Source organism: Lygodium microphyllum, chromosome 13, assembly GCF_053477565.2.
Source record: "Lygodium microphyllum isolate KBCC chromosome 13, Lygodium_microphyllum_v1.1.10, whole genome shotgun sequence".
NCBI classification, from domain to species: Eukaryota; Viridiplantae; Streptophyta; class Polypodiopsida; order Schizaeales; family Lygodiaceae; genus Lygodium; species Lygodium microphyllum.
In genome coordinates, this window is record NC_141147.1 from 92,823,893 (window position 1) to 92,895,981 (window position 72,089).

The following is a 72,089-nucleotide window of genomic DNA, read 5'->3' on the forward strand; positions in this document are numbered from 1 at the left end:
TATTGTAACCGTGCCATAGCTCCTACCTTCATCAAAGCTCCTTAAGAAGTCAGCGCACATACTGTAATCTACAGCCTGTCTGGCCTTTTCCATGTACTTTCGGAGGTTGCATTTGTCCACCAACTCCTTCACTTCTGGCTCTTCCAGGATGGCTTCATCTAAATTCATGGTATATTTGAACGTGAACTAGCCGAATCCACGTGTCTCAACACTAATTCCATACTTTGTCAAATCCTCTTCAGTGAATGGAAGTTTGCCATGTCCTGCCATGGTAGGTGCCTGTCATCACACCATGCCAACATTAGCATTACGAATTGACTCATCACTAACAAAAACCCAAGGAAGAATACATGTGATAATTTTCCGTGCTGATTCAGAGGCATGAAACTTGGAAATAATTCAAAAGCAACATCTATTTCCTCCTTGCATTCTTTCCTATTTGAATTCAATTGATCATTTTCATCCATTATACATCTTGCTACATCACTTGGCTCTCACTTTTCTCACCCCTCCTTTTCTTAAGTTTAAGGGAATCCTTCCTAGGATTAGCAAGGGGAGAAGGAGGGCTCGCATGGACTTTGTGGGGCGAGTTACTTGGCCAACAGTCGAGTGTAGAGGTTAGGGTTATATTCAAGCTGGGCGTGACGATCAAGTTCGTATGGTCGTATGGAAGCTTGGGTGATATAGGTTAAGACATCATGAAATATGTCCCCGAAGTTGAGGCGACTAGCAACATGCAACTCCTCTTCCATGAGGAATTGGTCAATGCAAGGGTGGGCCAACACATGGTCATCTAAGTGTATGTTGCGTGTAATGGCCAAAACCCTAAATGAAAGAGGTGCCACATAAGTAGGGTCGTGTTCAATTGTTTTGATTGCCCTTCTTTGCTCGGCATTGGTCATGATACGGTAGCCTTTTTTCTCCCATTGGAGTCGCAAGGCATACCACAATTGTAAGAACAAAGAAGCAGAGCTGGCAAGCTGCATGAGCTCCTCTAGCTCTTGTTCAGATGTAGAGCAAGTGGGCTTGCGATACAAGGTAATTAGTCTTTTGAGAATGGCTTGCTCCTTTGAGATTTCTCCATTAGCAATTAATTTGGTGGAAATTTTGGAAAATTTGAAGGTCATAAACTCGTAGTCTTCCCAAGTGCATGGCAGTGCACGAACATCAGAAGCAAGGGGTTCATCAAGAAGTCCTAGGTCAAGCCTCTCATAGCTCCTAGTGAATGTGGTGAAGGTGTTATCTAACTCCTTGATGCATGTCACTACGTCATCTCCTGAGGTATTAGCAAGATCCTTGGCCACTGAAAGGAAAGATCGTCTTTCATACAAAGGCCTAAGACCTGCTGGTGGTGATGGTGTAATTGGGTTGAACACTGGTGACTCCATTGATGGCGTCACAGATGGGACTTTGCACTTAGGAGCACTTTGAGATGCTACAGGGGGCTCCAGTGGCATAGGAGGTGTGATGTATTCTATCTGAGCCGGCATGGGGGTGCCCAACTCCTCTGACTTGGATAATGCTGGGGCATCTAGCTTTGGACGATAATTGTGTTAGGATTCATTAATCACAACCAGTGCTGGTCTAGCTTGCTTTGCAGCCTGGGCTCCGCATGTGCAAGCCTCTCTAGCTTGAGTGAGGTTTCTTTGAATGTCCACCCTTAGGCACCCATATCCAGGGGTTGCCCTCATAGTATCCTTGTGATCGCAAGAGATCTTTGGGGATCCATCGCGGCATGGTAGTGCACCTATATCGATAGCGTCTGAGCTGCCTCTTAGGCTATGAGATAGTTTTTGCATTTAGCATGTTTCTGCGGTTTACAAGGAGGTGGCCCTTGTTGTTTTGGCACCCATATGAGCGTGTACTCTTTGGCCTTGTGAATGGCCTTGGTGGGCTTGGTTCTAGCGCTTTGAGCATGGGGTGAGATATCATAGCCCTTCTCCCTAGGCTTGGTCATGGGCGTGGTCATAGGGGTCTCTATCGATGGCTTTGCAATTGTAGAAGGATCAAGATAACCCTTGCTAAAAGTAGTCACTATGTGTACATTGCGTATAGCAAGATGGATGCGATCTAGGTTATAGTCCACATTGTAGTTCGTCTGCTTTTCAAAAGTGCAACCTAGTAGTGACTTATTACCAACCCCTTTAGTGTTTGACAATACATAAAAGAAGACTGGCATACTTTTAGACTCGATAGAGACGGCCACTTTGCATTTTCCTAAGAGTGGGTAAGTGTTGCCCCCAAATGGGCTAAGTTTAGCATTTGTGGGCTGTAATTTAGGTTGACTAATGCATGTCTAATGGTCATGCGTCAAGATATTATAGTCATCACCTTCGTGGATCAAGGCATCAAAAGAATACGTCCGTTCTGCAATGACCATGATTCGTAGGTAGGCGGGTGCCACTGCTTCTTCATCTTGATCTGTCAGTTCAGTAATAGTGGCCACACAGACATTGACAACGACTTCAAGCATAGGTGGCTCGTGCAATGGATGGGAAGGAGGATAGTACTTTTTCATGCGATTGCCCCATTGAAGAAGCCTATTACTTCACCTTCGAGAGTCTCTAACTCAACATTGCCTGTTCTACTAATTGTACGTACTCAGAAAGGTCCTAGTCCTCGAAATTTCATTTTCTTTTTATGACCCTTCACAAAGTATAGTAGAACGAGGTCCCCCCGACCAAAGTTGCGTTGTTTGACATGCTTCTCAAACCACATCTTTCTTCATGCCTTCTCACAAATCAAAGCGTGGGTGGCTAAGAGTCAAGTCTCCGTGAGACGCTCTAACTCCACTAAGCGTGGGTGGCTAAGAGTCGAGTCTCCATGAGACGCTCTAACTCCACTAAGCAGCTGGTCCAAGCCTCTCTTCCCTCCCAATGCTCCTTGGCTGCTATCCTTAAGCTAGGGACAAAGAACTCTAAGGGTAGAATGGCCTCCATTCCATAAGTTAGCCTGAAGGGTGTCTGTCCTACAGCCGTCTTATAAGCTGTACGATAGGCCCACAATGCCGCCATTAATTTGTTATCCCAATCACTTCGTGATGTGGATACTATTTTAGTGAGCATATTGACTAGGATTTTATTCATGGATTCTACTTGGCCATTTGCTTAAGGGTAGTAGGGCGAGGATCTTCTATGAATGATTAGGAAGGTTGAGAGTAGGTGGGACATCACTTCGTTAATGAAGTGCGTGCCCTGATCACTTACTAGTTCAATTGGACAACCAAAACATGAAAGGACTTGCTCCCACAAGAACTTTGCAGTGGTTCTAGTGTCATTCTTTCTAGTGGCTCTTGCCTTTGCCCACTTTGTCAAGTAATCAGTTGTCCACAATGATGTAGCGAGCCTAGGAGTACTGTGCCACGGGACTGATAGATCCAATGAAGTCAATGCCCCGTTTTTCAAAGGACTTTCGTGCTATTATGGGGGTCAACTCCATCTTATCCTTGCGCATGGGCACCTTAGTCCTCTAGCACTCATCACAATGTTTTACAAATTTAGCAACATCATGGAATAGGGTGGACCACCATAGTTGGGATTGTAGCACCTTACGAGCTGTTATATCCCCACTAAAGTGTCCTCCAGCTATTCCATCATGCGTTTCTCTCAATACATCGTGCATCTCGTGCTCACACACATATTTATGCAGCAAACTATCTTGTCCTAGCCTATATAGTTGGTCAACGATCAATTGTTATGGCTGGATCTTTAAGATAAGTCTCCTTAGCCCGGCTTTCTCAATAGGTCTCTCAAGCAAACCGTTCTCTAGCACTTGAACTACATCATCGGCCCAATATGGCATTAGATCGGCCCTAAACAAATCTCTTTCGCTAGACAGCCAAAGAGATGAGCGTCCGGCAGGTTATCACGTGTAATGTGTCCACTTGTGTAACATGTCCCCCTGTCCACTCATAGGACACATCTTAGCAGCCCATCGCGAAGAGAGTCTAGAAAGCACCGCCCGGCACTCACAAGGAATGTCACGGGGTTTGCGATTTAGGTCTTCCCCAGTCTGCCACGAAACAGAAGCATTCAGACCGTTCCCACTTAAGACCGACCTGAATCACGATTTTCCTAATAGTCAAGTTCCTAGGAGGTAGCTAGCATCGAGCCCCGAACCACTCTGAGCAGAAATATCACATTCGAAGCGGATTTATACTGCACTTGGTTCAAGGAGAATGGGAAACGAGAGGGATGCGAAGATCAACCTCTTTGCCCATAAGGCATAGTCCCATTCCGTTCCCCTAAAACTGCATAAATCGAAACTCTAGCTCTATTGATTCTAGGTCATTGTTACCTCGCTGTCAATTCCTTTGAGAAAATTTTTCGGCCAACCGAGACCACCCTTCCGTAGAATGGACCCAGAGTCACGTCCACCGCACTTTCCTCGGGTTGCTTTAGTTATCTAATTACCTACCACATTTAGTTTGACAAGCAAAAACAGCTTCCTTAATTAGCCAATTAATCATTGGTTCCTTCACATAACTTAGGCACTGACACAAAAAAACAATGTCAAGAAAGTTTATTTTTCAACATTTGATCTTTATTTATCAGTCTTTGGAATACATCAAATAACCTGCCTGAAGGCTATTCCAGTAATCCTCGGGGATCGCTATTCCAAGTTCCGCCCATTGACTAGTTTACGGGCCTTGAGATCCCATCTCGAGTCATGTCGGCCTCTTGTGCAGGATCCGAAGGCAAGGGATTTACGACCAGAGCCTCCCCTGGCACCCAAGCGTCCTCCTGCTCCAAGTAGCACCCACAAAGAGAACTCTCGCGGCGGGTTCGATCCACGTACCCGGGACAGCTAACAACCCCCTTGGATAGGGTCTGGCAGACAGTCGAAGGTAACTGATATTGCATCTTCCTCCAGGCTTTCAACCTGAAGCATTAGTTGTTTTTCCGATATTAATTCCTTGAGAAAAGAAGTACAAACAGTGCTCCTAAGTGTACAATCACAAGCACTCCAGTGGTCGTTTATACGGCCAATTGCTATGGTGTAATTCCTTCTTCTCAAATACTTCTAGCATTCGATCCTGGATCAATCGTGACATGGAAAGATCCCAAGGGTTTCATAAGCTGAGTTGCTTGTTTACCCTTTTTCCTTGGGTTAGGGTTTATACCCTACTGACCCAAATTGTCTCAACCTTAGGTTTCCCTAAATAAATCCTGTGCAACCTCGTCACCCTAACTTGGTTGATCAATTGCTTTCTTGGCAATTCGTAACTCCCCTAACTTGGAAAATTAGGCCCAAGGAAGGGTGATGTAGCAGGATGACTACTCATCCTCTAGAAAATTAGACTTGTACTTAGAACTCGCCAAACTTGTTCTAAGGACTGGCAATACTATTTTGTGATTTAGACACAAAACCATACGACGTTGCAACTTGTTGCACGAGATAGGTGTCAGCACCTAACTTGTGGGGTTATTTTTCTCATCATACGGTATTCCTTGGTCAAGAATACCTTTGTTCAAGATGTAGGGTTTGGGAGTCCTATTGACCCAATCCAAAACCTTGACCCTACGAGGTTGATAGTTGTTTTGGCCCTAGGGTTCCTAAATTCCTTGCGGAGGTCTAGTATTTGGTCAACTGATCCTGAGGGTAAAAACCCTAGATCATTCTTGCACGACGATTAGATAATCCTAACATTTCGTGGATGTGGGTAGGACCCTTAAGATTGGAAGTATTAAGTCGACAACCCAAGTGTGATACTAGGCACAATTTTATCATAGCTTAATGCTACCTAGCACATTGAGGTGATCGTCATATGCTAACTAATCATTCCTTTATGACTCTCATGTAAGCTATTTAATTATACGTGAATTACTTAGTTGATCTAACCAACCCACGATTTAAGATTATCTTCCCTTTTAAAGATGCAAATACTTTTTTCTAAATTTGCAAGTACTTTCCCCTAAAGGATGTAAGTAACTGCAAGATAGGTGAGATGCATCATTCCATGCAAATTCGAGACCATAGACCTTTTTGCCTTTATGCAACTTAAGGATCTATAGAGATCTTTCTTTTCCTTGCCCTATACTATAATGATTGACATTCAGAGCTAACTCTTATAAACCCTACGTTGATACAACAAACTCAAAGATTTAATATTTTTAATGAAGATGCATTCAAACTTTAATAAAAGAACTCCATGCATGAGCAAATGCCATGAGTCCATCATTGATTTAATCCTTCTTTTAGCACTTAACCCAACCTAAAATGTAATTATCATCGCATGCAATTTGCAAAGTTCATAAATCCTTTCCATGCATTGCAACTATTCGGACATCATTTAATGGTCGTCTATGATTATCTTATACATGAGTCACAACCAGGAATTTACTATGTAAGTGCATTATGTATTTATGCCGTATCCTTTGTGTGATGCAACAAGGACGCCTTTGGACAAATCCACCTTTTAACTTATGCAACATGCGTTCAAGAATGCAACTACCCTTGACCATGCAAGTACTCGTCATGCAACTTAACTTGGTAAATCAAGCAAGTATATAAATTTTCCAATGTATTTAAACTTTCCTACGAGAATTAAACATGCTTAATGCATCCTTTCCATGCGAAATTAATTTTCGAAACCTGGGTATTCAAAGTCGGGGCATTGTCCACTCTTGTAATCGAGGTGGAAGCTCCCGCGTGTGCTCCTCTTGACTTTTGCTTCGGAGCCATTGACGCAGTAGCTTTCCACTCAGTGCTTTCTTACGCATTTCGAAGTCACTCTGCCAAGATTCTCCTCTTCCGCACAGGAATTGGGCCTTGCAGTCATGGTTTTGAAAAAAAAACCGAGGATACGGGGTGAACAAGGCCTAGGGAAGCTTCAATAGAAGCTTCCAAGCTTCTGTACATAGGCAGATGATGTGTCATGGAGGAGATGATGAGGATGACAATGGAAAATATGACAATGAGGGAGATGATGATGATGATGATGATGATGATGAAGGCAGTAGCAGCAACCTGGCGGTGGCAGCTCTCTAGCGGGGGTAGCAGCTTCACGGCGATGGGAAGCTCCACGATGGCCCCTCCCAAGCTTGGGGAGGGGGGGGTTTATATGCTGAAGGTGGGGGGGTGGCCACACAAGTGGCAATGCATGCTTCCCTCCCCCATAACACCTACTCCTCACATACTCATACTCCCTCTCCCCGCCATGCAACGGTTGAAGGGGAGGGGGTTTAATTTAAAGAAATTGCAAATAATCCATTATCTTTTTGTCCCATGAAGGCGTGTTTCCGCGGAGGCCTACGATGGCTTATGGTTTTCGAGCCACGGTTGCATATGCACTTGTGGAAATGGTATAGTAAATGCACGATGCTGGAGCACTTAGGCCAGTGTATCTTTATTGCGGGAGATTACTTTGGGTTGCTTTTTGTACGGGGTGTGCAGGGTCTAGGGTCATTAATATTTCATTTGCGAAAATATTACATTCTCTCCCCCTTAGAGGAATTGAGATGTCCTCATCTCGAGAAGATCTAGGGGTATTGTGGGTTGAGGGTACTTTCATCCATCCAAGTGGCATCCTCTTTGGGGTAATCTTTCCACTGGATGAGGTATTCTCTCAAGGTCCTGGATCTCAAATGCCTCTCCCTAACATCTAAGATCCTGTTAGGCCGTAGCTCAAGGACTCCTTGGCTAGGCATTACAACTTGTTGACCATCAAGCACATGGCTAGGATTAGGCACATACTTTTTCAGTAAACTGATATGGAATACATTATGAACTTTTAGGTTTTTAGGGAGTTGCAGTTTGTAAGCATTAGGCCCTAGGCACTTGAGAATCTTATAGGGTCCACAATACTTTGGACTTAGCTTTTTGCATTCACCCAAGGATAGGGAACTCTTCTTTGGACGTACGCAAATGAAAACCATATCACCTTCAACGAAGGATCTATCTTGACACTAAAAAGCTGTGGGTATATTTTATGAAGGAAAAGAGTAAAGCGTTTGAGCACTTTAGAACTTTCAAGGCTGCAGTTGAAAGAGAAACAGGCTTGAAAGTAAAGTGCTTGAGGTCAAATGGAGGGGGAGAGTACCTCTCGAATGAGTTCAGCGATTTTCTGAGGTCTCATGGGTTAAAGAGACAGTTCACATGCAGGTATACCCCACAGCAAAATGGGGTTGCAGAAAGGAAAAATAGGCATATTGCAGAAGTTGCACGTGCCTTGATGGCTGAAAAGAATATGCCTAAGAATTTTTGGTTTGAGGCAATTCATACTGCTATTTATATTATGAACAGAACTCCCACAGCTGCAATTCATGGGATGACTCCTGAAGAATGCTTTACTAGCACGAAACCTAATGTATCACACTTGAAGGTATTTGGATGTGTTGCATATGTTCATATGCCAGATGAGCTATGGAAAAAGCTTGATCCAAAGGTAGAAAAATGTGTCTTTATTGGATACTCTTTAGAGCAGAAAGAGTATCGTTGTTATAACCCTATCACATGTAAGTTCAGAGTGAGCAGGGATGTCATCTTTGATTAAATGAGCAATTGGTATGCATCTAGTGGTGATGCATTAGATGATGATCATGATCAGGACACTCATGTGCAGGCTGAAAAGCAAGAATCATGGACTCTTAGTGGACCAAAGACATCATCTGGTAGTCCTTGGTCTGGGAGACTAAGGAGTAGCTCTACATCATCAGGTGCATCTAGTAGTACTGCAAGTAAACACAAAGGAAAGAATAAAGTGTCAGATGGCATTGATGTAGTTCTTGATGGAGACTCCAGTGGCTCAGAGAGCTTGGATGATGAGCTTGGCATTCCTTCTGTTAGGACACCAAGTGTACAAAGATCTCATAGAAATGTAAAGGCTCCATTGAGTGATCCGGTGGTATGCAGATCTAGCAGGGTCAGATACCCTATTAAAAGATTTGGTTTTGAAGGTTATGCAGCTCACCATTATGCTTATATGGTGAAACTAGTTGAGGATGTTGAGCCCACTTGTTTTGACGATGTTGTTGGTCATACTCATTGGGATGCAGCAGATGGCTACATTAGAGGCCAATAAGACTTGGGATCTAGTATCATTTCTGAAGGGCAAGAAAGCTATTGGATGTAAGTGGGTTTATAAGGTTAAGCGCAATGCATATGGTTCTATTAGTAGGTACAAAGCTAGGCTGAATGCAAAAGGCTATGCCCAAACATATGGCATAGATTATGATGAAACCTTCAGTCCAGTTGCTAGGATGGCAACTGTCAGATGTGTGATTGCTTTGGCAGTAGCCAAAGATTGGAGATTGCAGCAAATAGATGTGAAGAATTCCTTCTTGCATGGTGATTTGCAAGAAGAAGTGTATATGGATCAGCTAGCAAGTTATGAAGATTTAGAGCATCCCACGTATGTGTGCAGGTTGAAGAAGGCGCTTTATGGGCTCAAGAAAGCACCTAGAGCATGGTCTGACAAGATCAAAGAGTATCTTGTCAATATTGGCTTTTATGTTTCTGATGCTGATCACTCACTTTATGTGAGAAAGGGAGATGTAGGTTTGGTCATCATAGTCATCTATGTGGATGACTTGATTATTACAGGTGATAGTGATAGTGGGATTGTTGAAGTCAAGGACTTTTGGAAGAAGAAGTTTGAGATGAATGATTTAGGTGAGCTAAGGTACTTCCTTGGCATTGAGGTGATTAGATGTGATGATGGTATATGGCTGTCCCAAAGACAGTATGGCTTGGATATGTTGTCCAAGTATGGTATAACAACATGCAAACCACTTTCAATCCCGTTGGAGCAGAATGTAAAGTTGAGTGCTCATGTTGGGAATGAGATAGAAGACCCTACTATGTTCAGGAGGATAGTGGGGAGTTTGATCTACATGACCATTACAAGGCCAGACTTGAGCTACGTTATTGGTCTTGTGAGTCGGTTTATGCAAGTACCTAGAAAGCCACATTTGGATGCAGTTAGACGCATATTGAGATATGTGAAGTCCACATTACATTATGGACTTTTCTATGAGGCAAGTGTAGTTGTACAAGTGTTTAGATACACAGATGCAAATTGGTCTAGTAGTATGTTTGATAGAAGATCTACCAACGGATACATGTTCTCTCTTGGTAGTGCAGCAGTTACTTGGAGCAGCAAAAAGCAATCTATAGTTGCTTTGTCGAGTACAGAGGCTGAGTATAGAGGTGCTGCTATTGCAGCATGTGAGGTAATATGGCTGCAAAAGTTATTGGTTGATTTAGATGTGTAGGTGGAAGGTCCTGTTGTCATTTATTGTGACAACATGAGTAGTATACAGTTGGCTAGGAACCCTATGTTCCATGCCAGGACAAAACATATTGAGGTACACTACCACTTTGTGAGAGAAAATATACTAGTAGGTGAGATTGACTTGGTGTATGTCAGCACACAAGATCAAATAGCTGACATCTTCACGAAGGCATTGGGTACAGAGAAGCTTCAAAAGTTTCGAAGCTTACTTGGAGTTGCAGAGATGCAGTTGAGCTTGAGGGGGAGTGTTGAGATGACAAGCTCAACACATGCGGACATTAATGATGGACCGCCTGGTTAGATGGGTCCACATGTCTACACTTAGCACGTCGGTGGTCATTATGACTCTCACATGGCCACTAACTCATTACTTATTATATTCAGGTTGTTACACCTATTTACAACTAGCATAGTTATAGCGCCAGTCAACCAGTGTAGTCGGTTATGCATTGTTTGACTTAGTAGGCCACTTTCCTTTATGTTGTATCCTATCTATACTTTGTGTACATTGTAGAGTGTGTGGAAGAAGAAGAAGAAACCAGCAAGAAAACGTTTTGGCCTCCATCTCTCTTCTTGTCTCTTGAGTGAGCTTCTCCTTGTGCATTCTGTGTGTGTTCGGTGTAGCATCTTGAGCAAGTCCCCCCACCACGCGATTCTTGACAATATCTTTCAAAATTCACCTATAATGATAGTATGAACTTTCCCTAACACGGTGTCAGTGTGTTTGGTGTCGAAAGTTTGCCACGGGGGTAAGAGACAGCAAGGTGAAGGGAGATTCAGGGAGAAGAGTAGATGGAAGAGAAGGGGTTCGAAGAAATAGAAGACATAGAAGAATACTCATAGAGATGAAGCCTGTCAATTTATTTCTACATTATGAGAAGATAAAACTCTTGTAGACAAAAATGTGTACAAAATAATACATTCCTCTATGCTTCTCACATCACCAATCTGATGCTTCCATTGGCTCTGAATGGGGTGTAAAATACCAATATACCTTGCGAGAATTCTGCTAGATCACTCCCTCTTCATCTCCCACTTTAGAGTATTGTTCACTGCCTAAAACAACAATCGTGCATCGCACAATTTCGCTAATCTTTCTTTTTATATAAAATCCTCTCAAAATAGCTAAATGCTACATGCTTTCTTTTACATGTTATCCTAATCTAGAAGTTATCTCCATCTTTATGGATTTTTTCAAGAGATAATCTCTAAAATATCAAAATTTGGCTAAAACTTGTCCAAAAATCTAATGTTTTTGAACAATGGACACTAACACTAATGCCTAAAGTGGCATTGTCTCTCTAGATCTATAAGGAATCCGCACTCTAGAGTTTTTCACACAATCTGCACGTAGCAGCATGACATCAATGGCAATGCCATTCTATGACACCACGTAACCTAGGATACATCCATGCTTTACCCAAAACTAGCACTTCAAGGGGTTCAATGAGAGACGATACAATCTACATCTTTCAAAGACTGCTCGATAGGCATTCCTTCCAATTAGAGTAAACACATAGATCATCAACGAATACCTCTAACTCTCACCTAAGCATGTCTTTGAAAATGGCACACCTAAGCCTCTGTAATGTGGCTAGTGCATTCACCAACCCAAAGGCATGACTATGTAGGCAAAGATGCCCCATTTGGTGGCAAATGCAGTCTTGTGCCTATCATCAGGATGCACTTACACCTAATTATATCCAAAGAAGTCATCTAGAAAACTATAGGCCTCTTTACCAACTACCCTCTTGAACATATACTCAGTGTACAGCAGTGGATAATTGTCTCTCTTCATGGCATCATTAACTTTCTTGTAATTGATGCACACTTTGATCTTTCTATTCTTCTTCATTATGATCACTATGGGTGACACCCATTCCATGTGCTTGATTTCATAAATGAATCCTTCTCTCAATAGCTTATCAATTTTCTCTTTGACAATGTGAGCATGTTTGGGACTCATTGGATACGCTCGTTGCTTAACCGGTGTTGCATCGAGTGTCATCGAGATGCTATAAGTCACTACACTCGGATCTACCTCTTTCAGCTCATTAACAGACCAAGAGAATATATCTATGTACCCTTGCAAGAGAGCAATGAGACTCACCTTTTCTTGCTTGCTCAAGTCATCGGCCATGAACATAGGTTGGATCGTCTCCCCTTCCTTAGCTAGATTGACCTTCTTGACTTTGGTGGGTCCTTCTATAGGCTCACTTGCTTGCCCTTGTCTTTTGACTCCTAGCAAGACCACTACCCTTTCGTCTTTCTTAAATCTCGTAAATCATTTTGATAGGTCTTGTAGCTTCCTCTACTCCTTAGCTTGCGGATCCCTAGGTTTTTTTCTTCTTTCCCCTTCAACCTTCAACACCTTAGGTGTTTGGTAGGTCTCCTTTGGTGCATTTGGTCTTAGGTAGTCGTGGTATCTCAAGATCACTATCTGAGCTTACTTCCAACTCGCAATCAAACTCTCTGTCTTCTTTATAAGAGGGAGTCTCTCTTGGAGGTCATAGCTCTAATGGTGATTCCATTTGGAGTACTAGTGTGGCACTTGGTTAGGCAAAACCCACTCGTTCATAATCAATCACTCCTATGTGCTCCAACTAGGTGCGATCGCGACCCATTTGCATGACTCCTTTCTCAATTCTAAATATGCTCTTATTCTACGGTTTGGAGGCTACCCGTATTTGTTCAATCACATGCTCCTCAATGTCATAACCTATCATTCGATCTCTTCTTCACTCTTGTCACTGGAGGAACAACAGTCTTTGTACTCATCATCTAAACCATCCTCATCTGATTGCTAATCATCTCCTAAGTCTTGATACTATGTTTCCTTGTCATCGATGACCAAGGCCCAATTGTACATCAAGTTTAGATCGTGTACCTTGGTCCATCACCACTTGGGTTCATCCAAGAGATCCTTGAGGGGTTTAAGATTTTTGGTGGGGTTACCAATCAATTCGTCCACCATCAGGTGCTCTAAGATCTTGTGGAGGTCTCGTTTGTTGTTCGAGACATGGAATGTGATAGAGGTGGGTCGCCCATGGGAGCTTCTAGCCGTCATGCAAATTGGTACCGAGGACGTGTCTTTAGGCTCACCGACTGCTTTAGTAGCTTGCTCGTATTTCTCATCATCCGATAATGGAAAATCAATTGTGGCTTGCGCATGTATCTAATCTCGCTCATCCTCAGGGCAAGGGATATACTTGGTCAGCTACTCCCTCTCGGGGCAACGCAAAGAGATGTGTCCTAGGTGACCACAAGTCCAATAAGAAATCAGGTCTTGGGTCTGCCCTCCTAAGCCTCTACCTCTCTCTCTTCCTAATGCCATCACCAACACCTAGTCATATGACACATAAGGGTTCATATAAGGCTCATCATTGTTCAGTGGGTCCTCCACATAGTAGACTGGAACGTCACTCAGTGGATGGGTTACGTAAGGTCTAGGTGGCCTAGGTATGCCTATGGGATTGATCTCCATCCTAGGGATGATTGAATTTGCATCGTTAGGTGTCGAAAAGGCCAATGGGGCTCCTCTCAAAGAAATTCATAGGCCTTTTCCCTAGGTAAGGCTAGTTGTAAGGCTGTGAGTATGGGAGTCTCCTCAACAATCTACAGTGCATGGTATCGTGGCCGAGAATCTTCCACAATTGACACAAGGTTAGGACCTAGGGTCCTGGCACTCAGCTAGAAGGTGGTTTCTACCACAATACATGCATTGGACATGTGGGCACATAGGTCTTCTCATCATCTCTTGTAGTCTGGCTAGCTCCATTTTCATCTCCGCTAGCTCCTAGCTCGGGTTAGCGCCCTTCCCTTTATCTTGGTTGCTTGGGCCTAATCACTTGCTAGGTGTTGTTTCCCTTTCTGAGGTTCCAGAGTTGCCTTTGCCTCAATTTGAGCTCCTGGAGCTTCTCTCCTTGAGTTGGTCATCCACTCATATGGCCTCTTCAAAGACCCTAGCTAGCGTGTCTCTTTGCAAGCTTGAATTGTGTGTCAAGGCCTTGTAGAGTTCCTCACTACGTATTCTGCTGATAAATACAGTGGACACCGCTCTCTCAGTGGGTCATTCGTTAATTGGGATTATCTTATAGAGACTCCGCATGTGAGTAACGTAGTCACTAATATCCTCTTTGTCCCTTTGCTTAACATTCATCAGCCGCATCATAAGATTATCAAAGTACCTAGACTCCAAGAATCTCTTAATGAAGAGACTCCAAGATTGGTGAGGCCATTAGCCTCACAGACCTGCTCCAATTGCTCTACGAAACTATATGGGTCATTGCTTGACTGGTACTTGTCTAGTTGTTTTGCAATTGCGAGGATTCTCGATTGGCTCTTGGGGCCCTGGGTAACTCCTAATCCTGCAAGCAATGATGTTGCTAGTGTTGTTGCTCTTTGTTCTTGTTGAGAATCAGCAATCACACTCAAACAGCCTCTTTGTATGGAGTCTCAGGGTCAAGGACATGCAGGCTAACTTATCCCATATGCACAATGGTGCCTACTGCAGTTTCCTACTTTCCTATAAAGCATTGTACTTGCTTCCTTTCTTAATGCAATGATAGTACTCTTTTCATTTCAGTAAAGTGTCAATGTCATTGTCCACATACACAAGATTGTGTTTATGAGTCCAAGTCTCAATCTTGGAACCTAATTCACTTGTGTAACAAACAGTGTCCATTCCATCATGAGTCTACACTTCTCCTTCCATCCTCCATAGCTTCCGGTTATGTCATGCTCTAGATCCCGCATTTCTAACATGGTATCAGAGCCCAGTTGGGCATGGCATTGCTTCTCCAGCCTCTCTTGATTCTTCTGAACCTCCATCTAGCTTAGTGTCAGTGTATGACTTCTTTTCTCAACTCTACTCTCACTGAAGCTTCCATGGCAGCCATAGCCAGCAGCACCCTGTCAGATTGAACTGCTTATATCTCACTCCACAGGTCAAATCTCTTGGAGCTTCCTTCTGGAAAAGTATTCCGGGACTCATAAAGCTTCCCTGTATCACATCAATTCAGGACATTGGACCATCTGGAGCTCAGCATTGTGAAAATCCCCAATCTCTGTTTTGTGTCTGCCATAGCCAGACAGGACCTACCTTGCTTGGAGCTTCCATAACTCTTCAACCAGGCCATTTCAGCCCACAATTTCTTCTGGATAGTTGTTCCTCTGCTCAAGGCGCTTCATGTTGGCACAATAATCAATGACATTGATGCTCCCTGGCTCCAGCATTGCAGAAATTCGACCTCGCTGTCCAGATCTGCGCCGATTCTGTTCGCGGCACCTGCGCGCTGCATACTGACCACGATCTGCACAATCTCCATGGGGCTTTGGTAGCCCATGACATAAGCTTCCTAGATATGTAAAAAGTTTTGAAAATGATGCACTGTAGCTCCTGCAATAAGCAAAAAACCAGGCCCCTGTCTCAGAAACCCTAATTCCACCATAGCCAAAAGCTTCAAAATCTTGACATTTTTCACTATTTCTCTCACTGAAGTTATCAACAGTGATTTTAATCACTGAGCAATACTCTCTGAAGTTCGTTAAAGTACTGTCACTCAGATTTGAAGACATCAGCATCAAATCAAGAAGGGGAAGATCACTTGGAGTAAAAGACTTTTGCAGATTTGGTATTCATTAACACTCAGTTAGTGCTTTTTAGCACTTGTGTCTCTCAATCAATTCTTCTGTTGCTCAAATCTAATAAAGTCTGAAGTTGATTTGCTACTGTTCCCGTAAATCTAACATGGGCAAAGACTCGCCAAATGCTCGATTCAAAGGAGTCGGATTCCACACTTGGCAAACCCACATCAAGCTCATCCTGATGAAGAAGGGTCTCTGGGCCATCACAAATGGCAAAGAGAAGAAACCGCGGGACGCGGACCTTGCAACTACTTGGCAAAAGAATGATGACAGAGCCCAGGCCATTATCAAATTGGAGCTAGATGATAGTTATATCCATCACGTGGATAACTGTGAGACCTCACAGGATACATGGAAAAGACTTGACACCCTGTTCGGTGCACAATCTAAATCATCAAAGTATGGTCTCCTAATTGAATTCTTCAGGCTTGAAATGAAGTCCAACACATCACTTGCCACACATCTTAATTACATGGAAGGACTCCTAACCCAACTTGCAGGAATCAACATTAAAATGGATGAAGATGTTTGCATCGGTGTTCTACTTAAGAGCTTGCCTCCTGAATATAATAACGTATCAACAACTTTAATCAACATGCCAAATCCTGAACTTGTTGATATCCAGGCATCACTGTTAGAAGAAGAACAGAAGCTAAAAACTAAAGAAGAACCAAGTACCTCTAGAGATGAGCATGCATTATATGTTGGCAACAGGTACAAAGGCAAGAAAGATCAGCTCTTTTGTGACTTCTGCAAAAGGACCGGACACACCGAGAAGTTCTGCCACGCAAGAAAGAGATCCCAAAAGGCCTATCTAGTCGCAGTCAAAGAAGAAGAAGAAAATGAAGCAAAGGAAGAAGAAGATGAAGATCACCAGGATCGGAAGGACAAGACTCATCAGTCCTTGTACTCTCATAATTCTGATAGACTGTTTTAATAGCCTTGTATTTTTCCTTGCCCTAATGCTTCCTGCCATAAGCTATGTAAACTCCTTATGTAACTTGGCATTACAGTCCCTGTACACTTTGTGAGGCCCCTGTTACAGCCTCTGGATGTCCACCATGTTTATGGTACCCACACTTAGCTTTTTCTGCGACAGCCTCTGGTGTTTTGCCATGTCTGTGGTATACCCACACTTTGCAGGTGGTTCTCATTACAGCCTCTACACACTTTGTGCCTTTCCTAGTTGTGATTGAGGAGGGGTGTTGAGAATCAGCAATCACACTCAAACAGCCTCTTTGTATGGAGTCTCAGGGTCAAGGACATGCAGGCTAACTTATCCCATATGCACAATGGTGCCTACTGCAGTTTCCTACTTTCCTATAAAGCATTGTACTTGCTTCCTTTCTTAATGCAATGATAGTACTCTTTTCATTTCAGTAAAGTGTCAATGTCATTGTCCACATACACAAGATTGTGTTTATGAGTCCAAGTCTCAATCTTGGAACCTAATTCACTTGTGTAACAAACAGTGTCCATTCCATCATGAGTCTACACTTCTCCTTCCATCCTCCATAGCTTCCGGTTATGTCATGCTCTAGATCCCGCATTTCTAACAGTTCTACCAACATGTTTTCTATTAGTCACTTTGTGGGAAGCTCGCTCAACGTTAAATCCACCTCTAGCACTCTTTCCCCCTCTACATTCGGTCATGTTCAATTTCTACTTGCTAGGGCACTAGACTTCTCGTATTTCTATGTTCTACCACAATCTCCTAGTTTGTTGCTGGTGGTTGTATGCCACTATGCTTTGCGAAGCTTTCCGTGTCAGTTGTCTTTCCTCCCCAAGGTTTGCTATGATGTCTTCTAATGGTCTGCCATGGTGGTCCAGCTTGGTTTGTGCATCATATTCATTCACCATCCGTTGAATTTCGGCTAAAAAATCCCCTAGATTGAGCTCTTTGTTTCCATGGTTTGTACTGGGTTCTGCCATATCTACAGTCTCTTGCTCCACCAAGTTGTCGATGAGATTGATCAAGTCAGGCAGTGTTGCATCCCCAATGGTATCACACCTTCTATGTGTCTAGCTTTCCGTGTTGTATCTCTTACTTAGTCCTACCAATTGGGGTCTTAATCACCCATCTAGGTTTGAGGGTCATCTCCTATTGGTGGGTTTGTTCTATTCATTAAGTCTGAGTGTGTTCCTTTTTATTTACATAAAAACCTCAACTTACATTCACTTTGTGTGTGTGTGGTGCTCTTTTCCATGCTCAGTATGTGAAATTAGTCTTTCAGTTTTTTTTCAAGTGCACTTCAAATGTTTTGAAAACAATATGGGTGCGAACACAAGATAATAAATACTGCTTCCATACTCTAGTCTATGTTCTTGACTAGCCGCTCTTACTAGCCTCAAGGGTATGTGCTACGTTATTCAGCTCGGTCAAGGTCATTTGGAGCCTACATGTCAGTTTATGGCTCTCAGAGGGGCTAAAAGCTGATGTGACTATCAGCAATTGTGTCCAGCAATTTGGCTGTGATTTCTAAGGTCAATTGTGCATGTAAGGCTTTCGGAGCCTTCCCCCATTGTTGCAAGAGGTGTCCTGCTTCGTCCAAGAGATGCGCTAAATTTTTCAATTTCTTCTGTTGGATTTTGTGTCTAATTCTGTTGTGTTTGATCCTGAGAATCGGACGTTCTATCTGATTTCAGTGCATCTGATTCTAGCGTCGAATTGTGATATGTCCGAATGGTCAATGGTCGAGCGTCCGAATCCGATTTCAAAGGTGTCCCTGATTGTAGGCCGTCAGATTGTCTAATCCTATTTGGTCTGATTTCTGAAATTGGATGAGTAGTACCCAATCAGACAAGGTTGAGGTAGTCCAAGCATCGCCCGAAATTGGAGGTCCGAGTGTCCAATTTTAGGAATCGGACTGTCCGATTCTGGTGGCGTGAAAACATTGATGTCAAAAAATCAAATTGCCACAATGATTTTGATCATAGAAATATGCAACAAGCTCCAAAATACAAGAATGGATACACAGGGGAAGACCTCTATACACCTAGTATGTGCAAAAAACTCCTGTGGGAACTGATCGATTCACCCAAAGCTGAAGGTCTCTCTCTCTCTCTCTCTCAAGCAGCTCTCTCTCTTTCTCTCACTGCTAAAGGTGAAAATGAGCTTCCCCCTTGCTCTCTAGGGTCTTAAACCCTTGTTTTGCTCCTCAGCCTTGACCTCTCCAATCACTCCCCTTGTGGCATTAATACATTTAAGCGCTCTTCTTCCCCATTTTTCCCTTGTTTGTGCCCTATCTGGGCCTATTTTACAACAAGAACCCTAAGGAGTTTTGCTTCGATCTCTCAATCCTATCCTACTCTAAATGCAACAAAAATGACGACCCAAATACTGAAATGATTATGCTACTTGCCTACTCATCAAAAACCCAAAATACTTACTTGTTTTGAAGATTAAAAACCCCAAATCTCCTACCTACCTCAAGCACCAATTTGGGAATGAAGCCTACTTTGACACTCAATTTGAGGTGCGCAATTGCTCAAGCTTGAATCCATTGGTCCCGACAGCGAAATCAAAATGTAGTGAGAGCTTGCACTTATCCTCCAAGACCCATGGACCGCTTATTTCTTCGAGCATTTCAAGCGATCACAAAAGCCTATCTCTCACCTAGCCAATGCACCTTCTATCCTATGGGGATGTGGTGAGATTACCTTGATGCCCAAATGAGTAGCTTCCTCCCTCAAGTAAACCGGTAGATCCATGATTCAAGATGCGAGCTCAAGCAACCTCGAGCCTCCACCTCCAAGCTCCATCCTCCATGGCTGTGCACGAGACAAGAGAAGAGAAGAGAAGAGAAGAGAAGAAGAAGAGAGGAGATGATTGAGAGCTTCTTCTCCAAGATCCCTTTCCCTCACAGACTCGCTCCCTCACACTCCCTCTCTCAAGCACACACAAGCAAGCAAGAAGGAGAGAAGAAGAGAAGAAGAAGAGACCACTTTTGCCACACACCAAAGCACAAGCTTCTCATTCACTTTTTGAGTTTATATATAAGCCCTAAATCCCTTGCGCACACATATTACATGACGGACATCTTGCCAAGGTCCTCTTTCCCTATTCCCTTCTAGTTGCCTTTTCCCTTCACCTATGTCTATTTAGACTTTACAGTTTGCACAAGAGGAATCCTGAGGCTCTTTTATAAAATGAATTACATTGTGCCCTACCCTTTCCTTGCTAAAACATTCTATGCACCTTGCTAGAATATTCGGTGCACCTTGCCAGAAAATTCGGTGCTCTCCTACGTCTTTTATGAGCTTTCCTTCTCTTCCACTTTTCTCGCTTGGGTAGAATGAGCTTCTCTGTTCACTTTTTGACTTGGGCTTCTTTGGTCTTCCTCTACTTCTTTTTGGGTTGTATGGTCCGTAACATGTCTGTAACATGGGTGGACATGGAAAATCAATTTGATGAGCATGTATAGACAAATGTTACGACTAGAAATGTGTCTACCTTTCTAGGAGTTGTTAGACAAAGAAAGTGTGCAGGACATTTACAATGTGTAAATCCTATATGTTTGGGATTCTTGAGAACAAGACAAAGAAATGAGATGCACTAGCAAGGTCATACGATCAAAGTTTGTGAATCAAACTCTACTATTCAATATTGTGGGAGCTTGAATGGTCTCTTTTACATTGCACATCCAATATGTATTTCTACTTGTCCATGCAAACTATTTTTATATTTTGCATCTAGAGAAGGCAACAAGTGGATCACAAGGGGAGTTGTTCATTTGCGATATCATATGCAACCTGTGAGAGAAGGTGTTTCCTGCCTAGGAATGAAGGATATTAAGGAAAAGGCTCAACATTATATAGAGTAAGATTGACAAGGGGGACCAAAGTCCTTACACAAGACAATGGCAAAACACATATTCATGGGAGTCTAAGCAACTTGAGTTCTCATCTTTTGAGAGATACCATGTCTTCAAGATGTCAGCCAAGGCCCTACAAGTGGTGTTGACTTGCAAATAAAATATGACCTATTAGAGAGCTATGCATTAAGTGTGTTTTATTTTCATGGAAAGAATGAAGGATTGGACCACAATGGTTTGCCTTCTTTACAATCCTTATATACAAGAGTTGAAAACAATAGCAATCGAGGATTTTAAGATTGAGGGCATTGAGGCCAAAACTTTGTTTTAGAAAATGCTTAATACGTTCATGGAAAAGGAAGGCTATGAGAAAGCACACATCAAATGGTTTATGGATGATGAGGCTCAAGCAAAGAGCAAGGAATGAGAGCTATGTTCAATGGTCATCCCAATAAGATTATTTCAATGAAAGAAAAATCATCTTCTTTCCATTGGAGCAAAGTCTCCAACACCATGCAAAAAAGTGCATTCCCCCTCAAATCAAGAAGAGTTCAAGTTAAAATGTAGGATTTGGAAAAATGCTCCTTCACAAAGCAAGCTAGTGAATTTGAGTTGCAATCCCTAAGGATTTGGTTGAAGGATGGTCATGCAGATAGTTCAAATTTGCTAATGCTAGAAACATAGTTTGTATGGTGGCATGCAAGAGTTGGGTACTAGGAAGGGCTTTCCTTATAACCCATGGGAGTTTGCTTGCACTTTTGCAAATTTGCTTATGCAATGTTCGTCTCCTTCTCCACTTGCTCCAAAAGCATTTTTAATGAAGCATTCTCCTCCTCCAAGGTTGAATTTCTTTGTGTGTCCATTGCCATGTCTTGTCCCTTGTCTTTATGTTGCTTCAATTCTTCTTCAAGCTTCTACACTTTGATTTGTTGATCTTGCAGGGATTTTCACAATACATTTTAAAAACCTTAGGATTGTAAGAAAGATTGATGAGTGCTATATTATATTGATTGATAATATTGATACATATGAATATTTCCATCTAAGTGTTTACAATAACCTAGTAGACCATTTTCACCATTCCTGAAAAATGCAAGCAATGAAGAATTAGAATCGAAAGGTGGATTTAGCCTAGTGCTAGGATCATTAGGATACAAGGAGCCATTCACCAAAAGATCAATTTTTTATTTCCCTCTAAACAATATTGGAAAGCATTTGTTGCATCTAGCCCACCCTTGCTATAAGGGGACTTTGCAATAGCATACTCTTCATCTACACGAACATGGAAATGCTGCTTTGGAAGGGCTAGAGAGCAAAAGAGAGCATAAATGCTTTGATGTAAATATAATATGGTTAGGCACCACTAAATATGGAAAAGACAATCTTTTGAGAAGGGAGAGAACAAGTCACTTTTTAAAATCAAAATAAATCTACCATGTTGATGTGGAAATTAGGAGGAGTAGTGGAGCATAAAGAAGGTAGGTATGTAAGTACCTTTGCAAGATCCTAGGTATCACATGTGTGGGTATTAACAAATATGAGTTGATTTTGAGGACCCACAAAAAAGTGGGTGGATCCTAGGAATGTAGGTGCAATGATAACCATTGAAAGAAAGACTAATCTAAGATTAAGAATCCCTAATCAATTTCTTATGAGGCCCTTTTTAAGTCTATATTCCACCGAATGAACAGGGTTTGTGAGCACGTATGTCTTAGGTGTGTAGTGTGTGTTTGTATGTGTGATTGTGTGTGTGTGTGTGTGTGTGTGTGGGCATGGTTGTGCATATATTGTGTAAGTGGGTTTATAAGGTGAGTGTGTGTAAGGGGCGTTTCTGGTATGCATGGTAGGGGGTTTTTGTATAAGGTGGGTGTTAGTGTGTGCCTATGTTAATGTTTGTGGTATTGTGGGGAAGTGTAAGTTTGCGAAAATTTGTATGTGTGGATGGGTTTTGGGGAGGAAAGTGTGTAGTGTGGGAATGGGTGAGTTGTGTGTGTGCATATCCGTGTGTAAATGTACCCAATGAAGAGGAGGGGAAAGAAGAAAGATAAAAATAAGAAAATTTTAAAAGAAAGAAAAAATATTAATAATAATAACTTACCCAAAGATCAAGAGTCGTAGTTGCCCACGAACCAACTACCCACGTCAGATGTGATTAATGTGGTTTGCCGCCACACAGGCTACCCGTCCGGAATGCCATGCAAGTCGCCAACCACCTTCCATTGTCGATTGCTGTCATACACCTCATGCCAAATGTGTTACCTAGCTCGTCAGTTGCTCTGCCTACTACTCGTCAAACACTGCCTGTTGCCAACAGGTGTCGCCAACACGCTGTGACCTACTGCCACCTCCACCCCACTGCAACTGCCACTTGCAATGCCGCCACCCGGCAGCCTCCAGAGGGCCATGCCCAACAGCCTCCTCATCTCAGCAGTTGCCTGATACCATTGCCAGCTCCACCTATCAGCCCAGCCGCACCAATGTCAGTCCACCCTTGCATCGTCAGCCAAAAATGCAACCCCACAATCAACCTCGCAATCCAAGTCAATGTTTACGCAACAAAGAAGAGAGATGCAGCCCAGCCAGCATCGCAACAATACAATCCATATATCTATATCTATATACAAATATATATAGGTTCAACCTCTCTTCTTTTCTTCTGCTTCTCTCTTCTATCCGCTTCTTCTTCTCTTCTTCTTCTTCTTAACCTTTTTCTACTCTTAACCTCCTTCTTACTTACCTCCCCTTATTATCTTCCTTCATCTTCTCTTTCTTCTCTCTCTTATTCTCCTACTTCTCAATTCTTCTTCTATTCCACTTCTTATTCTTCTTTCACCTTCTTCTTCTTTTTCTTCTCTTTCCCTTCACCTCTCTCTTTCTCTTCTTCTTCTCTCCTATGTCGAAAGCAGCAAAACAAGATAGGCAAAGCAAGGATTCATGAATCTCAAGTGTACCAACATGAAAAACATCCTTCAAGCTTCACAATAAGACCATAAGAATAAGCAAGATGATGAATAGATTTTAATTATAAACACATGCAACCATTGACAAGGCAAGAAAGACGAGCCATCAGCTTCTAACATTGCCACACAATACCCAATAAGAAAAGTTTGAGTTTTAGGTTTTTCATTTTGAGTTTGAGGGTTTTGTGTTTTTATTTTGTGTTTTTTCCTACTCTAATAACTTCGAGCTTCCCAATTACAATCTAATAAATCGGTTTCTCCCAATTCGACCTTCCTAACCTAGCTACATGGGTTTCAAAGTATACTAGCTACAAATGCAGATGATCAATACCCCACCAATCTCCCATCCATGCTCATGCACAAACCTTCTATTCTACCACATGGTAGGAGTGTGAGAACCTCAACGGTTGCACCATCCTACATCCTAGCAACGAAACTAAAATGTTGGGCTAAACACAAAACAATCAAGACATTGGATGGGTTTTTATTTTTTCTTAAGTTGCAACTCGCTTTAGCGACAATCTCTCACCCTGTCTCTCGATACTCCACTCTAACTAACCATGCATCCTCCCTCTAACCCATGAAAGCAAGAACACAAGACTAGCATTGAGTAGTGAATTTACAAACTTGCCTTCCTGCATTGTACTATGGAAGCTTGAAGACTTGAACATGGTTCCATGACCCAAGAAAAATGATCTGACGATTTCACTCACTCCTTCATATCCACCATCAAGCACACCAACAAGTTGAGAAGCTAGGTGTGAAGAAGAGAAAAGCAAGAAGATGACGAAGAGCTTTACCTTTTCTCAACCCCCAGCTCATCACACCCCTCACTCACTCTCTCTTATTCACTCTTAACAATGGAGGCAAGATGATAGAATAGAAAGATTTAGTGGTTACACTAACAAAGCTTTCACATCATGGATGCACAAAAAAAATAAATACAATTGAGACTTTCTTCCCTTATATAAACAAAAACTAGAGTTAGGGTTTGCGCCTTTTTTGCATTTTAGGGTTTCCACAACTATGAATCAGGGTTTACAGCCTCTTTTAGGCGTCTTACACACTTTGTGGGTTCTAGATCGGTTATTTCTTAAAGCATACTTGTGCCAACCCACACAACAATTGTGAGTGATAAATAGAATGTGCATGGGAGTGAGTGGCTCTCATAAAATAATATATCCATGATAATATAATATCCATGAGGTATAGGAAATTAAATAACACGTGTCCAAAATTATCATTGAAGGGCTTCAAAATAATAATCTACCATCAAAGAAATTTGATACTTAGGTTATGACCTTCTTTGACTTTAGCCTTCAAAGAATATTGTTAACAATGACCTCATGCAACACATCTCAGATGAAGAAGCCAAAGAATAGTGTTTAACTTCTATTTCCAATGAAGTATGCTCTACCAACACAACTTGTCCGATATAGAGGAGTTGAAACAACAAGCTGAGAAATGAAGCCCATTTAAGAAACATTGGTTTAACAATCGAGTTGCGATGGGCAGAACAACATGGAGGCCAACTAATGACTAACTTGGAGGAGAGATGAGCCATATGCCAGTCTCAAAAAGACTCGATGTATGTAGCTCCCACTTCTTTTCACATACTTGCTACTATTAGATATATGAATTTAGCTGGGCCCATCCTAGAATATCCCTTCTTAACAAAATTCTCATGGAAGAGAAGCTGCATGTCACTAGTAGAATGAGACAAGAAATGGTACTACTCAATGTTGCACAATATTTGCCCTTGCTAGTAAAGTTTCCATGACTCCTAGATGCATGTGCTACACTTGAGTATACTTCTAAGCTCTACAATTGGCTTGTATCCTCTGAGAGTGACACGAAACTATAACATCTAACTATGTTTATATACAAAAGGTGCTTTCAAAGATTGTATATAAATAGAACTAAAGCAGGCAAAACCCACATACCCTACAAGCAATGGATATCAAGCAAAGGTCATATGGATCAAAATCATCTCAACTAGATTTAGAGTGAATGTAGGGCTGAACAGGTCATTGAATGTAAGGACCTCAGCATTGCAAGCCATCAAGTCTTGCTATTCATGTTGAAGAAACTACCAACTCCAAAGAGGGTTGTGCCCTCTATTTGTTGCATACAACACTGTTTTGGAGGTCGATACCTCTCTCTACCTAATCTCATTGGAAAAATAGTGTGGGGGTCCTTTGAAGACAAAAAATGATGATGGTCTTTCTCCCTATCCACTTGGTTTTGCCAGTGAAACAGTGAGCACAATTGATGATTCTCTCTCTCTCTCTCTCTCTCTCTCTCTCTCTCTCTCTCTCTCTCTCTCTCTCTCTCTCTCTCTCTCTCTCTCTCTCTCTCTCTCTCTCTCTCTCTCTCTCTCTCTCTCTCTCTCTCAATCAATAAGAAAGCAAATCAAGACATGTTCATGCATCTTAAGTGAAGAGAAAATATAAAATATCTTTTCCTACAACATGGAGAGATATTTTGTAATATCCTTGAGTGTGATTGAGAATATTAAATCTACAACCATGGCATCTAACTCCCTAACATTTTGCTAAGATGTAGATTAGCAACAATACAATGGTATGGTAAAGCATGCATATATCACCCATGAAAGTATACATGCTTCCTAAATTTGATCATCTTCTACTTCTCTCTCTACATAAGGAGAAACAATGGCAAGGCTACATTATCATCAACCTCTTCTTCTCGCTTTGAGTAGGCAATCATCGTCACCATCATCTTCTTCTCTCGTAGCCATGGTTTCTTCTTCTTCTTTTGCTTCTTTTGCTTAGGCATCATCATTGAAGCATGTAACCTTCTAGAATACATTCCTCACTACAAGAATGCATGTATCATGCCAAAGGAGAAATCTCATTAAAACAATATTATCATTGTCACACTATAAGAACAACAAGCTACAGAGGTCCTATACAAGATGAACAAATGTAGATCCAGATTCAAGGATATTCTCATATGTATTCCACATGTTTTCTCGTATGTATCTGTAGGATATTCTCATACACAAGATGGCTAATGCTACCAATTTATAAGCTACATATGTATTTTTATAGGTTTTGTACATTTACATGGTTTGATGGACATGCTTTTGTCCACAATATCCTACTCCTCAATACATGTTGGAGAACACATTTTATCTTTTGTCTCATTGCTTTTGCAAAGGTAAATGAATTATGCATACTCATTCCACTTTTTGAAGCCAAGCTTAATGCATGAGAACATTCATGACCTATAGACTAATGCCCCCAAATTATGCCAATCCACACAACCCCCATATGCTTCAACAATGAACTTGTTAATATTTAACATAGATATTGTGTTACATATGTAGTGAAAATACCCCTCTTTATTAGAAAATATGATATTTCCTCCTCTCTCTCTCTCTCTCTCTCTCTCTCTCTCTCTCTCTCTCTCTCTCTCTCTCTCTCTCTCTCTCTCTCTCTCTCTCTCTCTCTCTAAATTAATAATATTATTAAATCTAAGGTAAATAATTATTAATCTTAATCGTGTTATATTAGATAGTGCTATTTTCAATAACACACTATATTGTTTGTGCAGTCTTATATTATGATTATATTAATATAATATCGTAATATTATTAATAATATAAATAATAATATTAACATAATAGTTATTGTATTATTTATATATATATATATATATATATATATATATATAGAGTTAAATATCTATTTATACATTAATTTTTATATCTAATATTATATATATATTATTATTATTATTATTATTTATATGTAATATTTAGATATTATTATTTTTATCTCTTTTTTTTTAATATTAAGCAAAGGTTAGGGGTGGATGTCATGTGTCAAGCTCCCCTCCCCCCTCCTCTCCACAGAATAGGTCACATGTCGAGTGCATGGGATCCATGTGCTCAAAAGGATCCCCATCCCTTTGAAATAGAGCCCCCTGCACTTCTTGAAAAAGGCCTCCCTATGCGTTTGCACAACACGTGTTATATAGCTATATATTACGTAGTTTCTATTATATACTTATAGTATGGTAATAATTATATATACTATATGATATGTAATATATAATGAATATGATATCTATTATATAATAAAATACCCACACAATCACCTCCACACATTAACAAATACTAGCATAATACAAGGTGCAAAACTTTGTGCATTTTAGCCATATAAGTCTTACATGTAACATGTTAAACATAAGGGTTAGAGAGAGAAAATTATCAAGGGAGTCAAATCGATTGGAATGTCAAAATAGATTGGCTTGTTGAGTTAAACTAAAGTATTTTGGGCCAATCAATGTGAGTTGAACAACACTTAATTCATTAAAAAATTTACATGTAACCATGCTTTATTGATACATCCAATAAACACCAAAAATCATGTTGTACTTTTCTTTAAACAGAATTGACAAACCTTTCAGGGTATAGAAATACGTGATGGGATAGGGCTAGAACAAACTAACTAGGCTATAAGAGGTAACCACTACCTAGATCAAACCATAGGAAAATGCCATTAGGCCTAGATAAAGCCATATGAGGGTATAGAAATACCTAAGGGGATAAGAACAAATAAAGAACATATAAAATGCAATGATAATATTCAATCATTCTCATGGGAGAAATATCTAAGCCAACAAATTACATATTGCAAACAAATATCATAGACAATTGTTAGTAAATTTAATACATACCTAGTATAGCTTTGTTTTCGATGGTTGATTGCTAAATGTGAGAGAGAGAGAGAGAGAGAGAGAGAGGAGAAGTAGTAGTAGTAGTAGTAGTAGACTTAGTAGTAGTAGTAGTAGTAGTTATGTTCCTTACATGAAACCTCTTGCTACATGAAAGGTATCTTCGAACCCGGAGGCACAAGACATCGGGAGAATCTAGGCATAAAGCAACGAGAGAATCTAGGCTTAAAGCGTGTAATCTCTAGAGATTAAGGTGAATCGTCCATTTGATGTCTCGCGCAACAAAACTTACGTGGACAAGCAATGTGTTTTTAAAACCAGTGCAGGGTGACGTTTCGTGCAGGGCGGGGGCCCGGTGGGGCAGGAAGGAGAAGCGTGCCTTGCAAGGCACCCTCCCTCTCGCGAGCCTATAAAGCTCATGCCGGCAAAAAGCAGTGAACTTGTCGTCCAAGTTCTCTCCATCTCTGTAGCGCACGAGAGACTATCGTTGCAAGAGAGCGACAGGGTACTGCTGCGTGCTTGGTGGCCTGGCTTCCGTCCTTATCCTGGTGGTCGTCTGGAGGAAGGTTTCTCATGCGCGGCGGATGGACTACGACGAGAATCGCGAACAGGTGGCGGGCGGCGATTGGAGGGAGGTGGGGGGAGGCGATGGGAGGCCAAGGGCGGCGGCGGCAGGTGGGAGAGTGCGATTGGAGGCGCGTGGAAGGAAGCGATTGGCGGAGGAGGAGGAGGGTGGGGACGCTGCAGGGCACGAGGCTGCTGGTAGCGCTAAGCATATTGATACTAAGCGGGATGATGGACTTGTACGATTACAGGGATGGTAAAGGTAATATGAAGGCTAATGAGAAGGGCTATTATTATGTGCCGGCGGTGAAGGCGCTGGGGTGGCCCTGGGGTGAGGGTTCCACGTCGGAGCGGGGCCCGACGCCGCCGACGCCGCCGCCGCCTCCAACCCAGCGCGGCCAGCTGGCGGGATCCGCGGTAGCCTTCTACGAGACGGAGCGGGAGGGGGCCTTTGCAAGCCACCGGCCCCTCATCCAGGAGGCCCAGTCCCTCAGCGCCGCCAAGAAGAACAGCCTCGACGCCTCCTGCTGGCAACAGGCCTACCGCCAGCTGTACTCCAGCTGCCGCGACATCCTCCGCGACGAGGAGAAGAAGTGCCGCCTCGCCTACCAGATGACCGTCTGCTTCCTCAAGATGACCGGCTGGCCCGCGCCCCCTAAATGCCCCCCCAACCAGCTCGTCCGGTTCTGCACCGAGAAGTTCGATGAGCACACCCATAGCCTCTACCTCGCTTTCTTCGTCGACACGGCCTCCATGTGCCACCATATCCAGTAACCACTAATTCTTATTCTTATTATAATTAACCTTCTGCACCAGCGTCCTGTATGTAGTTCACACACTGTGCGCCCGGTTGCCACACGCTTACGTATGTGACTTATTCCTGGTTCACACTACAAGGACAATTCTATCTCATCACCATCAGAATTTATGTATCCAGATAAGTAGGAAGCAATTTTCTACAAGTACTTTAAGACTTACCATAGGATTTCTTAGTAGTAATATTCTGGGATTGCGTTAATGCTATCATAGAAGGCAATTTTCTAACTTACTTTAAAACTCATCATAGGTAGTACTATCCTATGGGATTACTTGATTGTATTGGAAAAATATACCATAGAAATGCTTACTAGTACTATCCCATGGAATTGCTACATTTTGATGTTGTACAACATCCCTTTTAATATCTATACGAACTAGTATATGAACAACAACATGTGTCTAGCTCAAAGCAACATTTAGTGAGTCTTATTGACTTACAACTCATGTAAAAGGGTTCCAAAAGCTTACACAAACAAAACATCCAAACAAAGGCTTGCATAGGACAGCAGATTACAATGTTCCACAAATTGAAATGACAAGGACATAGTAAATTATCTCATTTGTTTCTCTCACTTGTACCACTAGTTTCCAAGTTCCCATGTGTGTGGGCAAACAATGCTAAACTGTGTTTTGATCTTTCTCAGGAGTGAAGCTTTCAAGAAAGAGACCGAATCAATCATCAATGAGCTCAAAGATTCAGGTGTTTGGGTCTTAGACAAGTTGGAAGATGTCAAAGTTCGCTCTGATGAGATTCTAAAAAGCACATCAAAACAATCACAAAAGCTTGAAGAGAAGCTCATACAAGTAGAGAGTGCATCGCACACCCTTTTGGAACAAAGCCTAGGGATAACTGAACGCTTGAAAAGCACACAAAGCATTGTTGATAGCATCCACGAACAACAGTATGAGATACAAACATTACAAGTAGACTTGAAAGAAAAGCATGCCGTAATGAGTGATGATTTACATCATGGAATGAAGGGGCTAGAAGAAGCTACACAAAAGACCCATGAACAACTAGGTGGAATATCAGAAGGTCAAAAACAAATACTAAAAGAACAACATGAACTAGCAAACGCTTTGGCAGGAGAGATTCAAAGGCTAAAGGATAATGCTCTTGAAAGCTTGGAAGAGCTAAAGGACTCACAAGCTTCAGCTATGGAGGAAACAAGGTAAACTGTAATAGACTTATTAAAGTAACAATTTAAGTTTATTTTGCTCTCCTCATTTCGAGCATAGCTAGGATGTTATAATAGAGAGAGAGAGAGAGAGAGAGAGAGAGATGAAGAGAGATTATTATATTTGTTTCTTTTTGTAGGTTCTCTTTGAGGGGATTGGCTGAGGGTGCAAAGAAAGCTCAAGTGAATTTTGATGCATGGAGATTGGACATGGATGAAAAAAGTGAACGTTTGGTGAAGGGATCTCAAGCTATGTTGCATGCCCAGGTAAAGACACATGTAGATCCACAAACACACCCATTCACCACTACCACCCACCCACTCACATAAGCACAAGTATCACACACATGCACCCATACAACCCAATGATTCAATTGGAAGACAAAAGCTACTTAATCAAGTAGCAAAGCATTGCAATATTGTCTTTCTATTAGAATATCCCTTATTTCTTTAAGAGATGCTTTCTTGTTTCTCATTGATCATTCTTTCTTTCTCTCGGTTAATATAGGAAGCATTTGTGTCACGACAAGGGTCCATCTTATCTACATTGGATCGTTTGTTTTCTCTCTATGATTCAATCCTTTTTGAATCTCGAGCTCTTAAGATTTTCCTCTTCTATGGTACATCCTTGGTATTTGTTCAAGTTTTGACAAGTGCAAAGCAAACCCACAATGCGAGGATCATCTTGTATGTTGGTAAGAGCCATTAACTTCTACATTATTTTGGTTTAGTACATTTATACTTATGGAGTTAGCATGAGCATAGCTTGTCTATTTAAGAAGCATATTAGCCATTACTAGAAGTCTAGTATGTTACATTGATTTTTAAGAGAGGCTATGAATCCCTACCTTGAATATCTATATATGCAACCATAAGAAAGGTAAAAGTTATGCTAATATTCATTTGGTTTCTAACCTAAATGGAGAGTACCGAAAGTGGCAATTTTAACTTACAAGGTCAATATGACATTGATGTAGGGTTATGTGCGTCTATGATTATTGAAGTGTTCCTTATGAAAGCTTATGGAAACTTAATGATCCATCAACAATGGGTCCATAGTAGATCATATTGGGTAAGGGGGTGTTTTGGGACATTTGCAGCTCTAGTCATCTTATATTCCATCATTACTTTCAGGTAAGGCATGTGCTTATCTTCTTACTCATATTTTTTCTAGGCATGATTATTCAACATGAAATCTTTTGATATGATCTAGAGATATTTCTTGGAGGAACCACCAACTTCTTTTAGAACTTCATGACAAACTAAATGGTATGATGTCAAGAACTACACCTGAAACTCTGAACTATGCCACATCAACGAGTGAGGAGGATCATTTTGCACCAATATGTGTGCCAACAATGTTTAGTTTGCCTCCTTCGAAATCCTCCACACATACATCCCTTGCTCAATCAATAGCCTCCAAGATCATTCGTCGTGTTCACAAGTTCATGAGTAAGTGAAATTGGGTATTTAATATTAATAGTTCTTGATGTGATGATGAACTAGCAAGGAAACAACTTATAGATATTATATCAAACTTGAATAAAGACTATACTCATGTTGACTTCTCTTTTGACCTTTTAGGGGCAAGAAGACATCATAACACTAACCAAAAGAAAGTGGGTAGAACTGACATTTTCAAGATTTGGATGGAATCTCATGGAATGGACACCAGTATGTTGGACAACTCAGATAGCTCAGAAGATGATGAAACTTCATCTATGTATGAGAAATATCCACATGAGGATATGCAATATCGACCTTACACATTACGTTCAGATTGTCAACGAAGGTGTTTAACTCGACACATCTTCCCTGTACATTAAAGAAACCTCTATTGAGTCTAATCTAGTTTAATTTACAGAAAAGTATTAAGCTTTACTTTGGAATTTTGTGGTAATACAATAAACATTCAATCAATTTATACAAAATTATTAAGTTTGAAATTTTGGATTTACTAGTGGTTTAAAGGATATTGTCAAACCTCACTCACTTTTAAAAATCTTTCAAAAACCCTAAGTTTACTTTCTTGATTTTAAAGAAGGTGCTTTGAAATCATGAAACAACGGCATAAGTTAGAGTTATAAAGAGATCATCTACAAAGGCTTTACTATTCTCTATGATTATTAGTAGCAAAAAAATTCATGTTGTTCCCCCACTAAATCACCCCACATTTGGAACTTAGAATTAACACTTACTGATTCAAAGTACTCATTAAAATATAGGGAACCTACCATTCAATATGTCTTCTTTCTCCAAGGTTTGGAATGGGCTTTGAGTTAGAACGTCAAATATATTATTCATTGTGTAGTAGTGTAATATTGGAAAGCATATTCAATTGATAGAATTTGCCATTGATAGAAATCAATGCTAAAAAGTAGGTGATTGATAGCCCATCCAAGTGATTATCTAAATTTTTGCAACATTGCTTAGTACTTTGATGTTTACTTTGGTGGCACCAATTTACTTAGTTCCTTTTATCCTCTTACGGCAAGTTCTAGGATAAAGTTTTTTAGACAAACATTTGTATTTCTACAAATATTCTAATGAAAAAGTGCTAACAAATACGTACGCATTTGCTTTCTTAAGAAATTGTCGTCGTCATACCACTACACACAATGGTATGAACTCAAGGGGAGTTAATGTTAACCTTTTTGTTGTTCTAAATGCTCCCTTTCTCATCATCAAACGTTTGGATGGGATAAATGTTTGAATCTAACAATTACTCATCATCATGAATTGAACTTCTCAAAACTTGAGGACTTGCCTGTTATGTGACATTTGGATCAAGAAGTTTGAAAATCATATATAAAAAATGTAAATATGTATCATCACGTTATGCCTATGTCTAATGCAATACACAAGTATTACTTTGTATGCATTATGAACACACTACTACTAGAATGCAATTGTGTCCACATTTTGATGGGAGATCTATTGCAAAAAACCACTTCTATTTTAGTCATAACCCCTTTCTTTATAATATGAAGCATAAAAAGGTTTTCTTGAAGGACATGGAGCACTACGTGCATGTGCGTGTGTGTGTGTGCGCACACACACACACACAAAGAAGAGAACCATGGGTTGAGTCTTTGAAATAACACAAATGAGATCTCAAAAGCTATGGCATGGGATGTATGTTTAAGTATTGGTGCCAAAATATATGCTCTCTTACATACAAGTTGGGTTGTATCCCATAGCTTAGACATACGTGTGTGCACACACACACACAAATCATCCATAGCGTGCATGAGAGAGAGAGAGAGAGAGAGAGAGTTTTACAAACACAGATTATTCATACCATACAAACTCTTTCCATGTACACATGGGCTCTTTTTGTATTTGTTTCACCTCCCTACTTGTTAGAGGTTGTTGTATTTGCCTGCTCACATGTAAGCCACCAATGGTTTGCACCTTGAAGCATGCTCACACATGGTGGAATCAATTGTGTCTCCTTGCAGAGGAGGGTCTTCAATAGTCATGGAGAGAGGATCCTACAGTAATAAAATAGTCTTACAATGATAAAGGCAAGTGTGTTCTTAAATAAGAGGGCCTTTGGGCATGTGGGCTTTGGATTTAAGTGGAGAACCTATCTCCTATTTGTATTCCTTGGTATCTTAGCTCACCCAAATCCTTCATCTCAAACTTTTGTTTCAAAAGGCCCTTGACATTAGCAATCCCACTATCACTATCACCTCTAATAATCAAGTCATCCACATAGATGACCATGACAACCAAACATGCATCATTCTTCCTCACATAAAGTGAGTAATCTACATCTGAAACATAAAAACCAATGTTGAGAAGATACTCTTTGATCTTGTCATACCATGCCCTAGGAGCTCATTTCAGCCCATACAACGCCTTCTTTAACTTGCATACACATGTAGGATGCTCCAAATCCTCATAACCTAGTGGTTTCTCTGTATACACCTCTTCTTACAAAATGTCATACAAGAAGGCATTCCTCACATCCATTTGTTGTAAACTCCAACCTTTTGCTAAAGAAGCAATCACACATCTAATAGTTGTTATCATAGAAATTGAATTGAATATCTCTTTATACTCTATGCCATATGTCTGTGCATAGCCTTTTACAACCAACTTGTCCGTATATCTACCTAGAACTATCTACATTATGCTTTATTTTATAGACCCACTTATTACCAATAGATTTCTTTCCCTTGGACAATTGTACTAGATCCCAAGTCATGTTGGCCTCTAATGCAACCATCTCCTTATCCATTGTTGCCTTTCAATGAGCATGATCAATAGCCTCCTCAAAACAAATGGGCTCAATATCCTCAACTACCTTTATCATATAGGTATAACAGTGGGCTACACAATTACTTTGTTTTATAGACCCACTTATTACTAGTAGCTTTCTTGCCCTTTGACAATGGTACTAGATCCTAAGTCATGTTGGAGTCTATTACAACTATTTCCTCATCCATTGTTGCATCCCAATGAGCATGACCAATAGCCTCCTCAAAACAAGTAGGCTTAATATCCTCAACTATCTTTACTATATAAGCATAATGGTGAGTTGTTGCATAACCCTCAAAACTATCTCAATGTGCTAGACCTACATACTAGTAGATCACTTAATGGGACCTTTATATTACGATGTGCTCTTTGTACACCTGGTATCCTAACTAAAGCCTCTTTGAACCACTAAAGTCTCCATTAAGAACTACATGACTAGTAAATGCATTATTTCTATATGTGTAAAAAAGATCTATTCTACCATGAAAATTAACAGAAAACTAATGAACTAAACTAAGAAAATAACAAGAAATAATGTGAAATGCTTCAATCATGGCCATGCCATAGACATCTTCCATTATACCATAGCACAATGTAGCCATGGAAACTGAAATCAAAAGATAAGAAACAAAGCTTGGTACTCACCCCAAGATGGTGATGAACAAGAAATCTCTAAGAAAATAGTATAAGTGTCAAAAAGCTCCCTACTACAGCACCTCTTTCCTTTTTATAATCACCCTAGTACTATCATATCTAAGGTATTTACATGGTTTATTTTTAGTAAAGAATAATAAACTAATGTGGCTAATTTGCTTCATTACAAACCATCCCTTCCCAAAGATAGTTTTGTCCTCAAAACTGAAGATAATGGGGCGATAGACAAGTCATTAATGAAACAAATCATGTCGTATGAAGATCCAGAAGAATGTGGTAGCACTTTCCATGAACAAATCGCATAATGAACTTGAAACAATGAAATGACTGCTTGTTGTCCAAACCGGGCTGAATTCGTAAAACTACCATAAATTATAACTAGAGTGTCCAAATTGAGTATTTGAGGTATAGAAATGAAGTACACAACCTAAAGCATTAGTCCATACCATCAAAACCACTTCTTGATGTCACTAAGGCAATTTAATTCATGATAGTATTCTTATACAACAAACTGTTCCTGTACAGATTGTCATAATTCTTCCTGTGATAGCCATGGAGAAGCATCCAAGTATAAAGAGGGTTTCCAAGTGGAATCTTCCATAGGTAGGCCCTTCCATTTAATCAAAAATTCGGATCATGTTCGGTTCCTAAGAACCTTCTCACTCTTCCCAATGATTTTCTCAAGATCATAAACAATAAGTTATTCTTCATCAAGTGGTGGAAGCTCTTCAATAACTTATGTATCTGGCCCAACATATTTCTTCAATTGTGATACATGAAAAATATTATGTATGCGGGTAGTAGAAGGTAATTGGAGCTTATATGCAAGCTCTCCAATCTTTTCCAACACCAAATATGGGCCATAAAATCTGTGAGCCAACTTGTTGTGCCCTCCTTTAAGGGTAGAATAATGAGATTTGGGAACTTTCAAAAAGACCCAATCTCCAACATCAAATTCTATGTGCCTCCTCCTATCATCACCATGGGATTTCATGGCATCTTGTGCCTTCCTTATATTCTCTTTACATTGCTTCATAAGCATTTCTATTCTCTCTAGCTCATCCTTTGCTTGTGGATTAACCTCTTCATGAAACATGGCTAAAGGAATTTGAACCTTGTATCCATAGAGTGCCTTAAATGGAGCCATCCCAATACTCATATGATATGTATTGTTGTAACAAAATTCAGCAAGATGCAACCAATTATCCCAAGAGGATTGAGTGTCATGACAAAAATGTCTCAAGTATGCTTCCACCCAATGGTTAACCCTCTCAGTTTGGCCATTGGTTTCAGAGTGTCAAGCAGTACTTGGAGTGAGAGTAGTACCCATGGAAGTAAAAAAACTCTTCCAAAAATTTCCCATGAATCTAGTATCTCTATCTAACAGAATCCTCAAAGGCATTCTATGTAATGTGAATATGCATTCCATGAATTGATCAGCTACTTGCTTGGCTGAAAACTACATCTTTGTAGGAAGAAAATGGGCTGATTTGGTAAGTCTATCCACAACAACAAAGATATTATTCCAACCATGCCTTGTGGTAGGGAGACCCGTAATGAAATCCATAGAGATATCAGTCCACTTTCCTTGTGGAATTGGCAAGGGCTAAAGGATACCAGCTGGTAATAGAGAAGAATCTTTATTTTGTTGGCATTCTAAACAATGGGAAACGTACTCCTTCACATCCCACCATAATCCCTTCCAATAGAAACTTTTATGTACTTTGTCAAAGGTCTTGAAGAGGCCAAAATGACTAGCCAAGGGCGAAGAATGCATTTCTTGAAGGACTTTCAGCCCAAAATTACTTTGAGGGATCAAGTAGACCTTCCCTTTATACTCTAAGAGACCATTATGCCATTTGAAATTTAGGTGGTCTTCATTTTCCCTTACTATAATTTTTGCATAATTGTGGCAGTATGCTCCTCCATCAAATATTCTTCTTATATGTCATTTATCTAATCCTTGTATATAGTAGAGATGGTAGATACATTACAAGCCCACATTCTAGAGAGCGCATCCGCCACTATATTATCTTTTCCAGCCATATATGCAATCTCAAAATCATAAGATAGAAGGGTTTCCAACCATCTTCTTTGTTTAGGAGACAAGTTGGGCTAAGAAAGAAAGTGCTTGCCCTATGATCACTTTTCACCTTAAAGTGGCTCCCATAGAGATAATGATGCCACTTTTTCACCACATGTAATATAGCCAACATCTTTTGCTCATATACATGCGTTTTCCTTTCTTTTTCATCAAATTTTTTGCTCTCATAGGCTATGACACCATGTTCTTGGGCTAAAACAGCTCCCAATTCTCTTCCACTAGCATCCGCATAGATGGTAAAGACCTTAGAGAAGCTGAGGCGGTAGACCAATATAGGTGCTAAAATGAGGAGTTGCTTAAGCTCATTGAAACTTGTGTCAGCTATTTCATCCCAAAATAATTTTTCCTTATTTAACCTATCGGTCAACATGTGCATAATTCTTATGAACCTTCGGTAGAAAAAAAACACGCCAAGAAAACCAGAGAGAGAGAGAGAGAGAGAGAGAGAGAGAGAGAGAGAGAGAGAAAGAGAGAGAGAGAAAGAAAGAGAAAGAAAGAATAATAATAAAGAGAGAGAGAGAAACAAACAAGCAAGCAAGCAGAGAGCAAGCAGAAAGATGCTTTGACAAACATTTTGTGCTTCCTCAAGACGTCAAACACCTCTTTAACATGATGTAAATGCTCTTCTTTGCTCTTACTATGTATCAATATATCATCAAAGAATACCAAAATTGTCTTAAACAAGAAAAGCTGAAGTATTTTATTCATCAATGCTTGAAATGTGGTTGGAGCATTTGAAAGACCAAAGGTCATAACCATAAAATGATATAGTCCCCTTTCAGTCCTAAAAACTATTTTATATTCATCTCCCTCCTTCATACGTATTTGATGGTATCCCAATCACAAATCGATTTTTGAAACGACCTTGGCATCTTTCAGCTCATCCAAGAGATCATCGATTCTTGGTATCGGATACCTATTCTTGATCGTGGCCTTATTCAATTCACGATAATCCATGCACATACGGAATGATTCATCCTTCTCTTTACCAAAAGAACGGGAAAAGTAAATGGAGATTGACTTGGTTGTATGAGACCCATCTCAAGTAATTCCTTTACTTGGTGCTCAACTTCTTCTCTCTCCACCTTTGAGAGACGATAAGGAGGCTTATTGATAAGCTTGGTATTTGGAAGCAAGTCAATGGGATGATCCACTTCACATTTGGGAGGAAGAGAAGAGGGAGGTTGAAATAGATCATCATAATCTTCCAATAATTTGCAAAGGCAAGGATCCATGTCCTTGGGAAGTGTAGAGGGTTGATTTGAAGAGGACTGATCCTCATCAATATTAGACAAGAGAAGAGTGCACATACATCCCTTAGCATTGATTTCCCTCTTAATCTTCTTGGGACTGATCACCTCTAACTTCTTCTTCTCGATCCCTTGAAGAATAACTTGTTGTCCATGCCATTGGAATTCCATTTGCAGCCTTTCTAAATCCATGGTAAATCTACCAATACTCTTCACCCAATTGCAACCAAGTATCACATCAATGGGGCCCATTTCCAAAGCAATAAGACTCATCAAAGTGGTATATGAGGAAGATAAAAGGAACATTAGAGAAAATCTGGTTATTGCTCTCATAAGCTCCATTGGCCCACTTGAATCCGTAGAGAGGAAGGCATTTCTTGAATGCTCAATTTTAGCCCATCAAGAGACTTTGTGTTTTTGAATATATGAGTACTCCTGATGTCAATAAGAATATGAGTTGTTCTTCCATTGATGTAGTCTCTAAGGCATAGGGTATTATCCCATTTAGAACCATTCCATGCATCATGGGAAATAGAGCATAACCTCAAAGAATCCAGATCAGTCCAAGGATCCAAGGATCAACCCTATAATATCCACCCGAGTCAAATGGAAAACCATCCATGGGATCATAAAACTCCTCATGGTTGTCCTCTTCATGATCATGCATCAAGAGTGGATTGGCTCTCAAGCTGAAATACATTGTCGTCATTTGCTTCAACATCCGAATCTTCTTCAAAGATCATGCTTACTTTGACATTCTTGGCTTTGCATTTTGCTTTATGATCGGGAGACTATTTTTCTCCACATTTGTAGCATAATCCTTTTGCGTACATGTCCTTCAGCTTGTCATTGAAACATATTTGCTTTGCACCAAAGGAGCTGAAAATTTTCCACTAATTTTAGTCATTTTTCCATCTGATCTATTTTTAGCATTAAATCTAAAATTAGTGCCCTGTTTTGACCCATAAAGTGTAGGAAATGAAGGAATCTTGTTGTAAGTATTTGATTGCTTTCCTCCATAATGTAAATTAGTTTTTGTTTGCCCAAAATTACCGGCTATCCTAATTATCTAGTTTGGCTAAAAATGATGCCCTGTTCTTGGTGAAAAATTCTTGTACTTTTGACCATATCTTTCAGCCAAATGTATAGCTGTTTGTAAGGAAGAATGTTTCATGGCTTCTACTTCCAAAGATAGAGAAGATTCATGCCCAAATATGTATTTATTCAGCTTGGCATTGTCGGATACTCCATCCACATATGTAGAGAGGTTAAGGAACTAGTTAAAATGGTCTCTAATCGATAATCCCCTTTGTTCAAGAGCATACCACTTCTTTTCTAGCCTCTCTTTTTCGATTGGAGATACAAATACTTCGATCATTGCTCTCTTTAATGCTTCCCATGTCTAGAACTCATGACGGATCCTTAACATATACCTCCACCAAGTGTGTGCATATCCCTCCAAAAGTGTAGGGTTGCAAACTTGACCTTAGCATTTTCTGGTCTACTAGGATACAAAGAGAAATACATATCAAGTTTGTCAAACCATTTTTCTAATTCAGTTGGGGATGGATTATCGCCCTTGAAATTAGAAATGGTGATCTTCTCCTTGTATTTCCTCTCAATTTGATGAGGTTGGCTATTATAATGTTGTTGCCCATAAGTATTTACACCAAATGAATTTTCCCTTTGAGTATCGTCAATCCATGTTCCATGAGCATATGGTTGTTGCTGTTCATGGGGGTTTCCAAATCCATGTGGCTGATTATATTGTCCTTGTGGCTGAGAAAAAGAATTACCCATGACATGTGGTTGTCCATATACTCCTTGATGTTGTCCATACATATGAGACTCAATATTTGTTGTGGCATTTAGTTGTGGTTGCTGTCCACTAATTTGATGAGGCCAAAAGTGATTAGAATGATGACTTTGCTTAGAAGACTGATTGTAAGCATGATTATTATTGACATGCTGCTACTACCCATTAAAATTCGGGGTTGAATTGACATGACCATGTCCATTATAATGGTGATGTCCATGAGAACTATTGCCCCCACTTGCTTGACCATGATATGATTTTTGTTCTTCAAACTTCTCTTCATTGATAGGTTTTGGGATGGTTGAACATAGAAAGATTTGTAGAAAGGATCACACCCATGTGTATCTTCATCATGCTTAGAGTTAGCATGGATCCTCTCTTGTGGGTCTTGATGACCATGAGAGCTTGTGTAAACCTTTGGTTGATAACAAGTCTAAAATTGAGATGGTTGAGCTCTGGATGGTTCTCCAACCTCATAATGCCCCACAACCTTAGGCATTGTAATCCTTGGCTTCTCCTCAACAATGGGAGGGCTTGGAACATTTGGAACTGCTGTAGGTAATATTCTCTTGCTTAAGAGAGCCACAAGTTTATCAATGCCCGACTTCATTTCTCTTATATCATTGGATAGTTGCTGAAAGTTATTAGAATCTATAGATACACAAGTTGTGCCAGCCTCATTCACTTAATTGTTGACTGCAGCATGAGTTGAACTCATTTCCACCTCCTCATTATCATGGCTTACATGGTAAATAGCTTCTTGGGAGGCTTCGTGCTCTCTTTCCTGCTGGTAATCCTTTAATCCCTCATTGATAGTATCCATAATGGGATCCTTCTTCTTGTATTTGGCCATAGTTGATGATCTGTCATGAATATACATCAGCAGTAAAACTCACATATCTTGAGCTTCAGTGATCCAAATGATGAACTTCTTGACTCTGTTCAAAACTAAGAATGTCTCCTTTCTAATGAGCTATCAAATGTTGAAATTAGTTTAGTATAGAAATTTCTGTAAGCAATTTTTAATGGCTATCTGTAGTTCACTGCATCCTATAAGTACTAAATAATCTCTGCAAATACCCAAAACAAGTTGATTAATCCCACTATGATTGTAAGAAAGTAATCCAACGATGAATCCATGTTTGCATTTGCTGCCAGATTCTTCAATGCTGAATTAAAGTACTTTAATGCATCAATAAGCATACATGTTGCTTTGCATATCTTTGTCCATATTTGCCAAGTGTTTTAAGCTGCACCTAAATTGAAAAAAATGTGTAGGATCCGTGACTTGAGGGGTTTGCAAATTTCCTTCTCAAGCCAGTTTGTGCTCCCCTGTCAGGGTCCTCGTCAGTAGGGGAGAGTCACCCTAACTATTGCCCTACCAACTCACCTAGCATCCACTTTTCCTCGTGGGAAATGACATGGCATATCAATTTTAGGCTAATAAAATAGCATGAAATGCATGGCTTGAAGGAAAATAGGTATCCATTTCATGATATGTAGGAATTTAAGTGAAATGGACTAGAAATTGAATGGGAGTAGGTGGGAAATACCTTCAGCAACATGACTCACTGCCTTACATCCTCTCTTTTTTTTTTAACTCACCATTGGGTTTTTCGTATGACATTTGAGATAGCAATCAAACAAGGCAATGTCAAGGTTAGGGAATAGATGAGAAATTTAAAGACTAAAGTATGGTTATGGCAATGAAATCAGAATGATTTGCCAACGTTACCATCAATGAAATCTCTAAGGAAAATTCATGCAATACATTCAGGAATATGGATAAACTTCTTATCAATTTAACCTCTCTTTCATCAATTGGGTAAGCTCAACAATAGGATATTCAAGAGAGATTGAAAGATGTTTGAAAATACCTATTCTACTTCGGTTGGATAATACTGTTGTTGAAGAATCCCTTTGACAAAATGGCTTCAATTCAACCTCAATAGACCTATGTTGTGTGTACAAGAAGCTTCGGCACGACATCAAACCGATATCCATGGTGCATGTCTATTGAAACTGATCCAACCATCTTTCCACTCTCTGTTCATCCACTACAGTTTGCTGGTTGTTCTTGACCTCATCCATTTTCTACAGCGCTTCTGCATTACAAGATCGCAATACCAAGCAAGGTCGAAAACTACCAAGCATGTTGCATCACCAAGAACCTAATGAACAGATTTAAATGTCTTCCAATCGCTGGTATGGAACCAACACAAGTCTGAGTGGAGAGGAAAACTCAGTTCCTAATTCTCCCCTTCCGCAGAGAAGGCTGATTAAACCTTGATGCTTAACCTGATTCTCCCTTCCCGCAGAGAAGGTTGAAGGAGGACATTATGATACCTGTCCTTGATTGTCTTGACACACCTCGAAATCTAGCTTCAGCCAGCAGCCTATGTTTCACATCTATGGTACAGATTTGTTTTTCGGGATAGCCTCTGGAAAAAAGATGTGCCTCAAATGCTTCTCTGAGCTCTAGAATTTTCAATGCATTCAGAATTTGTTTCGTGAACTTCAAGCTCCTCCTTTGTCAAAGACTTGCATAATGGAGCTATTGCATACCTCAAGCATAGACAATCTTCCACTCAAGAGCATTATCCAGACTTTACTGTCCAGGCATGTGTTCTCAGAATGGAGGCATTGCATACCTCAAGTGCAAATAATCTTCCACACGAAAGCATTATCCAGACTTTACTCAAGCGCTGATAATCTTCCACACGAAAGCATTATCCAGACTTTACTCAAGCGCAGATAATCTTCCACTCGAAAGCATTATTCAGACTTTACTGAAGTGCAGATAATCTTCTGCATGAAAGCATTATTCAGACTTTACGGAAGCGCAGATAATCTTCTGCATGAAAGCATTATTCAGACTTTACTGAAGTGCATATAATCTTCCACATGAAAGCATTATTCAAACTTTACTGAAGCACAGATAATCTTCTACACGGAAGCATTATTCAAACTTTACTACCCATGCATGTTTTCTCTGATGAGATGACACCCTCCGACTTGGACTGGCTCTCTCATTTAACCTCTCACAGCTTGCTCTTCTCGATGACGATTATGATCTTCCCGACTTCATCTTCTCCGAAGAACTAGACTTGCATTTAGGGTGTGTTTGCCATCCGCCATGCCTGCCTCAGTTGAGTTAGCAAGAATGGCATGCTTCTTGCATAGCATCTAGAGCTGCTCATAGGCCTGCAGTTCAGAAGAATAGCCTGCCATTCCATAGAAAATTTGACAAAGCTGGCACTATAGTCAAAATGGTACTCCAAATGATCCTTAGAATGCAAGGATTAGTGCTATAGAAGTTTAGAGAAGAGATATTGCCATGGAAGGAAGATTCAAAGTAAACATCTTCCATGGGAGAAAAGAATAGACCTGGAGAAGAAGAATAGATCCTCCTCTAAGAAAAAGTAAAGAAGCTTTTGTCTTCTCTAAAGTCTTGAGGAATCTATTTTGTCCATTTTACCCAAAAAAATTTGTTTAAATTCGGTCACGACATACCAAAATAGGTGGAGTCCGCCATTTTCCACTGGTTCATGCCAAGAACCTCCATCTTGGTCATAGTTTGTGAAAGATCTCCATGTCTAATCACGGTTATGAAGGAACTAACTTCTGTGACTCAATTTGAACTGCGCTTTTTCCTCCCTAGTCACTGCAACTAGATCTAATGTTTGAAAATGACTTCTAACAGGATCTAAACTATTGCTCTGATACCAATGTAAAGAAGATCTATTCTACCATGAAAGTTAACAGAAAAATAATGAACTAAACTAAGAAAATAACAAGAAATAACGTGAAATGCTTCAATCATGGCCATGCCATAGACATCTTCAATTATACCATAGCACAATGTAGCCATGGAAGCTGAAATGAAAATATAAGAAACAAAGCTTGGTACTCACCCCAAGATGGTGATGAATAAGAAATCTCTAAGAAAATAGTGTAAGTGTCAAAAAGCTCCCTACTTTAGCACCTCTTTCCTTTTTATAGTCACCCTAGTACTATCATGTCTAAGGTATTTACATGGTTTATTTTTCATAAGGCATAATGAACTAATGTGGCTAATTTGCTTCATTACAATTTGACACTTTCTTCTTCCCTTTGTCATTACCTACAACACTACTGGATGCACTTCAAGATGTGGGACTGCTCCTTAGTCTCCCACACCAAGGACTAACTATAGATCTATTACCAAGATATACATTTTGGGTAGTCTCCCAAACATCTATATGCACAATATCGAGTATATTCTTGCTAAAATCTCTATTGTGTGAAAATGATTGTCTTGTCTACTTTCCAAACAATAAGCTTCACAAACTTTACATAATTCGACAACTCTAAATGTAGACAAACCTGCTGCACTACATTCATTTCAACCTTTGCAAATTTGCATATCTAAAATTTATGTGCCATATTTCAATATTTGCAACCATATCTTTGCCTTTATCATAAATAGCAATATTTATAGCAAGAATCTAGCATCCACAACTACACCTTTACCTTTAGCATACATAGTCGTATTTACAGTAGGAATTCTAGCATCCAAGGTTAACATGCAATCAACTCTACTTTCTTTTGCAATTAACATGCACTTATTATTAGTCTTCAACAAAATAGCCATTTTTGTTATATCTAACTTGCAGTCCTTGCTCAACCATTTGACTAATAAATACCAAATTCTTTGTGATGGATGGCATATGTAAAACATCTCACAAACACTTTGTCTAATCATCATGCAAGGACAAAGAAACTTAAATATGTGAAATTAGATGACATGAATTGTCACCTAGACTTTGTAAATCTTGCATCTCTCAAAACCATTTAGCATGGCTAGTCATACGATTAAATATTCTAGAATCAATATACCATACATCATCACATGTCCCCTTTCTTATAACAACATTCATCATATGTTGCATGACAAAGAAACACTCATGTTTTTCATCATTCTATCTTGAAGATGATACATAATTTCCTTGCTACAACTTATCAAGAAACACCTATCAAGAGCCTTACCCGTAGCTTAAACCCTACATCTTATCACTTTGCATTCTCTTTGAGGAAACGGATGTCCTAGCCCATCCTCCCTTTGGCTAGGTGGTGCCCTTCTTTAGCTCTCTTAGTGAGGACTGGAGGCTGGGTGGGTAAGAGGAAACCCACTCATCTTTTAAGCTCTCAGTGGGTAATTATTCTTGTCTAGCTTCTAGATTATAGAATTTCCACTACTTTCAACCATTATGATACAAATGAGTACCAAATAGCAAGCAAGTCTTCTATAACCCTTCACAAGATGTGTACAATAATAAATCAGATAACCTTTTTTATTGACTCCTCAATAATATATATAATAATGTGCAACATATTTGCATATAAACCTTTTTTTGGCTTCTTGAAAAAACACCTCAAAACTTACAGATTTGAAATCTGTAACATGTGCATCATAAAGCAACCAATTCTTCAACCTTTAAAGCTAGCCTCTCTTAATAGCGATATTCCGATGCCATGTCACAAATTACATGCTGGGTGAACTTGCTTAAGATATTATGCTCAACACACACAACACACATACAAGAGAAAACTCACTCAACAATACAAGAAGAGAGATAGAGTCCAAAACATTTTCTTGCTAGTCTTTTTTCCTTCTTTCTTCCATAATACAATGTATACAATGTATATGTAGCATACAATATAAAGGAAAGTGCCCTATTAAGTCAAACAATGCATAACTAACGATACTAATCAATCAATGCTATAACTATGCTAGATTTAGGTAGGTGTAACAAACTAAATATAATAAGTGATAAGTCAATGGCCATGTGAGGATCATAACGACCACCAATGTGCTAAGTATAGATGTGGAGACCCATCTAACTAGGCGATCTATCATTAATGTTTGCACGTGTTGAGCTTGCCATCTCAACATTACTTCCTTTACATCTTCTTCTTCCTCCTCTCTATATAACCATTCTCCCATCATATGACTACTTGATACAACCATCTCCCCAGCATACAACTATAATTCTACCATGTCATACAACTCACTCGTCTTAACTTCTTCTCCACATGGCTCTATGATCACAACAAGACCTTATTCCCTTAGCACTCTCCCATTATACCACCCTCTATGTGACTCTATTTTCCCTTAATATCTCATAACCGAGATTATATTGTTCACTTCAAATAATGATTGTTAAATGTGTTTTACTCTACAATGATTTTTAAATATCTTGTTATATATTATTTGGAAAATAATCAATAAAATCCAAAAAAAAGGCATTTGATGGAAATACTTTTCAATCAGAAGATAAAATAAGCAAGTTTTAAAAGCTTTTTTACCATTTCAAAAAACTTTCATTTGCATCCTCTTCTCTTGTCCTGTCTTCTAGCTCTTCCATACCCATTAGCCTTCAATTAGTTTTTTATTTCTCAATTTCTCTTTTCACATGTGATCTTTTAAATTTATTTTATTTTTAAATATTATTTATTATTTTTCAATAATTTTATTATATTAAAGTTTTTCTTACACTTCAAAAGTATTCTCTAATTTTTAAATATTATTGATTATTTTGAATACGTTTTTTTGGGATTCACACTTCAAAAGTTTTTTTTTTATTTAGTCTCCCTTTCTATGTGCATTAGAGGCTTGCCTCATACTCCACAACTAGAATATTTAGATTAATTGCTTGCACCGTGTTGTGCTAGAGGCTTATGCTCACATGCACAAAACACAAGCAATCGACTTGCTTAGATTTGTTATTGCTAATATTTGAGGCTCACACTCGCACTTCAATAGCAAGTCTTATCAATAAAATATTCATTTTTTATGTGTTAGAGGCTTGTCTGACACTCCAAGAACAGATTTAAAATGTGTAGTACATGTATTTGTAATGTGTTAGAGGCTTATATTCACACTCACAATACAAGCAAAAAACTTTCTTTAATTTGCTATTGTTAGTGTTTTAGGCTTACACTCACACTCCAATAGTAAGTGTTAGCAATAAAACATTTATTTGTACATGTGTTAGAGACTTGCCTCACACTATAAGATGAATTTGAACTTTGTGATTCTTGTATACTCACAAATATATAAGTGAAATACTTTCTTTGATTTGCTATTACTAGTGTTTGAGGCTTGCACTCACACTCCAATAGTAAGTGTTAGCATTCATTTCTATGTGTGTCAAAGACATACCTCACACTACAAGATGAATTGAAACTTTTTTATTCTAGTACTTGTGTTCTCTTAGAACTTGGTAGTCATATTCACAATACAACATATGCTTTCTTTGTACATTTGGATAATAAAATATCTATTGTTGTGTATGTTGAGACTTGTCTCACACTTCATTTAATAGATTTAGGGGTTAGGGTGCTTGTACTTGTGTTGCATTAAAAGCTAGTCCTTAGACATATAGTACAACTTTTCAATCATAGTCTTGAACTTTTTTTTTCTAAACATTGACTTATATAGCTCACTCTTTGACCATTTTACTCACAAATATGTTTTAACACATATTGACAATATGTAGATTTCGAGTTGGCAATGTTTTATATATGCCATTGCTTGTAATTATTTGTTTTAAAAGTAAATATTATTCAATTAATTTTTATTTTACCTTTTAAATATGCTTATCATGCTTGCATTTTAAATTTTAATATCAAATAGATTTATTTATTATTTTTAAGTACTTGATTAATTTACTTTTTTAAGTAATTTATCAATTAAGTTTTATTTTAATTGTCATACAAATGGACAATGATGATAAGAGCGGATATGATCAATTCGTTTTGCCAATTTGTCAACACATGCATTTAAGTGTCTTTAGGAGACTTTCCATCCCAACATTTTGATGGAAGCTTTCATACATCCAAGAAATTGTACAACGAAGTTAGTCTAATCATCAGTCAGATTTTCGTCATGGCAAAAACACTATCTCAATCTCTAGTTTTTTTTAAACCTCGGGCATCACTTAGAGAGAGGAAACATTTTTCTTTTTCTGCAAAATCCAAGTCAATGACAATGCTTTTCATTATAAAGTTTGTGCAGAAAATGTATAAAGGCACATAAGCATGGAATAAGTGCTAAAGTGGCAACGCTTTAGGAAGAAATGTGCATCCCATTCAAACATCTAGGCATATTTTCCCTGTCACTAAAGTGATTGCTTATTACGCATTCTCTATTTAGTAAATTTATATCAAGAAACTAATGGCTCACTTTTCTATTCTCTATTTAGTAAAATTATATCAATAAACTAATGACTCACTTTTCCTTAAGTGTTAATGATGATCTAGCATGGCCATGCGACCATTTAGAGACCAGTGTTCCTAATGTATCACTTAATGGGGTGATCAAAGCAATGTGACAGGGATATCTGGTACATGCATTACAAGTTATGAAGGGGGAAGGAAGTGTCTACCAAGTGTAAGAGTGTACACAAGAACCAAGGAGTTACACATAAATGAAGATGGATTGAGTTCTAAGAAGAGGAAGTGCATTAGCATTGTGTATATGTATTTATGTGTGCATCTGGGGATGCCTGGGAACGTTTACTTGTGTGTAATGAGCATTGCATTCATTTGGGGTCATCCTCTCCCTTACAAGTCAAGGTTTAAGGTATTTTCTCTCTTAATGAATTAAGAAGAGAAGTAATTCTTTCACTAAGAAAAACAAGAGAGGTAATTCTTTCACTAAGAAAGACAAGAGACGTGATCCTCTAGAAGTGAGGAGAGAAGTGATTTTATCTTTCTAAGGTCTAAGATGACACAAGATTTTATGGGAAGTCAATCTTAAGGTTGAGACTCAAGGCAATCTAATGAACTCTCCTTATATATGGCTTAAGGTGGTTACATGGACCATAAGTTAATAGTAGAGTTTAAAAAGTTACTTTTCTTAAAATAGACATGGTAAATCTATTTTTAAAATATACCGCGATAGAACGCTGATCTCTAAAAACATGCCGAGTGGATTATCGAAAATGGCGAGATCTACAACTTTCATGTTGGACGTTTTTCCATCCGAGTAACGCACAGAGAGATATTTCAAAACTTGTGCTGCATAGTAGGTCCTGGAATAGCCACATCTTGCATAAAGATCAACCTTTCCAATCTTGACACTCAAGTCTCTCTCCAAGAAGAGAAGCTCTTGGAGCCTATAAAAAGGGAGGCTCTCCTTGGGTGTGGAGGAAGTGAAGGAAGCATCACTTTGCATGCATCCAAGAGGAGAAGAGAAGGAGCAAGTGCTGCGGAAGCTCTGCTGAAATCAAGTTCCAAGAGGAGAAGAGAAGGTGCAAGTGTTGCAGAAGCTCTACTGAAATCAAGTTCCAAGAGGAGAAGAGAAGGTACAAGTGATGTGGAAGCTCTGCTAAAATCAAGCTCCAAGAGGAGATCCCTACACATATTGTGTAGGAGAGAAGGTGCAAGTGCTATGGAAGCTCTACTAAAATCAAGCTCCAAGAGGAGAGCCCTACACATATTGTGTAGGAGAGAAGGAGAAACTCAATAAAGAACAAAAGATGCCAACTTTCAAGTTGTGCAAGTGTTAGCCGGTTGTATACCGTGCAAGGAACCATGATCTTGTTCCCAAGATCTACAAGTTAATAACTAGTTTATGTGTAATAGAGGAGCTTGCTCCTTGTCAATAATATAACTCCACAAGGGGGGGACTGGCCCATCTTCCAGTCCCTAGTGTGTTCTCTCTCTCTCTCTCTCTCTCTCTCTCTCTCTCTCTCTCTCTCTCTCTCTCTCTCTCTCTCTCTCTCTCTCTCTCTCTCTCTCTCTCTCTCTCTCTCTCATCTATTCTCTTTCTACACCAGCATAATATTCACTATATATCTTTTAAGTATATAAGAAGGTCGAGTGTGTATCTCTGTTTACCGTATTTACCGCAGCACAAAGGAGCGGGAAAATGGAGCAGAGGAGCGGAAAAATGGAAAAAAAGGAAATAGCAAAAAAGGCGTAGGATAAAAGAAGGAAAAGGCGCCTTGACCAGTAACCAGACCCCGAAAATTTTAAATGTTCGGGCACGACCCCCATAAAGTCTCAGTGTCGCCTCGAGACAGCAAAAGAGTAAAAGGCACACCATTAAATGTGGAAGCGCTCCCGAATCCTTGTAAAAGAGTGCTAGGCTCACTCCTGTGCAAATTGTATGCATTAGTTGGGAATAGGATAAATTATAATGGTGGGAAATGAGAAATGGGCTTAGGGCAATGGCCGGCCTTGTAAAAAAGGGGATGACTGCCCAAATAAGGGAGGGCATGTATATAAAGTTCAAAAGTGAATGAGAAGCTCATTCTTGTGTGTGGCAAAAAGTGGCTCTCTTCTTCTTCTCTTCTCTTCTCTTCTTCTTCTTGCTTGTGTGTGCTCTTGAGAGAGGGAGTGTGAGAGTGCGAGGGAGTGAGTGTGTGGGAGCAAGGGATCGCGAGGGTGAAGCTCTTCACCATCTCCTCTTCTCTTCTTCTCTTCTCTTCTCTTCTCTTCTCTTCTCTTCTCTTCTCTTCTCTTCTCTTCTCTTCTCTTGCGCGCTCAGCTATGGAGGATGGAGCTCATGGGAGAGAGATTGAGGTTGCTTGAGCTTGCCACAAGGATTGTGGAGCTACTGGTGTGCAAGAGAGAGGAGGATACTCGATCGAGCATCAAGGTAAGCTCACTACACTCGTAAGGTAGGCATGGCGTGTCGGCTATGTGAGAGGTAGCCATGGCCGCTCGGCTTGAAACGCTTGATCAATAAGCAGTCCGTAGGTCTCGGGATAGAGCTCCTAGCTCCCCTTCATTTTGGTTCCGTTGCCAGGACCGACGGAATCGAGCCTTGAGCGTCGCGCGCATCAAATCGAGCATAGGAGTAGGGCCTTTGCTCGAAATGATGCTTGAGATAGATAGGAGATTTAGGAGGTTTAATCGTTGGAACAAGTAAGTATTTTGAGTTTTTTGATGAGTGCCTGAGTAGGTAAATACAACTTATGCTTGGTTTTGTGATTTTTTGTTAGCATTAGGTAGGATAGGATTAAGATTCGAAACTGAAAGGATAGGGTTTTTGCTGCTGTAAATCTGGTTGCAATAAGAAAAAGAAGGCAAAAATCGTGTTTTTGAGGGGGAAATCGCAATGGGGAAAGGCTTTAAGTTTAGAGAGTGGTTGGGCAATGCTATATAAGGCTGGGGTAAGGGGAGAAGAGCTCATTTGCATTCTGACTTAGTTGAGAGAGAGCAAGAGAGCGTAAGAGAGCTACAGGCACAGGAGAGGAGCAGACGCCCTTCGATCACACTTTCGGGGTGCTACAGTATACAAATCTCTTTCCCGATATGCCCTTGTGTGTATTTCACAACCTAGAATAGCTAATCATCAGCAAAACACTAGATTCGGCACCATTTTCATTGTCGAAAGTGTGTCGATCCCAACGCGTTCGAATGCCCAAACCCCAGAATCGGGCAATTGGCTGCCCTGAACCTAGGGTTCGGAATTCAGACTTCGAGCATTCAGCCACGTGCCATTCAGGCCTGCCCGAACGAAGGCTTTCGGGATTCAGAGTTCGACCTTTGGGCAATCTAGCCATTCGGACCTTATCATTCAGGCTTCGACGGTTCGGCCCCTCCGAATTCAAGATTCGGTCATTCGGTGTTCAGACAGTTGAATCGGCCCGCCCGAACCCGGCCATTCGGCCCAACTTGACTTCAGCCCCAGACTCGGCCATTCGGCCTTCGGCCCACCCGAACGAGACATTCGGACTTTGGCGGTTCGGACGTTGATTCTAGGATTCGTACCTTGCCATTCGGGCCAATTTTGGTCGAATGCAGTTTTTGACATTATTTTAATAATTTAAGCCCAGACCCGCATTGCCGACACTAGTGCGACCTTGTAGGTGCGAGAAAATCATAGAAAACTTGGCAGTGTGGCTAGGAAACCTAGTAGAGTGTGTTGACACAGCCTAGTCGCAACCGTAGACCAGACATCAGACCCCCACATACCTGAGAGACGCAGCAGAGACCCAGATTTTAACCAGGCAGCCGTGTGATGACCTCATACCCAGTGGCCAAGAGCTGAAGGTAGCATTGACATCGCACTTGAGTGCCATAATCTCACACACACAGTAGGCCACATTGGTTGTGCACTGAAAGATCAGAAAGCCTGATTTTGCACCGAACGCACAGACACCACACTGAGTGTACATAATTTGAGGATTGGTTGTAATAACAAGGAATACACTCGAACATAATCATTCAAGGAACCCACCAATAGGAGTGAACCCCAAGACTTAGCAGACAAACAAGGTTAGGACCCAGGAGGACGTTAAGTGGACGTGAGGATCCAGAAGACGACAACATAGAGGATCGGGCACTGCCAGAACTACTCGAACTAATCAACGGCCTTGTGGAATTGGAGGCAGAAACAATGTCAAGATCAAGAGGCGACCGAGAAGAGGACCGGCTAGACCTAGGAGAATTCCCAGTCTCAGTACAGGAACTAGTCCATGACTATGATTTACTTACTAGGACCGTGATCCAGGGCAGACCTGTAGAAGAAGTGGTAGCAAGCTTCAAAGAAGACAGAAGAGCAATCAGGAGAGCACTAGAAGGCATAATTGCCTACAACCACGAGCAAAGGGCCAAAAAGCTACAGCAAGACGTAGATATGTACGAGGCTAGAAGGTTGCTAGACCTAGCTGGGGCAGCCAAATCTGGACCGAATGAAGAGAGGGAACGGGTAGCAAAGGCTAACATGACATTGAGCAAACTTGTAGCCAAGCAACTCAAGGACAATACATCCGTTGAGCAGAGTGCTACAGCCCTAGCCACCGCACTACTCTCGGGATTGGGAGTCACGCAAGGGGCTAAAGGGCAGGCTTGACACCGTCGTAGCAAAACAGCTAGCGAAGTATGAGCCTAGCAATGACCCATACAAGTTCATGGAGCAATTCGAGCAAGTATGCGAAGCAAACAGTCTTATTGACCTTACGCAACGCTCTCAAGCTTTTGGCCTGTGCTTAGGCAATAAGGGGAGAATCTGGTATTCTAGCCTTGATGATGCAGAACGTACAAACTTTGCTCACCTTAAGAGCCTCTTCATCAAGAGATTCTCGGAGGTAGGGTATTCTGACAACCTCATCGTCCGGTTGATGAATATCAGCCAAAGGGAGAAGGAAGACGTCAGGGACTACGTCACTCATGTACGTAGCCTATTCAAAAGGATCCCTCCCAATGAATGATCTACTGAGAGGGCAGTGTCTACAGTATTCATGAACGGAATTCGGAGTGAGGAGCTCTACAAGGCTTTGGCCAGTAACTCTACCTTGCAACGAGACGTGCTAGCTAGAGTTTTCGAAGAGGCAATACGTGTAGATGATCAGCTTAGGGAACGAAGCATGAGGACTACCAATCGAGAAAGTGCAAATCAAAGGGATCCAGAGAGATCAACTATTTCGGGAGAAAAAGCAACCATTAGTGTGCAGGAAAAGGGAAAGAGTATGGACCAAGGCCAGGAGATGGCGGAGATGAGGATGGAGATTGCACGACTGCAGGAACTGATAAGAAAGCTTGCGCGATCGCATGTACAGTGTATATACTATGGCGGCAATCACCTCCCAACGGAATGCCAAGATCCCAGATCTAGGCCATGCTCAAACTGTGGTAGATTCGGGCACGATGCGTTGCATTGCAGGATGCCGAGGAGATTCCCATACACACAGCAGTACAATCCTTCGTACTTAGGTAATAGACCACCCAATTTCTTTGGGAGGGGAGCCCAATTGGCACTCCCTGCACCAAATGACTCAAGACCTGCCGTACCTAGGCTGGAGATGAACCCAACAGGTATACCAAGATCACCAGGGCCTTTTGTAACCCACCCACCGAGCGATGCTCTAGTTCACTATGTGGAAGAGCCTAGTGAAGAGGAGACATATGTCAACCCGTACATATCCTATGACGAGGAGGGCAACCCAGTCCTGATGGACTATCGGCCAGTGCCGGTAATGGCATTAGGTAGAGGAAGAGGCAAAGGCTTTGGAGGGCCAAAGCCAAGATCCAATCACATGCTAGACCTGCGGTCATCCAGGCCACATTTCATCATGTTGCCCAGAGAAGAAACATGCTAACAAGGACAAAGCGGATCTCCAATGCACGGAATGTGGGATCACTCACCTCTTTCCTAATTGTCCTAGGAGGAAATCATCAGTTAGCTCTGTCAACGTACCTTTAGTACCTCTGGGGTTATTTGGAGTGGAAACCTTTGATAGTGAGGACACACCTATCCCACTACAGGTTATGATGCGAGCTCAAACAAGGCAGACAAGCATCTCTCTGCCAGGACCTAGCAATCTTGACGCAGCCTCGATAGGGAAGAAAAGCCGCAGGTGGAAGAAGAAGAGATCAGAAGCTAAAGTCGCACTAAAAATCGAGAGTGCTACGACTCTGCCTGCTGGAAAGAAGGTCTCGGATGCAGAGGCAGAGACCTCAGCCCCGAGCTAGGGAGTGCCAAGGTAGGGAAATATCCCCATCCCAAACGGCAGCTCGAAACTATAGCCAAAGTCAAGGAGTGGGTCAAGGATGCCCAGGAGCACCTCAAGGATGCTGAACCCATACTAGAAGATCCGATGGATGATTTTTCTAGTGTGAGCACACCAGTCTCACCCACAAAACCACAAACTAAAAGTGTATCCTTGCCACAGGGGACAACTCAGCAGCAAGGCCAAAGGGGGACTTACCATGGTAGTGATGCCAAGAGGCATATGCCACGGTGGATTCCGTGAGGTTTTACGGTGGATTCCGTAAACTTAGATGACCGGGGCTCATACACAAAGTGGATTCTTTGTGCGAGAAGTTGATGGGGACGCCTGTCCTTTTCGGGCGTTTCATTAATTTAGTGTGTACATGGGTGATTCCATAGCGGGTGATTCCGCAAAATGCATATTAAATTAATAAACGTTTATGAGTTTAGAGTGCGCACTCGTAATAAATTAAGGTTAGGATTTATTTCTAACCAGTTGATTTATTTATGTAGCTGAAGACTGCTAGGTATTCACTTTTGTCGGTTTAATTGTATTATTTTACTAACGATTGTGAATGCTTCAGTTGATGTGTAGAGATAGCAGCAGTGGCAGAGGAAAGCATTGGAGTCTAGCGAGTATTCGATCTATGGATTATATTTTGATAGGCGCGACCTATGGATTATATTTTGATAGGCGCCACGCCTATATTTTGTTATGTCTATTGAGGCATCGATTATTTATTATTATTTTGTATACGCCTATGCGCACGGATATGTTATTTCTATTTGGACATTGAGATTGGGCGTGCCAGACTCTATGGGCACTGTCCATTAGCTTTATTTCCTATTTTTGTAGAAAGCAAACTCAAAAGCTAAAAGCTTGTCATATTTTTGTAAATTGGGCTATTATTGAGCATGAAGATGGAAATATACATAAAATACATGCTTTGTGAAGCACTCACACAAGGCATGGGGGGAGATTGAACCCAATTGGTCTCTTGCTTCTTGTCGTTCATGCTTTTACATTGTTTTTTGTGCAAAAAGCTAGAGTTCATTGTTCTTGGGGACCTTCCGGGATTCACTACGTGAGCATACTGCGACCGATCTACGCACCAATGGTATCAGAGCGGAGCTGAGATAAGAGCTTCCAATCGCTACCCATCTCGTGCGAAGGCGGAGTTCTTGGAACGATCGGGCTCTACAGTCAATCTCGTCACGAACCGTCGATACAGGCAGACTTCTAGCGATCAAGAACCCCTGTTTCTACTCTCAGATCGCGAAGGACCAGGCTGTACAGGCGGAGGACCACTCCCTCATCTCCATAAACAAGTCGTGGATATACAGTAAGAAGCTCATATCTCTTTTCTTCAAAAAGCTTAGTCTTCAAGCTTAAAGGCTTAAGGAATTGAAGAAGTTTCACAAAACTTGTCATCGAGGTATCTGAGTATGCCCGAAAATTTCGCGACGTCAGCAAACGGCTGCCCATGTCCTCCACGATCTGCGCCGTTTTCCTCAATTAGTCCCCCCCCTTCCATAGCTTAAGCTATTAAGCTTAAGTCATTAAGCTTTCATCAAGTTACACAAGACAATCAAGTTCATAAACTCTGGGTCCTGCACTTCTGAAGTCAAGTCCTGCAAGTCGACTGGAATCAAGTTCTGCAAGTTCACTAAGTTCTGTAAGTCTGCAACTCTGCAAGTCGGCTAAGTCTGCAACTCTGCAAGTCAGACTAGTCAATTGAAGTCAGAACTGACTAGTGCTCAAAACTCCTATAAGGGCTGTTCCTGCGCAGAAACTCTGAACTGCAAAGTTGTTCGTGGCAAGGTATTCTACCCATCCACAGGTCCGTTGAAGTATTTTCAGCATACGAAGAAGGAAATATTGCAGATTTTCTGAAAATTGAGAAAGAAATACCCAAAAACACATAGCCTTGTAACCCCGAATTTGAGCTACGCTCATCCCGCTAACCTGATTTTGAGTGAGAAAGGTCTTTTGAGTTTTACAGGATGACGACCCCACATATGGATGACCCTATGGCTGAAGACGACCTCCCTGAGCCTACCATGGAACAAAAGCTGGATCTAATCATGATGCAATTGGAAAAAGAACGAAGGGCTAGGCAAGCATTGCAAGCGCAATTGACAAAATTACAAAGAGCGTCTACCGACAAAGAAGAACCTCAAGCTGAAGATTTGATTCGACGTACCATCGACGCCACTCTTGAAGCTCAAACCATTCGCAAGGAATCAAAGATAAGTAAACGAAGTTTCAAATTTCTCACTTTCAATGGCATACGAGAAGGAAAGACTGTTTTATCATTCATTAGCCAGTTTGATGACTATTTTCATGAGGAAACTTATCCAGAAAAAGATAAAATCAAGTGTGTTACTAATCATTTGGTAGACAGAGCATCACTTTGGTGGACTGTAGTATGCAAGAGCATAGAATGTCCTGCTACTTGGGAAGATTTCAAGAAGAAGTTCATGCAGAATTTCCTTCCACCGCAATTTCATGAGAAGGCTATCAAGCAATGGGATTTACTTCAACAACGGGATCTGAGCCTATACCACAGTATACAGAGAGTTTTTGGAATGCACTCCTACAGCTACGCATGCTTGAAGACGTACCAGAGACGACACATAAGCGGAAGTATATGTCTGGACTCCTTGGGCATTACTACGCTGAAGTGAACATGTTCAAGCCTGCTACCCTTGAAGACGCCATCTCACTAGCTCACGACACTGAAGATAAGTTACGCGGTAGAGACAGACGACCACAGCAATTCCAAGCCAATGGTAATTATGGATCTAAACAATTCAATTCCAATTTTAGAAGATTTAATCCAGGTCGTTTCTCTTCACCATCTTTCCGCAAGAATTGGGCTAAACCACCTACATTACCATCTACTGTCAATCCAAATCCTAAGCCTATTCCACAAGCAAATCCAAATGTACCCAGACTTCCAGCCATTGCAAATAATGTAACCAAAGCCAAGCCAATAGTATGTTATAAATGTCACCAGCCTGGGCATCTCGCAGCAAATTGTCATTCAAAGAAGCCACCAGCACATATCAACTATCTTGGAGCCATGGACGAAGATGAGCATGAGGATATGCCTGATTTCACTGAAGATGATGATGACCCTACTACTACTTCCGACACTTTACCAGGTATGCCTACTCCACATTCATTATTGACTATGAAATGTTTGGTGCATGGAAAGGAAAAGACTATCTTGCATGATGACGGTAGTACTCATGATTTTATTTCAGCAAAATTGGTAAAGGAATTGAAATTACAGACTGTACCCACGCATTATTGCATAAAAGCTGCATTTTTAGGTACTAGGTATAATGGTACACAAGAAGTTCAAGATTTAGAGATTCAAATAGGTTCATACACTGAAAGAAGAAATTTCTTAGTTGTTCCATTACAGTCGAGTGACATTATTTTAGGAATGCCTTGGCGACACCAGCATAACCCAAATATAGATTATTCCACACACACAATGAATATTAATTTTCAAGGAAAAACTATTATATTATATGGTATGCATGCATCTAATGTTTTTCCACTGCTTTCGCATACTCAAGCAAAACGTGCATTACGCAAGAGTACTAAATCATATCTCATTTGGGTGAATGAATTGCAAGCAAAGGAAAATCATATGCACCCTAGGCATAAGGAATTTCTTGCATATTTTAAGGACTGTTTTGCAGAAGACCTACCACCAGGTTTACCACCTTCACGTCCAGAAGACCATAAGATTGATTTGATTCCTGGCACACAACCACCTTGCAAAGCACCATATAGGCACAATCAGATAGAGCAAAAAGAAATCCAGAGTCAAGTTGAAGAATTACTAAATAGAGGTTTGATATGACCTAGCAGTTCTCCATTTGGTGCACATGTACTCTTAGTCAAGAAAAAGAATAACACTTATCGTATGTGTATTGACTACCGAGCTTTAAATAAGATCACTGTAAAGAATAGGTATCCTATACCTAGAGTTGATGACCTTATGGACAAACTGCAAGGATCTTCTATATTTAGTAAAATTGAGCTTAAGTCTGGATATCATCAGGTAAGGCTAGATAAATCTGACATATTTAAGACTGCATTCAGAACACAGTTTGGCCATTACGAATTCTTAGTCATGCCATTCGGATTGACTAATGCACCTGCCACCTTCAGTAGAATGATGAACCGTATCTTTCTGAAATATCAGTACTGTGTGATTGTTTTCTTTGATGATATTTTGGTCTTTAGTCAAAATGAAAAAGAGCATTATGAGCATCTGTCATTAGTTTTTCAATTACTGAAAGAAAATCAATTGTTTGCAAATCCTGAAAAGAGTGAATTCTTTAAGACAGAAATTGAGTATTTAGGACATATTGTATCATCTGAAGGAATTAAAGTTGATCCTAAGAAAATTGATGCAATATTGCATTGGCCTGTTCCTAAAAACGTGCATGAGTTACGCTCATTCCTTGGTCTTGCTAGTTTCTATAGGAAGTTTGTACGTAATTTTTCATTACTTGCTTTACCATTAACCAAACTTCTCAAGAAAGGAATTGTTTATCAATGGACCAAAAATCAGCAGAAATCCTTTGACTTACTGAAACGTGCATTAACCAATACCCCTGTTCTACAGTTGCCTGACTTTAATAGACCATTCTTTCTAGTTGTGACCGATGCTAGCGGATCAGGAATAGGAGCCGTACTAATGCAAGACAATCATCCTATAGCATATTCTAGTTCTAAGCTGAAACCCTCTGAGCTGAAATATTCCACTTATGCAAAGAACTATTAGCAGTTGTACAAGCATTAAGACAGTGGAAACACTACTTAATGGGTTCAGAATTCATGATAAAGACCGACCAGCAAAGCATTAGACATTTACTTAGTCAACCCCAAATCTCTGATCGTCATATCAAATGGGCTTCCTTTATTCAAAGTTTTCATCCTATCATTCAATACCAACCTGGAAAAGAAAATGTAGTTGCTGATGCATTGAGTAGAAGACCTGCAATTCATAATATTTCTGTTATATCTTCTGATTCTTTGATTGCTATGAAAGATACATATCACCAGGATATTACTTTTCATTCTGATTGGAATAAATTAGTTCAAAATAATTTCATTCCTGTTGATTCATTGTCATATAATGATGGATTTATGTTTTATGAAAAGAGACTGTGTGTTACTATTCCATTCCGATCTTTTGTTTTGAATGAAATTCATTGTCCCCCATATCAAGGTCATATAGGTATCATATCTACATTACATATGTTAACTGAAGATTTTTATTGGCCGCATATGGATGCAGATGTATCTAATTTCGTTTCTGAATGTTTGATTTGTCAAAGAATAAAGAGACATCATGGTAAACAGTATGGATTACTAATGCCTTTATCTATTCCATCTAAACCTTGGGAACATATTTCTATGGATTTCATTACTGGTTTACCAAATACTAAATCTAACCATGACATGATTTGGACAGTTGTAGATAGATTTAGTAAGCAAGCATATTTCATTCCATGTAAGAAAACTTTAACAGCATCACAAGCAGCACAGTTATTTTTGAAAACTGTTTTTACTAACCATGGATTGCCAAAAGTTATCATTTCAGATCGTGATTCTAGATTTTGTAACAATTTTTGGATAACAATGTTTGCTAATCTAGGCACAAAAATTGATTTCTCATCTGCATTTCATCCAGAAACTAATGGACAAACAGAAGCCACAAATAGCACCATTCTAGATCTTTTACGTGCATATACTATCTCTAAACCTCAGACATGGGACACTCATTTGCATTTATTACAGTTTGCATATAACAATACACCGCACACATCTACAAAGAAAGCACCTTTTGAAGTCATTTATGGATATAGATTATCTACACCTGTTGCATCTTTGTCTAATAGAATTCAGAGTGCTGATGATATTGCTAGTATGCATAATAGTATTTTTGATGAGGTTAAGGATATGATTGCTAAAGCCCAATAATCATATACCAAACAAGCTAACAAGAAAAGACAAGCCATGAATTTCAAAGTTGATGATTATGTTTGGCTGAGAATAGAAAAACGTAGACTGCAAAGTGTAGATAGACATCCAGTTGTCAAATTAGCTCCTAGATTCTATGGACCATTTAGAATCATTCATAAAATTAATGATAATGCATTCAAGTTAGAATTACCATCTCATTGGAAAATTCACAATACATTTCACATTAGTTTATTGAGACCATTTAGAGGCCAATTACCTATCCACCCTGTTTATGAAAACCCACCTTTATTAGAGGAAGAGACTGAAATACTTGAACCAGAAGCTATCATAGACACTGACTTTATGACCACTAGAACTGGCCGAAGGTATTCTAGATATTTAGTAAAATTTAAGAACCATCCTGTAGAGGAAGCACAATGGATGCACGCTAGAGACTTAAATGCTTTCCCCACTCTGTTAGCTCCACATTGAGCTAATAGCAATTGAGGTCAATTGCTATCCCACCCCGGGGGTATGATGCCAGGAGGCATATGCCACGGTGGATTCCGTGAGGTTTTACGGTGGATTCCGTAAACTTAGATGATCGGGACTCATACACAAAGTGGATTCTTTGTGCGAGAAGTTGATGGGGACGCCTGTCCTTTTCGGGCATTTCATTAATTTAGTGTGTACATGGGTGATTCCATAGCAGGTGATTCCGCAAAATGCATATTAAATTAATAAACGTTTATGAGTTTAGAGTGCACACTCGTAATAAATTAAGGTTAGGATTTATTTCTAACCAGTTGATTTATTTATGTAGCTGAAGACTGCTAGGTATTCACTTTTGTCGGTTTAATTGTATTATTTTACTAACGATTGTGAATGCTTCAGTTGATGTGTAGAGATAGCAGCAGTGGCGGAGGAAAGCATTGGAGTCTAGCGAGTATTCGACCTATGGATTATATTTTGATAGGCACGACCTATGGATTATATTTTGATAGGCGCCACACCTATATTTTGTTATGTCTATTGAGGCATCGATTATTTATTATTATTTTGCATGCGCCTATGCGCACGGATATGTTATTTCTATTTGGACATTGAGATTGGGCGTGCCAGACTCTATGGGCACTGTCCATTAGCTTTATTTCCTATTTTTGTAGAAAGCAAACTCAAAAGCTAAAAGCTTGTCATATTTTTGTAAATTGGGCTATTATTGAGCATGAAGATGGAAATATACATAAAATACATGCTTTGTGAAGCGCTCACACAAGGCATGGGGGGAGATTGAACCCAATTGGTCTCTTGCTTCTTGTCGTTCATGCTTTTACATTGTTTTTTGTGCAAAAAGCTAGAGTTCATTGTTCTTGGGGACCTTCCGGGATTCACTACGTGAGCATACTGCGACCGATCTGTGCACCAGGTAGACAGAATGCATGGGTCAGGAGTGCTAGCCTTAGGGGAAGACAAGAGCCCAGCAGTCTCCTTGCAACCTTGTTGTCCACCCCAGTAACTCTAAGCATAGAAGACCTGCTTAGGCAGAATCCTTCTCTATGGCAGGAGTTAAAAGATTTGGTGGAGGGACACACAGGACTTACGGGTGCTGATCAGCAAGATCATGATGCAATTACACAAATCCCCAGTCTAACTCTACACTCAACTCCTAAGTCATTGCACATCAATGCTTTCTGGGAAGGCAGTGAAATGCATGCAGTCCTACCTATTCTAGCCTTAGGAGATATGACGTGGAAAGGAATTGTAGATATAGGCGCCAGTGTTAGCGTACTGAGCCATGCAGTTTTAGAGGCATGGGAAAACCCTCCTGTAGAGATTACCAGGTTCAATGTCACGTTAGCAAATGGAATGAAGATAAGGCCATTCGGAGTCTTAAAGAACTGGCCAGTAAAGATTGCAGGTGTGCAGTTTTCCGTGAACTTCATTGTCATGAAGGGAGTGGACTATGGCATACTGCTAGGCCAACCTTGGATGAGAAATGCTCGAGTCATTGAAGATTGGGGGAATGGTTTGATCTTCCTAGGAAGCAGAACTGAAGCAGTAAGGGTAGAGATGGACACTTGGAAAACAACCCCCGTTGACCTAAATGCCATCTCAGCCATGCTAAAAGGCAAAGCTCAAACAACCAAACCCTATGGATCACTCACTAAATATATTCCATGCCCTAAGGATGAGTGGGATTGGATGCACGTCTTGGCAACCATTGACCTACCATTCTCAAATGAGGAAGAACTATATCGGCAGGCTGCTAAAGCCGCAACCACGCCAATGGAGGATCCAACTGTGCCACTCTGCATGATGGTAAGAAGCTCACTCAACCCAAGGAAACCAATCTCGTTCTATATCCCCAGCAATAAGCTAGAGCTTCATGAAATCGTAGAGTGTCTAACAGACACACTGAAGGGCAACTTGGCTGCCAATTTAAAGCCTCTACGTGATCTGTTGACTAAGCCAGAATGGAAATGGACCAAAGTCCACGACCTGAATTTGTTATACAATTGAGCCTTAGTTACTGATGACAAGGAGACCGAAGAGGAAAGCTTAGGCGATGATGAATGGTCTGAAGAGCAAGACTCTGACGCGACGAGGAATATGAGGACTACCACTCTACAGGAGATGAAAGTGAGGAAGGGATGAATACAGTAGAGTATGACACAGAAGGGAGAACGATAGAACAAATCAAGGTAGACCCAAGACCTAGGAAGGAAAGGACGAATTGGGGTGAAAAAGGAGTCATGCGGATGGAGTGCGATAGATCCTGGCTAGAACACATGGGAGCCGTGGATTACAAGCAAGTCGGAGTAGCACGACCATGGGTGATCCCAGTGCTCAAGACGGATGCACCACTGAACTACGACCCCCTGGGGAAACTCCTTCCTCGAGCGAGGGATGCGAGTTTAACTCGGAGTCGGAAGTCAACACTGAGAGTGATCCCGAGATACCCAAATCCTCTAAGGTCAAACGCACAAAAGGGGACTTGCCAGTCCACCTAAGGCACAGGAGATTAAAGGAGGAGGCCAAGACGCGAGTGAAGGGCTCAGAAGCAAAGAGGCAAAAGAAACGGCAGGATCTACCCAAACGGTTTACAAAATTTAAAAAGGGTGACAGAGTAGTGATTCTGCTAGGTGCAAAGAGGCAGGGCCAAACTAGTGAATCGATCGAAGGACTCGCCAAAGTCAAGGAAGTCAACTTGGCTGGGCTGGGCGAAAAGCCAAGACCTGTATTCATTGCAGACGATTTGACCGAGGATGAGGAGGCCAAACTTGTTGCAGTCTTGCAAGAGTATATTGATGTATTTGCTTGGACATTCGAAGAGCTTAAAGGGGTAGACCCTAGGGTTGTGACTCATAATATCCCAATGGTCCCTGATGCAATGCCAACAAAGCAATGTCCTTACCCCATGAATCCCAAACACACCCATGCAGTAAAAGAGGAGATTGATAAGCTCATGAAGGCGGGATTCATATATGAGATTGAGCACACGGACTGGGTATCACCGATTGTGATCGTGATGAAGAAGAACGGAAAAATCCAAGTGTGCATTAATTACAAGAAAGTTAATGCCACTACGAAGAGGGACAACTACCCTTTACCATACACTGAGCACATCCTTGAGAGGGTAGCAGGTAAAGAGGCCTACAGTTTTTTGGACAGCTTCTCGGGCTACAATCAAGTGCAAGTGCACCCCGATGACAGGCACAAGACTACCTTCACCACAGAATGGGGTGTATTCGCCTACATTGTCATGCCCTTTGGGCTGATGAATGCTTCTACGACGTTCCAATGCTTAATGTGCACTATCTTCAAAGATATGCTTAGGCGCGAACTAGAGGTCTTTGTAGACGACTTATGTGTACACTCTAGTTGGGCCGAACACTTAGAGAAATTGAGAGTTGTCTTTGAACGGTGTCAGTTATACAACCTCTCGTTGAACCCCTTGAAGTGCCAGTTTTGGGTGAAACACGGATGTATCCTAGGGCACGTGGTGTCAAAGAACGGCATTGCTATGGACTTTTCAAAAGTCAAAGTCATTATCAACCTTCCGCCAATGCCTTTGTGAAGATGTTAGCTATCTGATCCTGTGTACTGACACACACCAAGTCAATCTCACCTGCTAGCACCTTCTCTCTCACAAAGTGGTAGTGTACCTCAATATGTTTTGTCCTGCCATGGAACACAGGGTTCCTAGCCAACTGTATACTGCTCATGTTGTCACAATAAATGACAACTGGACCTTCCACCTACACATCTAAATCAACCAATAACTTTTGCAACCATACTACCTCACATGCTGCAACAGCAGCACCTCTATACTCAGCCTCTGTACTCAACAAAGCAATCGTAGATTGCTTTTTGCTGCTCCAAGCAACTACTGCACTACCAAGAGAGAACATGTATCTACTAGTAGATCTTCTATCACACATACTACCAGCCCAATCTGCATCTGTGTATCCAAACACCTGTACATCTGTACCTGCCTCATAGAAAAGTCCATAATGTAATGTGGACTTCACATATCTCAATATGCGTCTAACCGCATCCAAATGCGGCTTTCTAGGTACTTGCATAAACTAACTCACAAGACCAACAGCGTAGCTCAAGTCTGGTCTTGTAATGGTCATGTAGATCAAACTCCCCACTATCCTCTTGAACATAGTAGGGTCTTCTATCTCATCCCCAACATCAGCACTCAACTTTACATTCTGCTCCAACGGGACTGAAAGTGGTTTGCATGCTGTCATACCATACTTGGACAACATATCCAAGCCATACTCTCTTTGGGACAGCCATATACCATCATCACATCTGATCACTCAATGCCAAGGAAGTACCTTAGTTCACCTAAATCCTTCATCTCAAACTTCTTCTTCAAAAAGTCCTTGACTTCAGCAATCCCACTATCACTATCACCTGTAATAATCAAGTCATCCACATAGATGACTATGATGACCAAACCTGCATCTCCCTTTCTCACATAAAGTGAGTGATCAGCATCAGAAACATAAAAGCCAATATTGACAAGATACTCTCTGATCTTGTCAAACCATGCTCTAGGTGCTCGCTTGAGCCCATAGAGCGCCTTCTTCAACCTGCACACATACGTGGGATGCTCTTCTTGCAAATCACCATGCAAGAAGGCATGCTCGAGTCATTGAAGATTGGGGGAATGGTTTGATCTTCCTAGGAAGCAGAACTGAAGCAGTAAGGGTAGAGATGGACACTTGGAAAACAACCCCCGTTGACCTAAATGCCATCTCAGCCATGCTAAAAGGCAAAGCTCAAACAACCAAACCCTATGGATCACTCACTAAATATATTCCATGCCCTAAGGATGAGTGGGATTGGATGCACGTCTTGGCAACCATTGACCTACCATTCTCAAATGAGGAAGAACTATATCGGCAGGCTGCTAAAGCCGCAACCACGCCAATGGAGGATCCAACTGTGCCACTCTGCATGATGGTAAGAAGCTCACTCAACCCAAGGAAACCAATCTCGTTCTATATCCCCAGCAATAAGCTAGAGCTTCATGAAATCGTAGAGTGTCTAACAGACACACTGAAGGGCAATTTGGCTGCCAATTTAAAGCCTCTACGTGATCTGTTGACTAAGCCAGAATGGAAATGGACCAAAGTCCACGACCTGAATTTGTTATACAATTGAGCCTTAGTTACTGATGACAAGGAGACCGAAGAGGAAAGCTTAGGCGATGATGAATGGTCTGAAGAGCAAGACTCTGACGCGACGAGGAATATGAGGACTACCACTCTACAGGAGATGAAAGTGAGGAAGGGATGAATACAGTAGAGTATGACACAGAAGGGAGAACGATAGAACAAATCAAGGTAGACCCAAGACCTAGGAAGGAAAGGACGAATTGGGGTGAAAAAGGAGTCATGCGGATGGAGTGCGATAGATCCTGGCTAGAACACATGGGAGCCGTGGATTACAAGTAAGTCGGAGTAGCACGACCATGGGTGATCCCAGTGCTCAAGACGGATGCACCACTGAACTACGACCCCCTGGGGAAACTCCTTCCTCGAGCGAGGGATGCGAGTTTAACTCGGAGTCGGAAGTCAACACTGAGAGTGATCCCGAGATACCCAAATCCTCTAAGGTCAAACGCACAAAAGGGGACTTGCCAGTCCACCTAAGGCACAGGAGATTAAAGGAGGAGGCCAAGACGCGAGTGAAGGGCTCAGAAGCAAAGAGGCAAAAGAAACGGCAGGATCTACCCAAACGGTTTACAAAATTTAAAAAGGGTGATAGAGTAGTGATTCTGCTAGGTGCAAAGAGGCAGGGCCAAACTAGTGAATCGATCGAAGGACTCGCCAAAGTCAAGGAAGTCAACTTGGCTGGGCTGGGCGAAAAGCCAAGACCTATATTCATTGCAGACGATTTGACCGAGGATGAGGAGGCCAAACTTGTTGCAGTCTTGCAAGAGTATATTGATGTATTTGCCTGGACATTCGAAGAGCTTAAAGGGGTAGACCCTAGGGTTGTGACTCATAATATCCCAATGGTCCCTGATGCAATGCCAACAAAGCAATGTCCTTACCCCATGAATCCCAAACACGCCCATGCAGTAAAAGAGGAGATTGATAAGCTCATGAAGGCGGGATTCATATATGAGATTGAGCACACGGACTGGGTATCACCGATTGTGATCGTGATGAAGAAGAACGGAAAAATCCAAGTGTGCATTAATTACAAGAAAGTTAATGCCACTACGAAGAGGGACAACTACCCTTTACCATACACTGAGCACATCCTTGAGAGGGTAGCAGGTAAAGAGGCCTACAGTTTTTTGGACAGCTTCTCGGGCTACAATCAAGTGCAAGTGCACCCCGATGACAGGCACAAGACTACCTTCACCACAGAATGGGGTGTATTCGCCTACATTGTCATGCCCTTTGGGCTGATGAATGCTTCTACGACGTTCCAACGCTTAATGTGCACTATCTTCAAAGATATGCTTAGGCGCGAACTAGAGGTCTTTGTAGACGACTTATGTGTACACTCTAGTTGGGCCGAACACTTAGAGAAATTGAGAGTTGTCTTTGAACGGTGTCAGTTATACAACCTCTCGTTGAACCCCTTGAAGTGCCAGTTTTGGGTGAAACACGGATGTATCCTAGGGCACGTGGTGTCAAAGAACGGCATTGCTATGGACTTTTCAAAAGTCAAAGTCATTATCAACCTTCCGCCAATGCCTTTGTGAAGATGTTAGCTATCTGATCCTGTGTACTGACACACACCAAGTCAATCTCACCTACTAGCACCTTCTCTCTCACAAAGTGGTAGTGTACCTCAATATGTTTTGTCCTGCCATGGAACACAGGGTTCCTAGCCAACTGTATACTGCTCATGTTGTCACAATAAATGACAACTGGACCTTCCACCTACACATCTAAATCAACCAATAACTTTTGCAACCATACTACCTCACATGCTGCAACAGCAGCACCTCTATACTCAGCCTCTGTACTCAACAAAGCAATCGTAGATTGCTTTTTGCTGCTCCAAGCAACTACTGCACTACCAAGAGAGAACATGTATCTACTGGTAGATCTTCTATCACACATACTACCAGCCCAATCTGCATCTGTGTATCCAAACACCTATACATCTGTACCTGCCTCATAGAAAAGTCCATAATGTAATGTGGACTTCACATATCTCAATATGCATCTAACCGCATCCAAATGCGGCTTTCTAGGTACTTGCATAAACTAACTCACAAGACCAACAGCGTAGCTCAAGTCTGGTCTTGTAATGGTCATGTAGATCAAACTCCCTACTATCCTCTTGAACATAGTAGGGTCTTCTATCTCATCCCCAACATCAGCACTCAACTTTACATTCTGCTCCAACGGGACTGAAAGTGGTTTGCATGCTGTCATACCATACTTGGACAACATATCCAAGCCATACTCTCTTTGGGACAGCCATATACCATCATCACATCTGATCACTCAATGCCAAGGAAGTACCTTAGTTCACCTAAATCCTTCATCTCAAACTTCTTCTTCAAAAAGTCCTTGACTTCAGCAATCCCACTATCACTATCACCTGTAATAATCAAGTCATCCACATAGATGACTATGATGACCAAACCTGCATCTCCCTTTCTCACATAAAGTGAGTGATCAGCATCAGAAACATAAAAGCCAATATTGACAAGATACTCTCTGATCTTGTCAAACCATGCTCTAGGTGCTTGCTTGAGCCCATAGAGCGCCTTCTTCAACCTGCACACATACGTGGGATGCTCTAAATCTTCATAACCTAGTGTCACATCCATATACACTTCTTCTTGCAAATCACCATGCAAGAAGGCATTCTTCACATCCATTTGCTGCAACCTCCAACCTTTGGCTGCTGCCAAAGAAATCACACATCTGACAGTTTCCATCCTAGCAACTGGACTGAAGGTTTCATCATAATCTATGCCATATGTCTAGGCATAGCCTTTTGCAACCAGCCTAGCTTTGTACCTACTAATAGAACCATCTGCATTGTGCTTAATCTTATAAACCCACTTACATCCAATAGCTTTCTTGCCCTTCGGCAATGATACTAGATCCCAAGTCTTATTGGCCTCTAATGCAGCCATCTCCTCATCCATTGCTGCATCCCAATGAGCATGACCAACAGCCTCCTCAAAACATGTGGGCTCAACATCCTCAACTAGTTTCACCATGTAATCATAATGGTGAGTGGCATAACCTTCAAAACCAAATCTTTTAACAGGGTATCTCACCTTGCTAGACTTGCGTACCACTGGATCACTCAATGGAGTCTTTGCATTGACGCGTGCTCTCTGCACACCTAGAGTCCTCACTGAAGGAATGCCAAGCTCATCATCCAAGCTCTCTGAGCCACTGGAGTCTCCATCAAGAACTGCATCAATGCCTTTTGACACTTTATTCTTTCCTTTGTCTTTACCTGTAGTGCTTCTAGATGCACCTGAAGATGTAGAGGTACTCCTTTGTCTCCCAGACCAAGGACTACCAGATCATGTCTCTGGTCCACTAAGAGTCCGTGATTCTTGCTTTTCAGCCTACACATGAGTGTCATGATCATCATCATCATCCAATGCATCACCATTAGATGCATACCAACTGCTCATTTCATCAAAGATGACATCCCTGCTCACTCTGAACTTACATGTAACAGGGTTATAACAATGATACCCTTTCTGCTCTAAAGAGTATCCAATAAAGACACACTTTTCAGCCTTTGGATCCAGTTTCTTCCGCAACTCATCTGGCACATGAACATACGCAATGCAGCCAAACACTTTCAAGTGTGAGACATCAGGCTTCTTACCTGTAAAACATTCTTCGGGGGTCATATCATGAACTGCAACTGTGGGAGTTCTGTTCATAATATAAACAGCAGTATGAACAGCCTCAGACCAAAAATGCTTAGGCATATTCTTTTCAGCCATCAAGGCGCGTGCAACTTCTACAATATGCCTGTTTTTCCTTTCTGCAAACCCATTTTGCTATGGGGTATACCTACATGTGAACTGTCTCTTTATCCCATGAGACCTCAGAAAATCACTGAACTCATTCGAGAGGTACTCTCCCCCTCCATCTGACCTCAAGCACTTTACTTTCAAGCCTGTTTCTCTTTCAACTGCAGCCTTGAAAGTTCTAAAGTGCTCAAATGCTTCACTCTTTTCCTTCATAAAATATACCCACAGCTTTCTAGAACAATCATCAATGAATGTGACAAAGTATGAACTGCCTCGAAGAGATACATTTTGTGTAGGCCCCCAAATGTCTGTATGCACAACATCAAGGATATTTCTGCTTACATCTCTGTCATGTGAAAAGGGTTGTCTTGCCTGCTTACCAAACTGACATGCTTCGCATACCTTATGAAATTCTGCAACTCTAAATGTAGGCAAACCTGTAACCAACCCTTTGGACTGCATTAATTTCAGCCTTTGCACATTTGCATGTCTAATGCATTTGTGCCAAATTTCAATGTCTGCAACAACACCTTTTCCTTTAGTATACATAGCAGCATTCATAGTAGGAATTCCAGCATCCAGAGTAAACATACGTCCAACTCTACTTCCCTTTGCAACTAACCTGCACTTGTCATTGAAGTCTTCTACAAAGCAGCCCTTTGCATTAAATCTGACTTGCAGCCCTTGCTCTACCATCTGACTGACTGACACCAAATTCTTTGTAATAGAGAGCACATGTAATACATCCGAAAGACTCTTTGTCTTACCATCATGCAAGGACAAGGGAACTTTTCCAACATGTAAAATTGGGTGGCATGAATCATCACCCGTCTGCACATAACCTGCATTTTGCAAATCCTGCATCTCTCCAAACCATTCTGCATGGCTGGTCATATGGTTGGATGCACCTGAATCAACATACCAAACATCATCATGTGTTCCCTTTCCTGTAACATCATTCAGCATATGCTGCATAACAAACAGATGTTCATTTTTGTCTTCATTCTGTCGTGAAGACGATGCATAGTTTCCTTGCTGCAACTTACCACTGCGGATATCATCTTTCTTAGCATAACATTGGGCTGCAATATGACC

At 40.8% G+C, this 72,089-nt stretch overlaps 1 protein-coding gene across 3 annotated transcripts; it reads left to right on the top strand.

Annotated features, from left to right (window-relative positions):
- Positions 1–28,711: 28,711 nt before the first annotated feature.
- On the top strand, positions 28,712–32,835 carry GEX1 (gamete expressed protein 1). Of its 3 annotated transcripts, XM_087690535.1 has the most exons (7): positions 28,712–29,692; positions 30,386–30,913; positions 31,060–31,186; positions 31,428–31,614; positions 31,897–32,053; positions 32,133–32,371; positions 32,504–32,835. In XM_087690535.1, the coding sequence occupies exons 1-7, from the start codon at positions 28,932–28,934 to the stop codon at positions 32,743–32,745; spliced, it is 2,241 nt and encodes a 746-aa protein (XP_087546661.1). In that variant the 5' UTR covers positions 28,712–28,931; the 3' UTR covers positions 32,746–32,835. The 3 variants fall into 3 exon arrangements, with proteins under 3 accessions (XP_087546661.1, XP_087546663.1, XP_087546664.1); XM_087690537.1 differs by lacking the exon at positions 32,504–32,835 and having other exon boundaries at positions 31,897–31,991; positions 32,133–32,326; XM_087690538.1 differs by lacking the exon at positions 32,504–32,835 and having other exon boundaries at positions 31,897–31,991; positions 32,094–32,259.
- Positions 32,836–72,089: the final 39,254 nt, after the last annotated feature.

Bases quoted from the DNA above. Each gene is read 5' to 3' on its own strand.
- GEX1 (XM_087690535.1), top strand. From the start codon at position 28,932: ATGCGCGGCGGATGGACTACGACGAGAATCGCGAACAGGTGGCGGGCG. The intron at 31,187-31,427 runs GTAAAGACACAT...CGGTTAATATAG, and splicing joins AAGCTATGTTGCATGCCCAG to GAAGCATTTGTGTCACGACA. The intron at 32,054-32,132 runs GTAAGGCATGTG...GATATGATCTAG, and splicing joins TATTCCATCATTACTTTCAG to AGATATTTCTTGGAGGAACC.